Source organism: Panthera tigris, chromosome F2 (assembly GCF_018350195.1).
Source record: "Panthera tigris isolate Pti1 chromosome F2, P.tigris_Pti1_mat1.1, whole genome shotgun sequence".
In the NCBI taxonomy this organism is placed as follows: Eukaryota; Metazoa; Chordata; class Mammalia; order Carnivora; family Felidae; genus Panthera; species Panthera tigris.
In genome coordinates, this window is record NC_056676.1 from 62,291,746 (window position 1) to 62,357,953 (window position 66,208).

Sequence of the window (66,208 nt, forward strand, 5' to 3'; positions counted from 1 at the left end):
GACACAGGTTTCTTCCATTATGTGACTCAGGTTTTCCAATATTAAATTAATGTGTTTATTATATTGATGACACATTTTCAGAGTCATATTAGGGGAGAGAAAATAAAAGAAATAGAGATGAATCCATTGATTGTTGTATTTAGTCAACAAATATTTACTGAATGACTCGTTTTGTCATTGGGCCATGTATCAGGGATATAGAAGTAAGCAAATGTTAAATGATAACAAAAAATTATTGTCTGATTTTAAAGTTCTCAGGAGCTTTGTGCACTATGATTCATATAGCACGTTGAGCCAGAATATTTAACATATTACTTAGTCATCTATGTTGAATGTCAGAGATCATAATACACGTGTGTACATGGGAGTAAGCACTTCAGTTTTGTTGGTTGTAGGTACGTAATGCTACGTCCATCTTGTTTTACTAAGAGTGAACAAAGGTGCATTAAAAGGAAGAAATGTTTCCATAAGGCAGGCGATTCTGCTTGCACGGATAGTGACCATGTCCTCAGGCAGAGATGTAATGCATGAAGTCAGTCCTCTTCAGGAATTTTCCACCACTACCCCAGGCAGAGGGATGCCTTCCATGTAAGGAAGCTGGGTGCGTGCAAGTTCAATGGTATGTGATGGCAGAGGTTGGTTGTGAAAAGTCTGTGAAGAATTCTAAAAGCTACAGGTGATATAAATTTTAAAACTAGATATAGTCATTTTATTTCTAAGGCAATAGTGGGGTTCTTTGAAGCCCAGAGAGTCTAGAGAAGAACAATTTTCAACTATTCTTTCTTTAAATCCCCTTGAGGAAATATATCGGACCCTGAGGTAGCCTCCCATCATCGTTCCCTAACTATGGAATAGCCCAAGGTTTAGATGTGACTGACTCCATCCCCAGATTAACTGTGATAATCCCATCCTCCTTTCCATGTTGATTGGTTCATTGGCAGCCAGAGAGGCCTTGGTGGAGGAGGAGAATCGAGCTAGACTTTGAAGACAGAGTAGCATTTTGATAAGTGGACAGCAAATTACAAGCAAAAGTGAAGAAACAGGAATATGCAAAGTTTGCTTAGGGATGGTGAGTAAACCTTTTTTAACTAGAGCAAAATGTCTTTATCTCTCAGAGCTGCCCAGGTGATTAAACTCAATTCTTGCATTCAGTAAACAATTATTGAATGGTACATAGGGTAGTACTAAGTAATAGACAGGCTTCAAAGGAAGTCGCCTCAAGGTTGAGAAACCCCACAATAAGGTAAACCCATTGGTTTTAGAACTAAAAAGGCCTAAGACATCATGTAACACAATCCATTTCAAGTACAGACTGAGGCCCAGATAGCTTAAGTGAATGGAAGCAGCAAAGTACACAGGGAAAAGAACAAGTTGTCAGAGTCATTTAAACTCTTTTACTTTAATTTCCATCACCAGACAAGTGGCAGTAATAGCACAAGAAGCTGTCCTCGCTATCCAGGGAAACAACATAAGCAAAGTGTCAGACGCAAAATAGATACTAAGTAAATATTCTCTTTCATTTTCTTTCTTCCCTTTATTGATAGCAACACAGAAATCCTATAGCAGAGTTAGGAATAACTCTGCTTGACTCCCAGGACACCTCCCTCCTGCACAGGACAACAGTCCATTATTAGAAATCCCATGGGAAGGAACAACAGAGGCCTCCGACTTTCTCCAAAGAGGAGGAGCTATCTTCAAAAACTTATCCAGTTGTCTTATGTACCAAGCTCATTCTCTTCTCCAGACCTGTGAACACCTTGATTCTGAATCCTCACTCCTGTGGGAATGCTTTTCTTCCTCCTTTCCATCAATCCAAATCCTCTCATTCATTCATTTATTCAGACATTCAGTCTTCATGGAATCAGGGAGTCATTAGACCTCTACTGAGCACTTATTTTGTGGCAGGCATTGGGATAGGAGCTGAGGTAACAGCACCAGAGAGAAGAGCCTGCCTTCAAGGAGTCTAGCTGGGGCACAGTCTACTTCAAGCACAGATATGCTCATTCTAGGGAAGTTAAGGGATGATGTTATAGAAGTATGGGCATGATATCTTGAGAACATTGGACAGGGAAAACTAGGTGTGCCTGAAAGGTCTCTGCCATTATTCTACTGCAATTACATATCCATCATTTTCTTGTCTGCCTCCAATTACACATAAAGATGGCCACACACAATTGAGCCCATAGGTACATATACTGCTCAGTACATATCAGTGTAGTGATATCAGGATGTGAATAGGTATAAGGTGTGTATCTAGCCAGGAAGGACCAAGGCAATCCAATCAAGGGACCTCAGGTTTATCTAGAAAAGCAAGGAGTCATGCCCAGGGGTAGAGGATGGATAATTCCGTCATTAACAAACTTTAGTATGGGCCTACTGCCGTGTTTCTAAATCTTGGTGGCACATAGAATTATCAGGGGGTGGGGGGGCATTTGAAAAATACAGATGCCCGAACCATATCCTAGACTTGTGGAAGCAGGATCTTTTGGGATGAAGCACAAGCATATGGGTGTGACATGTGGTTGATTCTGATGATTAATTAGCAGGGGTTGGGAAGCACTGGTCTATTTGGTGCCAGACATTTGCAGAACACTGAAAATGTACAAGCAGTCCTATTCATGCCTTAGAAGACAAATCTCTGTCCTAGAAAAACTAAGTCAGGTGGGAGAGACAGGCAAGCGAAGGTACACAATCAAGCAGATAAGCTCTTCGATAGAGACAGGTACGAAGTGATGTTGGAACTGAGATGAGAAGGACCGGTATGCTTCTGGGAAGTGGGGGAAGCTCAGTAATGTTGCATTTGAGATGAGATACAAAGGATGTGCAGGAGTCTCCCAAATAAGAAGGTGTGGGAGGCTATCCCAGGCCTAGGACTGAGCTTCTAGTTCCCACTGGGCTTAGCCACCAGGTCCGATGATGTGGAAGGACGTCTGAGGGAGAAGGATCAGGGCGCATACATCCTGGGACTGGGCTCTTAGGTGTGTCTGAGGTGAAGATGGTGATGTGATGGATTGCATTAATGATTTATAGCTGTTTCATATACCATTTTTATTTCTTTCAATCAGACATTTATACCTAGGAAACAGTCATAAACAGAACTTGCAGTGGGAATACTCAAGAAGGGCAACAATTCCCTCAAATTTGAAAACAAAAGCTTTTTGTGTTAAGTCTAAAAAATTCAATGGTGAGATCATAAAAAAGGGGGAAGGGCAGAAAGGGGTGGGGTCATTCTGCAAGGGCAAGGCATGGACATAGGAGCAAGGTTTTCACCTAGGAATTTCAAGTTCAGTGTGGCTGGGGCAAAGCACGGGGCGGGGGGAAGGCTGTGTCCGTGGATAAGGTGAGGGAGGAAGGTGTGCTCTGAGCTCTTGAAGGCTTCTGATGCTCCGCTGCAGGGTAGACGTCACCCAGTTCGCACTGGGGAATCGTAGTTATTTTATGTAGAACGGTGCTAGGGTCATTATTCCTTTTCTGAAAGGTCATTCTGAGCATGTGTATATTTTCTTTCTCCGACAGAATTGTAAGCATGCAGTCAACAGGAATCATATCTTGACTTTTTTTTTTTTTTTTTTTTTGGTATCACCAACAGTGTTTAGCAGAGCAGGGGACACATGTTGAGATGTCAGTAGTTAATGGATTCATTAATTATTTGAGCAGCACAATCCCATACGCAAGTGAATGTTGTAATATGGCTATTACAACCCATGTGGTGCTTGCTCTTTAGAGATCTCAAGCAATCTTAAGCTGGGATTCTTAATTTTAACATGCACACAAATCACCTGGGGATCTTGTTAAATGTGATTCTGATTTATTATGTCTTTGGTGGGGCCTGAGATCTTGCATTTCTAACAAGCTTCCAGATGCTTCTGCTGATGACAATTTGGATTTCTGTATTTTGAGTGGTAAGGATCTTGATATTCCACTGCCTTATTTGGAAAAGTTCCAGTAGTGGGGTCATCTGTGAACTGTGGAACATTCTACAGGGATTGTGGAAATGAAGAGGCTTCCCCTTGAGAAGCTAAGACTCCAGACAGCTCCCTTGGGCCTGGTTCTGAAGGCAACCACATGTCTCTTTGGCCCCTGGGGTAGATATTGATATTGTTTGCCTTTAAAGAAGCGTCTGGACGGGGCGCCTGGGTGGCTCAGTCGGTTGAGCGTCTGACTTGGGCTCAGGTCATGATCTCACAGCTCGTGGGTTCGAGCCCCGTGTTGGGCTCTGTGCTGACAGCTCAGAGCCTGGAGCCTGCTTCTGCTTCTGTGTCTCCCTCTCTCTCTGCCCCTAACCCACTCACATTCTGTCTCTGTCTCTCTCAAAAATAAATAAACATTAAAAAAAAATTTAAAAAAAATAAAATAAAGAAGCATCTGGTGCTGCTGCTAGTTTCGTCCTTGCCCTACGAGTATTGAGTTCCAAAGAAAATCCATTAGTAACAGCGGAGTTGATAATAGAACAGCACATTAAGTCAGAGGACTCTAAAAACAGCATGCTGTCAGCGTGTAATTTGTTTAGGCCCAAGTAGAATGGAGCGTTTTCTCGGGAATTTTCAAGTTTGAAATTGGATTATGGGCCACTTTGTAACTTCTTGATGTTTTCCTCTGTGAAAATGGTCTCATGGCCATACAATGGCAAGCTGGAAGCCCCTCAGGGCTCACCAGCTAGTAGGCATGAAGACGGCCACATTGGTTAGGCTAAAGTCTGGCAGCTTGGTACCACTCATCACCGTGACCAGGGGCTTAGGTTTCATTCTGAGATTTCCTGACCTTTTTTCTGGCTGTCAAAGAAGCACCAGGCCACATCTGCCTCCGTCCCCAGTGTTAATGCGTGTTATTGCCTGTACTGGCATCTTTCAGCCATGGCCCCATGATGGCTGCTCCATCTCAGACAGCTCCGCATGACACTACCAGTCTCCTTCATATCCACTCCATGCACGGGTATGGCCATTGCTCACTTGGGCCATAGCTGGGAGGTAGTCTAGGGTAGCAGCAAATGGAATTATCTCTGGACAGAATGCCTCATATCAGCTGTGGGACTTGGGCATGTTCTCTAACCGCTCTACACCTTAGATTTCTTACCTGTAAAATGAGGTTAACTGGAGTTCTATAATCTCAAGATTGTTGAGAAAATAAGGTCATCCACTTAAGCTCCTAACTCTATTCCTGGCACATAGAAAATGCTCAGTGAACAGTATTATTCTCACAGAATAATGGTTCTGGCCTGGGCAAGCTTCAGGCTTCAGCACAGCTGAGACCAGTTAGTTAACAAGTTTTCATGACATGGTTGATGGCTCTGGGATAAGAGAAAGGGGGAAATGCAACTGCTATTTGATATGGAGATGCTCAGGTATGATAGACCCAAGTGCTTTCTCCTGGGGTCCCTCTCAGGGGCTTCCTGGCATGCCTTCAGGGCTGTGTTTCTATGACAAAAGATGTTTTTGCTGCAAAAGGATGTCCTTGAACTTATCTAGACTCCTTTGAGACCAGGCTCAGAGGTAAATTTTGTCATCCCGGGCTCCATTTCATTTTCCAGCATCAACTCCTCCTTGAGGTTACTGATAGTAGAAATCTCCACTCCCTAGAAAGGGAGCCTTTATCCTACTCCAGGGTGTCACCTGGCCTTGGAACGAAGGCCAATCCTCTTTCCCCCCCAGTCTTGCCCCAGGGCTCACTCTCTTTCCTTCGTGCAGAGACTAAATAACTGAACTCTTGACTCAATTCATACTTAATTTCTATTCAGGCTCATGTGAGAGATAATCTCATAATAATAATAATGATAATAATAATAACAACAACAAAAACTAATTTTTCTCATGTTTTCCTTGCCCCATGGCCTCTAAAATCATCTTCCTAAAACATGCTTCTTCTTATTCCACTATCTACTTGAAGCCATTGTGCCCTCCCTGGCACTTAGGAGATGAAATTGACGTTAACATAAGCATCTCTTTATATGTGCTGGTCTTTTGTCCTGAGATGCTCTTTGGGCCTTTGTTTTCACCCACTCAGCCATCATGGCCGAGCTCATATCTGACTTCCTCTGGGGATAGTTCCTGGCACCTGGCTGCATCCCCAAACCCCGGACATCGGCCAGGATCCCTCCTCCAGGCCCCCTTGACGCTCTGAACCTTATTCCATCACATGGCAACACACAATAATTCTCTTCCGGTTCTGCCTCCCCTCTGTCAAAGAGATAGCCTCCAGTCACAGGAGTGGCAGTGAATGAACTAATGCACATTAGTTCACTCACATTTTCCGAGTTCTTTTTTGTCCACTCTGTCCTCCGATCCTTACTATAGGTCTGTGAGATAAGTAAGACGCATATGACTGTGATCTCTGCTTTCTATATGAGAACAGGAGTTTCTGACTAGTCCGTGGTCTCCTGTCAGCTATGTGAGGGCAGAGGCAAGTAAACTCAGACTGAGTTCTTAGGGCTGTAATCCCAGTGCCCCTTTTCACTACTTTTTATTGCTTCCATTTGACAGAAACTAAACCCTGGTAGGAAAAGGGTCCCAAGGGAGACAAGGCACGGGGCCAAGGAAGACTGAGGGAGACAGCGACCTGCCGAGGCACTGGAGCTGCAGAATCACTGGGGCTCACAGGTAAGGCCGTTGGGTGCAATGAGAACCCTGGGGTGTACTGTTGGCTGACTTCATGACTTGAGGGAACATGCTGTTTGATTAAGACGAGGTAGATAGGAATGGAGACAAAGAGAAACACCTTGAAAACGACTTTTATGCAAGACCAGACCACACTCAAAATCCGGTCTCAGGCACCGCCTCGCAGAGTGCCATTCCTTTCCAGCAGCCCTCTGGATTGCTCTAAGTGACGAGGGATTAATTTTATAAAAGTCTTGAACTGCTGCTAAGAGTCCTTTTTAAACCTGAAAGCAAAACAAACAAACATGAAGTTCTACGGAGCCGAGAATAAGCTCCGAGAGGGAGTGAGAGCGTCGGAAATAGTTACTGGGATGGAGGAGGGGACCATGATGTACCTTGTTTCAAACCCCCGCCGGCACTGTCCGCTCACCCACCCGCAGGTTCCGTGGGCAGTCTGAGCTCGGCCGGGGGCACCGGGGGGTGTCGCAGGGAAGATGCCAGGATGGGAGGGCTCAGAGCTATTTCAGACTCCAGGCTGACATTCACGGAGACCTTAAGTTACGTCATGAAAACCGTCTGGACTTTAGGCCCCCTTATGCCAAATGCGGTTTCCAGAAAAAGGATCCGCCGCATATTTGGAAGCCCATCAACCAAACGAGTCGTCTCGTCACTTTCGTGCATGAGATCTTTTCATTTGTGAAGAGCATATTATTTTGCTTAATTATGGGCTTTGAGGAGATGGCATAGAGCAGCGGAAAAAGCATGAGCCGGGAGTCAGAGCGACCTGGGTCTGAATCATGGCCCTGCCGTCCACCAGCTGTGGGGCCCTGGCCTGGTGGGTCTCAGTCTCCTTGTACATGAATAGAGAATAATTTAATAAAGACCCATATCATAGGGCAGTTGTTAGAGTTGGACTGTTAGTGCATGTCAAGAATCTTGTCCTATTCTGCTACTCAGATATTTAATAATCAGTCACTAGTATTAATAAAGTGACTGACTTTTAACATGGTAACATTTGGTAAGTGAGATTTCATGTTCACTCCAGAAATATATATGTAGTGGTATCTTATATATAATCTTTTGCTGGCTAAATATACTGTCTATATTAAGTTTCCATTTCCCAGTGGAACTTGCTGTATCAAAACCCCTCCCCAGGCTCACCTTTCTTTAGGGAGTTTTCTTAGATGGACCCTCACCGGTGCCCTCCTGGTGCTGAATTCTTACTGTTTATTTTATAATCATCTATACCATGATTAATTATGCTTTTCTTAAGGAAGGGTGCATTCTGAAAAGAGAGAGGATTATCTCTATCATTCAGTCACTCATTGCCTAAGACTTGAGTCTTCATCACCAGTATGGGGATAATATTTAACCCATGTGTCTTACAAAGGTTATTTTGCCCCTGAAAAAAAAAATCAGGTAAGATCATAAGCGGGAAAAGATTTTCTAAATCATAACAGGTAAGTAAATTCAAGTGATGACGTGATTTTTGGTATAGATCCTTTTGCAGCCGATAGGAAATGTCTTTGTGCTGTGGCCACCTGCCTGGGAGTCACCTTGAGGTTACTCAAAGCCTCTCTCCACCACCGGATGTTAGGAGATTGGGTAACTTTCTTGAGTAATTGTCTCCTCTGACTCATGTTCCTTGCGATCCCCAGAGTGACCTGTGTGCTACTCAGGATGAGCAAGGAATTTCTTCTCTGGAATTAAGGGATAGCCCCAAACTTTCAGCTTAGTCTTTTTTTAACACAACTTCTAGAACTACTTACCTGAATAGCCACAGAACAAATCTGTGCTGCTGTTGGACTCATGTTTGCTGAAATATATTTTCAGTACATACTCTGGAAGGGCATAGAATTTCCACTTCTCTATTGAGATTCTGTTCATGGATACCCATCTCTCCTTAAGACCCAGTTGGGATGGGAGAACATAGTTAACACATAGCATGAGTATGAAGAAGTCATCAAGACATACCTTTTAGGTGTACTTGACCATCTTTCTTTCCTTACTTTCTCTGTTTCTGGCCTCTCTCTCTCTCTCTCTCTCTCTCTCTCTCTGTGTGTGTGTGTGTGTGTGTGTGTGTGAATGTCTCCGTGTGTGTCTCTCTCTCTCCCCTCTATTTCTCCCTTTCCCTCTTTCCCTTCCTTTTTCTCTTTTTAAGTCCTTTCCCTTTCCTACTTCCCTTTTATTACACTCTTTCCTAGTCATTCCCAGGCATAAGTCATTATCTTTGTTACATGTACTCAGAGTACAACAGTTGTGGGCATCTAGTCCAGGTCTGAGATTCTAATCCTTTGCTCTGTATTGTAATTACCTAGAGAGCTAAAAGATACTGATGCCTGGGCTCCAGTTGAGCTAATATCTCAGGGAGGAGGGGGATCCTAGGCCTACTACTTTTAAAAAGCTTCCAAAAAGATTCTAATGTGCATTCAGCTTACACTGGTTGAAGATATTTGGAGAGCAAAGATATGACAGAACTATTCTAAAAATAAACTAAAATAAGATTTATGGCTCAAAGAACTGCAATCATGTGGTTTGGCCACACTTGCTTGTTTTCTATCCATCAAATAACAAGTATTTTTTGAGAACCACAGAAAGAGTGGCTGGTTATGCCCAGGCAAAGCTTTTAGGTGAGTTTCAAAGATAAGGCTACTAAACACTTTTATATACATTGAATTATTCAACCTTCTCAACAACTCTAGGGGGCCTTATTTTTCCTTCCAGTTTACAAGTGAAGAAGCACAGGCACTGAGGGATTGCTTAAACAGCTCAAGGTCTGACCACTAGTTAGAAGTGGAGCCAAGAGATATGAATGCAGGCATTGTGCAGTCTTCCTTTTAATTATCACATGATACCTCCTCTCTGCATTGACAGATAAGATGAAAACACAGACATTTACTGGAGCAGTGGTTCTCAATCTTGGCTGCAAATTAGAATGATTAAGGGAGTTTTGTAAAAATGTCCTTTGCTCAGGTCACACCTTGGACCAATTTAATCCCCCAGACTCAAGAACGGAACCCAAACATCAATATTTTTTGAAGTGTTGCAGCTGACAAAATTGGAAACTACTGAATTAGAGGGAAGAGAGCAATATAAATGAGAGTCATCAGGATAAGCTTCATAGGTAATATTTCACCTGAACTTGGCATGAGACAGAGTAATGCCCTCCCCCGCCAAAGATGTCCATTTCCTAATCTCTGGGAATAATTTCTGTTACCTTATATGGCCAAGGGGAAGTAAGGGTGCAGAGATGTTAAGGTTGTTAACTAGCTGATGTTAAAATGAGGAGTTAGCTTGGATTATTCAGGTGGACCCAATGTAATCACATGGGCCCTTAACTGTGGAAGAAACAGGCAGAGGAGGGAGAACCAGAGAGATGGTAGCATGAGAAGGACTTGGCCCAATTCAGCTGGCTTTGAAGATGGAGAAAAGGCTCAAGGAATGCAGGTGGCCTCTAGCTGGAAAAGACAAGGAAACAGGTGCTACCCCAGAGCATCCAGGATGAACACAGCCTTGCCAACACCTTCAGTCTAGCCTAGTGAAACTCATTTTGGACTTCTGACCTCTAAAACTATAAGAAAATGAATTCATATTGTTTAAACCCCTGTTCATGCTAATTTGTTTCAGCGGTAATAAGAAATTAATACAGTGCCTTAAAAAGGATGGGTTTAGAGAAATGTGTGTTGAGTGTGAAAAATACCCATTTAACTGCAGATCTGACTTTCTGTGTATAAGTATCTATGTGCTGCACCCTTCACATCTCTGCCCTATGCAGTGACTCTACGATGTATCTGTAGCCTGCAGTTGAGCTCGACTTCACACTCAAGACTCTAGAATCAGCACTCCTTCCAATTACCATACTGTGTACTTTTCCTCAGGAAGTTCCACAACAACTTAGGATCCTGACGGTTTGGATTCTAAATGGCAGTGGTAATGGTGGTAGTAGAAGTGGAGAGGAGAGGATGAATCTAGGAAACCTAGAGATGAAAATCAGCCCAGGGGAAATTAGGCTACTTGAGAAGGACAAAGGAAAGACAGAGCCAAAGAAATCTACAGATGTTCAGCTGTGGCAGGCTTAAAGGGTGGTGGGTAGTATCTCTGATAGAATTGAAGGTGCTAGAAAACAGAACAAATCTGGGGACTGGGATGGCACAGGGTGATGGCATTACAATAAAGAATTTGACTGGGAAGGAGACTCTAATCTATGGACTATCCCAAGTGATGAAGAGTATCATTTTTATGTTAATGAAATGGCTCCCAGTAGGCCCCTACTTAATTGTAGCATAGGGGCTGGTCACAAGAAAGACCCACCATGTCGATTAGTGAGTTGGGACTTTGAGCTTCCTTGACATCTGTGGCATGGAGGAGGGCTAGAAATTGAGCCCAATCAATCATGCTCATGGAATGAAACCCCAGTAAAAACTAGACAGTGGAGCTTCTTGGTTAGTATACACATTATTGCTGTGATGTGTGTGTGTGTGTGTTTGGGGAAGGGGGGAGGTGATGCCTGTGATTCCCCTGGGAAAGGGCACAGAAGCTCCAGGTCTAGGACCTTCCCAGATCTTAACCTCTAGGGGGATCCTTTGTAAAAAGTATAATCATAAGTATAGTGCTTTCCTGAGTTCTGAGAGTCATTCTAGCAAATCATTGAATCTGGGGGCATGGGGCACCCCTTTCTTTTGTAGCCAGTCTGTCTGAAGTTTCTGTGGCCTGAAGATCCCTGAGACTTGCGGCTGGTGGCTAACCTCTGAAATGGAGGTAGTCTGGTAGAGGACTTTGCCCTTAACCTGCGAGGTCTATGCTGCCTCCGGCTAGTTAGTGTCAGAATTGAATTCCTCCTCACCTTCTTGGGAGATACTACATGACATAAATATCCGTGGGCAAAACTCAGAAGTATGTGAAACTAGTTTCCCCCTCAACACTAAGGCCAAAAGAAAATGCAGAGAACATTGAATACAACATTAAAGTACTCACATCGTACTTCTTAATTGTCCATTCTGACTTCCCCAATGTCCTTGAGCCAGCGTGATGGACAAAGACAAAATGCAGTGCAAATGGAGTTTCTGTTACTCACTTGCTGTGAAATGGTGGGCATGTAACTTATTCTCTTTGGGCTATAGCCCTTTATCTTTAAAATAGGAATATTAAGCCCTAATTTGGAAAACTGCTAAGAGAATGCACATAAAACGGTAAGATCTTGGCACATGAGAGATGTTCAGTGATTGTTATTTTCAGCTGTCCTTTAAGATTATTTCCAATTGGAATGGTTCTTTCTGAGCGAGATTTCCTTCTATCCAGTTTATCAAAAGGAAGTCAAAGTGATTGATGTGGCTTCACTGAACACTCAGCAAACTATCGGACTTTGGGGGGATATGCTGACTCAACCTCTCAAATGTCAGTGGCTGTTAGAGAGTTTTGTGTTTAAGAGGGTCTCACTGTAATTGAAAAATTCACCATCTCTGCTACGCGTCGGAAGGGAGAAAGAACATCCCTACAGCGCCTGTATCTGCGGTCTCTGCGATGCTTGCAACGGCCTGGTGCCACATTTGTCCAAACTCATCCCGGCTGCAGGTGCGCTGTGTGGATGCTCTGAACAGCACCATTGCCATCGGCACACCATAAGTTTCGGTGACTTGTCCAGGGAGGACCAGCATGTCTGGGGCCCAGAATGAAAGCCAGGCCTCCATGTCCCTTCAGCTGCCTCCTCCGATCTCGCCTCTCTTCCATTTTGTGGTAAAGTGGTTTCAGCTCTGAACCAAATAACCAGCATCGTTTCCTGGAGGAACGCCCGTGTTTCATTTCCCTCAAATGATCACACAAAATGGTTGGGTGCCATCCCTCATGTGAATTTCTCTCTTGCGAAGGAATAGGTTTTAAAAAACACTTGCCTACTATGCCAAGTGCTGTGATAGTAACTTCCGTGGGGTGACCGGATAAGCTTCTGTGGTTTTATTCTATCAGTTGTGCAGACAGGGAGGCTGAGCCCCAAAGCAATTACACTATTTAGGAGAAGAGACAGGATTTAAAATTAGGTGCGTCTCACTTCCAAACCCTTTTTCCTTTACTGAAGGTTCATTAACCCACGTGGGCCTGCTTCTGAGAAAGACAACTACTTATCTGGAGGTAGAATTTGCTCTTATTTTTCTTTTATTCCAAGACCTGATCAGATTTTATTTTTTCTAGAACCTTTATGATGACATTCCCTATTCTTTAAGTGTGGCTTAGTCAACAGAGCATATTTTCAAATAATTAGGAGAACATACAGTGCCAGCTACACCCAAGTGCCAGTCTGTTGGCTTTAAGTTTTTTTATACCCAGTCTCAAATCCATGGCTTGGATTTAAACAGAAATTTATTCTGGAGGCTTTAGCACAGCTTGCTTCTTTTGCCATCGCCTCTTAGTAAGCAAATCCTGGATGCTTTCCTTGCCACGAGTGCTTAATGGCAGAGTACATCTTGTCACCATCCAAGGCAGATCCTTTTGAGTGGCATATTCCCGTGGCTGGAGGGAAAAATACGATCCAGATCCCACAAAAAACAGATGGAGTTTTCCATGCAAAACCATTACTCTTGGGTTCCTGGCTAGTGGATTTCTGTTTTTCAAAATTGTGGGGTTTTTTTTTCCTTCTTGACTCTTGCTGTCCCTCTGTCTCAGGAGTAATGTTTGGTATCTCAAGCTTAAATCCAAAGATGTAATCGAGATAGACCATTGGAAGGATGTATAAGACTTGAGATAGCTATGACTAGGTCAGGCAAATATTACACCCAGCCCAAGAAATAGACAATAATAGAGGTCCCAGTAAAAGAATGGTGGATGTCAGGGGAATTCAGCTGAAGTAGGCTTTTAGGAAAATGATGATGATATGATAACTGGGTTATTGGGATTTAATGAGATGATATCTGTAATGGTCTTAAGTGTAGGGCTCTGTTCCTCACAAGTTCTCAATAAAGGGCCCTTCCTGTGAGTACCACGGTCAATGTAGAAACAAGGGCAAATCAGCTGAATCAGTGACTTCCTAGCTTTTGCCTTTATAGAACATTGTTTCTCAAAACCTAAATGGATTCAGATCTAATAGGAAAGCATTTCGTAAATTGTAGAGAGTATTATTATTGCTGTTATTATTTCCATGACATCAGCATCAAGGGAGACAGTTAAACTGTCAGGTGTGAAGTACAATGATAGTTACATGCACAGTGGGATTAAACCCACTCCAAGAGAGAAAACTGGTGGTTCCCCATTTTCGTTATGAGAAGCACAAAGTTAAACAAGAATCTTGATAGGACTGAGGAGCTCTGAGTTCTGACAGCAGCTGTGCAATTTAATTTCTTGCAGCCTCATTTGGATCCTCAAGGATTACATACAGTATTCCCCAAAATTTCCCAATAAGAGCTCTAGCACTCCAGTCCTGACCCGTGACTCAAAATTCATCCTGGGTGGATGCTAGGGAATGTACATTTTGAACAAACATCCCAAGTGATGCCTTTGATTAGGTCAGGTTGATAAACACTAGGATGGAACAATCTATAAAGGCCACCTACTCTAAAACCCCAAGAAAGTAGGAGTTTCTATTAAAGACACCATTTTTACCCAATCTCAACATCAGAATGAGAGCTGTTAAGTCCTGAAATTAGGTTCCATTGGCTGTGTGTGTGTGTGTGTGTGTGTGTGTGTGTGCACATGCATGTGTGGTGTGCATGTGTGTACATGTGTGCATGTGTGTTGGGGGGGATCACTATAGCAATAAGATGCTTTAAAAGTGCTTAAATCAGAGGTCATCACTCTCCAGGAGGGTTTAGGAATGGCTGGACAAGGCAGGAGGGATAAACAGATGACCTCGTGTTGTCTTTCAGAAACCTGTGATTCCATGAGAACGACACAGGTTTTATGCATGATCTGTCCTGTTTACCTCCTCTTGTCTGAAGTCAGTGAGTCATGAAAAACCAAAATTGCTATTGAAATGTCAATTTGGAAGAACGTCTTTGTTTTACTTAGAAGGATTTTTGTGGAAATATGACTTAAGCTTTTGTGTCTCAGAAGATGAGGTGGATTTCCCTGGGAAAAGACTCAAGAAAACCCAAGGAAATGGGAGACTTATTTTGTATTAAATATTTGGAAAAAGACAGGAATCTCAATCCGTTAGTCATAACCAAATGCCCAGTGATGGTGCTTCGCCTCTGATGACTATCCTGGAAAGATTAATGATTCTTTACTGTGACCTTTCCTTTCCACTCTGGGCTCCCACCTGCAGTCTGAGTTGCCTATTTACCTCGTGGCTGAACTGTTTGAATGGTCAGCTCTTCTGGTTTAATAGTCTCTAGCCTATCCCCACTCCAATCCATTCTATACGCTCCTGCCACAATAATCTTGAAATTCTGCTTTGCAGACATCAATACCTTTCTTAAAACTTCAATGGTTCCTACTGTGTTTATAAGTAAATATTATGAAATTGAAGATTATCAGAAGGATAGAACCTCACAGTCATTGCAGTTAGCTCCCCAAATCCAAATACCTTTGTCTGGCAATCAAGGACAGCTTATTTACTCTATATATTAATCAGGACTCTTGTTTATGAATTACAGAATCTGGCTTGGGTGAGAAGGGAAGGTCAATGGTTCATGAAACTAACAGGAAGAAAAGATGTGGCTGGAACCAGGGGCTTGAACATCATCAGGCTTCTTTGCTTGTCTCTTTTTCCTAGTTCTCTCTGATAGCTCCCTTTCTCTGTGGCCTCTGGCAACTTTAGGATCACACTTTTATAGATTTTCATTGTACAGAAAAAAAATTGCCTTTAATTCCAAATGTAGACATCCTAAGGAAGGTCTCTCACTGAATGCCCTGGTGTAACAATGGGAAGAGTTGGGTGCACAGAAACAGAGGCTGTTATTGTCAGACCCCATTGGAACTATGTGGTTGAGTTGGGGGTGGGGGTGGGAGAGAGCAATTCCCTAAAAGAAGGTGGTGCTGACCAGACTAAACCAAAGAGTTCTGGGTAGATAAAGCAGTTAGTTTTACAACCCACAGTGTGCTATAATAAACTTCTTTGAGCTATTTTATTCTACTCTTTGAATTTTTATATAAACTACATGAGTCTAGACAATGTTTCCTCAACATGTTATGTACATTTTAGCCACTATGGCTTTTCCAGTACAATTCCTTATGTCTACATCCCACTTCCTTCTCTCTGCCTAGATGTGACCACAAGACCTAGCTGAAGTTACTGCTTCTTGGCCTGCCCTGGGCTTCAGAGATGACATTTGATGAATGTGCCATGTTTATGCAATTCAATTGGTACTAAGTATATATCATCTGGCATTAGCAATTACTCTGCCACGTGTATATCCTGTCTCTCCAACTCTCTTAGAACCATCTTCAGGACAGATGTGTTTAAACTCAGCTGCAGAAATAATTGCTTCTGGTTATTATTACTATTAAATTCCTGTTTTATAGTGTCCTAGGTTTGAGGAAAGAGAAATTTGGAAAATAACAGCAAGAAAGTCAAAGAATTAGAGAGTATAGTTGTATTCAATATCAACAATCATACAGTAATTGAACTGGCGTCAGCCTCTGTTTTGAGCTTTGATCAAGGGAAGATAATAATAAAAGTTTATCCCTTAGATTGAGTTTGGGTATCAGTTAGGAAACATCTCCAAAGGCACAAAGTATTTTGAAAAGAAGCTACTTCCAGGGCTATCAGTCTCCCCATTGGCAAAGAAAAGCATAGAGTTTTCTGTTCTCAAAGCTCTCCCTTTCTCTTACACCGATTTCTACACCCAAGCATAAACACTTTTGTGTTTGACAGGGATGGTTTCACCAATAGCAAATTAAAACAACCCAAAACTATGCTCCTGGGAGTAATGATGGCTTGCCACTTTATCTCTTGCTTAGAACTGGGTATAAAGTTGGCACGCCTGGTTAGCTCAGTTGGGTAAGCATCCGACTTCAGGCCAACTTCCTGGGTAAGCTCAGGTCATGATCTCACGGTTTGTGAGTTCGAGCCCCGTGTCGGGCTCTGTGCTGACAGCTCAGAGCCTGGACCCTGCTTTGGATTCTTTGTCTCCTCCTCCCTCTGCCCCTCCCATGCTCATGCTCTCTCTCTGTCTCTCAATAATAAATAAATGTTAAAAAAAAAAAAAAAGAACTGGGTATAAAGTACACTGTATTGAGTACTACAATTTGGCACTCAAAAATATTATTTTCAATGAATTAACAAATTAGATTTTCAACATATGAATAAAATACTGGATAGTCTATTGAATAAGATACTTAATAAAATAAGTAGAATAGAAAATCCTGGTTCATAAGTAAAAACTTCATAGAATATTTTACATGACCAGTCTAGAATAAGGATTTCAAAATTATTTCTCAGTCTGTATTCTTTAGTCCACAATACTAATCCATCAAAAATACTTCACAACTGGTGTAGGTTTCTGGATGAACAAGGGGACACAGTGCATTTGTACTCATGAGGATAGTTTAAACTCCCACCCAAACTGTCATATCAAATTTTTAAACAACAGAATTGACCAGTTCTAGCTTCTTCCTGGAAAGAATGTAGAGACATGGAATTAGTGTTGTTCTCAAATTTATGACAAAAAAAAAACAAACTAAATTCACTTTCATGACTTAAAAAAAAAAACCATTGGCTCTACAACACCAAGAGTGAACCCTAATGTAAACTGTGCACTTTGGGTGATAATGATGTGTTAGTGTAGGTTCATCAGTTGCAACAAACACATGAGTGTGGTGGGGCAAGTTGATAGTAAGGGAGGCTGTGCATGTGCAGGCCCAGGAAGGATGTGGGAAATCTCTGTACCTTCCTCTCAATTCTTCTGTGAACCCAAAACTTCTCTTAAAAAATAGTCTTAACTTAAAACAAACAAACAAGCCAACCACTCATGAGAGACCTGAGGTCACAGAACAAATATGGCCCCAAATCTAAAAAGAGATAGTGATTCCAGGGAGAGAGGGCACACAAATATGTGCTTCTCTGGGGGGTAGATGCAACTGAACATGAATCGGAAGAGCTCAGCTAGGTTAGCTCAGAAGTTGGTTAAGGCTATGTGTGGGCTGGTGGAATAGAGTGGAACTGGGTGCTGCAGAAACTGAAGGGGTCTGCACCCTTTTTGTTGCTTTGCAACCTTGGGAGCTTCTCAGGTGAAATCAGAAATTGGTCCCCATACATGGAGAGCAAGGGGAGACTGAAGAAAGACACAGACCACTCTAGGTGGTAGGTGTCAGTCTTAATTAGTAAGAGAATTACATACAAGGCTTGTCTTGGGTAGTTGTAAGATGAGTAGATCTCTGCACCTGCCCGCCAGATTCTTAACGTTTATATAGAGGCCTTAATGGGGGATCTGTCGTGCATTCAGTCCAGATGGTCCCAATAACCCATTGCTCTCCTGGGCTACCCTAGAAATGGCTCCTAGTGTGGGAATGGTGGGAAGAACGTATGTTCCAAGGACAGGGGACTAGGTGAGGAGTCTCCAGTTGCCTTCTGTTCAGCAATCAGGTCAACCAGTGATCACAGCCACTTGATGACCTCCTTCAGCACTTTTGCAGGCTCTTTCTCCATGAACTCCATTGAGCACTCACAGAATAGATCAGAATGAACCAAAGATCTTGAAGGGAGGGGCAGTAGCCCTGTAGGGAGAAGTAAGACCCCCCAGACAGACGAATGAAAACATCAATGTAGCAGGGGAAAGGGAAAACTGGCTGGTTCTGGTATGTTGGTCCTGCCCACTCATTATAGCTGAGGAAAGGGAGCAGGATGTGAGGAAAGTCTATTCTTGGGACAAGGGGCAGAATTAAGTGCAGCCCACAATCAGTGAACGTCAAATGACAAGTAACAGCAAAATGCTGCTGGGCAAGGGATGGGAAAGGAATAAGAATGTGCAGACAGAGCATTTTTTTTTAATGTTTATTTTTGAAAGAGATAGTGTGAGTGGGGGAGGGGCAGAGAGAATGGGACAGAAGATCCAAAGCGGGCTCCAAACTCACAGCAGCAGGCCCATCGTGGGGCTGGAACCCACAAACTATGAGATTATGACCTGAGCCGAAGTCCTATGCTCAACTGACTGAGCCACCCAAGCGCCGTGTTTTGTTTGTTTGTTTGTTTGTTTGTTTTCAGACAGAAGATTTTTGAGGAGCAGCTCAAGAGGAAGATCTAAAACTCAAACAAGCATTGCCCTGATACACATCCACCACCTTAGAAACAAACTATCTATAGGAATTTGAAAGCTCTGATGCACTGAGTATCACCATTGCAAAAAGAAAAAAAGAAAGAGAAGGAAAGGGCAGGGAAGGGAAGGGAAGGAAGAGAAAGAAAAAGAATTGGACAAAATTGGTGAATTACTAACTCAATTAATGCAAAGCCTTCCATTACAATTCTAGAAGAAGGAAAGGCATGCCCATATCCAGGTATATAAACTATTTACCCTGATTTCCCCTGGCCTACTCAACACATTTGGCTTTTAATAAAAAAAAAAAAAAAAATGAGACATACAAAAAGGCAAGAAAAAGCCAGTATACTACCACGTGACAGAGTAATCATCAGAAATAATTTTCAGCTTTACTATAAATTGCAAGTAACTAAGACAGAGTGGTATTGGTGAAAGGACAGATTTACAGATAAATGGAACAGAATAGAGAATCCAGAAATAGACCCACACAAAATAATCAACTGACTTTTAGCAAAGATGCAAAGGTAATTAAATGCAGAAACACTCATCTTTTCAACAAATCATGTTGAAACAACCCAAACCGTGCGTAAACAAGGTGGGCGGGAGGGCTTCAATACATATCTCACATCCTGTATAGAAACTAACTCAGTTATAAAGGTAAATGTTAATAGTAATTAGTCATGCTAATATCACTGGCCCCTGATACGATGGAAAAGGGCCATTAACTACGCGATATTCTTCCCCCAGATCCGTAACATTGATCTATTCGTGAGAAAATATCGGAAAGACCTATATTGAGATAGAGTTTACAAAACAGCTCACTAGGGATACTCTACATCATCCTTTCAGTGGTTCTGTAACTCTAAAGTTGTTTTAAAATTGAAAGTTAAGAAATAAAGAGAAGCAGACGTGAAGTCATACACCATATCTCCCTTTGAGGATAAGGCTGAGGTAGAGTGAACCCAAAGTAGCAACCAGGGAAGCCCATCAAATTAGCATTTCAGTGATTTATACTTGATGCCATTAACTTTCCAATGTTTCCTAAACCTAGCTGGTGCCAGCGGGCCATTTCATTTTCTGTAAATAGGAACTCTGATGGAAGAACTGGAGCTTCTGAAGGGGAAATGCAAGCTCCTTGCTAACTCATGCTCTGCTGCTTAAACCTTCAGCACTTAATTCCCACGATTTTTTTCCACTTCAAGTATTGCAGTGATGGGGTTCTGATTCTCCAGGTTTTGAGTCTCTTGACTTTGCCTCTGCTTTTCATTTCCCCAGATTTATGAGTTTGTGTGGCATTCACATGGATCTGCCCTTCTGTCAAAGTGGCCATAACGGATGTGATCTCACAAAGGTAGGGCTGATCAGCGCCAACGTCACGCTCTAAGTCATAGTCATACGTTTGCAGCCTGCAAAATGATGGAATGGAATAGACCCTGTTCACAGCGATGTTCCCTTCTTGGGAATTGCAACTGAGAAGACAGACCCTCACTGGCCATGTCTCTACACCAGTGCCAATCTAGGACAACCAGAGTGTCTATTCCAAAGAGTTTGAAATTTTGAGCTGAAAGATACAGAAATGAAAGACTAGTAGAAAGTGTAGGAACTTCTGCCCCTAAAGGTCCCAGAGTTATTTTAATTCTGTTATTTCTCTGTGGTTTGGATACAGCCTATATTAGTTTTCTGTAGCTGTTGTGGCAAATTAGTACACACTGAGTGGCTAAAAAACATGAATTCGTTCCTTAATAGACATTAATAATACTTCTCTCATAGTTCTGGAGGCCAGAAGTCCAAAATCAAGTTGTCAGCAGTATTATACTCCCTATGGAGGCTCTAGGGGAGAATTTCTTCCTTGCCTTCCCTAGGTTCCTTGGTTTATGGCTCCATCACTCCCGTCTCTGCCTGTGTCTGCACATCATCTTCTCCCGTGTCTTTCCCCCTTTATGTGTGTCTTATAGAGACACTTGCCATTGGATTTAGGGCCCACCAGGATTATTTCCTCATCTCAAGATCCTTAACTTAATTACCTCAACAAAGACCCTTTTTCTAAATAAAGTCACATTCACAGGTTCTGGGGGTTCTGATGTGAATGTATTTTGGGGGGGTTACCATCATTGAACCCAATACCCCACCCTTCCAATTACTTCCGCAAACTAAGCAGTGCCCGTTTCCATCACTTGCAACCAAAAAAAAAAAAAAAAAATTAGTTTAGGGTCTCTCGATGCTAGCCATGGCAGTTGTAAGTGGTTTGTACCACCTGTATACTAAGCTTGACTTCAGAAATTCTGCAATTTCAATGTAGTAAGTGTTACCTTGGAACTTACTGAAAGTGCAAGTTTCTGCCTCCCACCCCAGTTTCTCAATAAATTGGTCCAGGAATCTGCATTTTAACAATTCTCAGGTGGTCCAATGAGAAAAGAACAGGAAAAATTACGAAGGCTCAGACCCTTTAACATCCAATTCAAATAAAAGCAAAAGGAAAAGCAATGAAAAATAACTTGAAAACTTTAATGATATTGCTTATATAGTAAAAACATAAAATCTTTTAAATAAGGTACATTCAATTTCTCAGAGCATCTAATATTCAGATAATTTATATTTCATATACTTTCCAACATTAAACAATTGACTAAGTAATGCATTTTCTAAAAAATGATATTACAACTTATATAAGTAAAAGTACATTACAAAAATACTCCACACAGGAAGGATGGCAGTACTTATTAAGAAATGCTATAAACTTTCCATTAAAAAATATATTTTATCTCTCATTTGTCATAATTATAAACAGAATATATATTTTCCTTTCTAAAATTGTCTTACACAGTTTCCCCTTAGGATGATAGTATGTACAAACCTTATATCTGAATGAATATAAATAGAAATACTGTAATAGTGTTACAGATATATTAGTAACTTTTACAGAAAAAAAATATGGCTTTCTAATAAAAGCCTCTAGCACAGCTGAAATCTCAAAGCTATTTAAGTTAGACATTCCCATATTTAGTAAGGCACAATGGAATCTAGTTTCTTATTTCCAGTTGAATTACTGCGAGCAGTAATAAGGGAAAATATAGTCAGTAGATAGTGGACCAGATCTATCAGTTGGATAAACCATTTGGGGTTTACTGAACTTTTGGGGGAGATGTTAGTTCTTTCTCCACACCATTGTTTCTTTTTGTGCCCTGTGGCCAAATCTAGTCCTTGGTGATGAGAAAGAAATCATTGCACCCCCGTCAAGTGCCTGAGAAACAGTTTACTCATTCCTTGGATCTGGTCTATTGTGAGGAAATAGCCCGGTGACCATTTCCGGTTATAAGCAGCTTATTTTTACTGATTGGACCTGGTTCCCTATCATTTCTAAAAATAGCTTCTGATATAATCTGTACATGGTGAAGCTGTGAAGGAACCTGATGGTCTTCTTCAGGCTCTGAGTGACCGTTTTGGGGAAGTGGTACGTTTTCAAGTGCTTCAGGGCATGCATCAGGGCCTTCAGGGTGTCTTGGTCACCATTTTTTATTCTCCACAGGCTGAGCAGCTTTAGAATCTGCTCACTTGATTTGCATGTCTTCACTGTCTTCTCAATGTCTTCTGTGGTGACTTTCTTCCCCGGCAAGCTTTCCATCAAGCTGCGAAGCTGCTCGAAGGTGAGGTTTGTGTGTCCGAGGTGCCGCTGGACGCTGTTTTCACATAGGTCAATATCTGTAGAAAGCCAAAGCCCAAAGAGACGTTCACATAATGCATACTCCAAGGCCACCACCACAAAACTACTGTGAGGCAAAAGAAGGTTCTCCCAGAATTTCATAAACTTACTTTAAGGATAACCTTCTCCTTCCTTTTTATGGTGGCGAAGGAAGGTTAAGTAATGCTAGTTATTGGTGAGAATGAGTTAAATATTATTTCTTGTTATAAATGATAATATGCTTTATGTATTCTAGGCATCCGACAAAGCTTTGTGAAAAGCCCTATTTTGGAAATGAACAGTAAAATACTATAAACGCATCACTCTCTGTTTTCTAAGAAAAATTAAAACCATAACATTTCAGAAAAGTAGAAATATAAGTATTCAAGTTAGCAATTTTGTAATATAAACTTTCACTAGTTGATATTTGATATATACCCCATGTGAAGAGTTAGGTGTAAAAAAAAAGAGGTTAGAGTGGGAGAGAGCCAAAGCATAAGAGACTGTTAAAAACTGAGAACAAATTGAGGGTTGATGGGGGGTGGGAGGGAGGGCAGGGTGGGAGGGAGGGCAGGGTGGGTGATGGGTATTGAGGAGGGCACCTTTTGGGATGAGCACTGGGTGTTGTATGCAAACCAATTTGACAGTAAATTTCATATATTAAAAAATAAAAAATAAAAAAATAAAAAAAATAAAAAAAATAAAAAAAATAAAAAAAAATAAAAAAAAAAGAGTTAGGTGTGACGAATGGTCTTTAAAATAAATAGCACCTGAGGATTACTACAGAGAAGATCTGAAAACCCACTAATATGAGGACAAAGAATGGTAGGATCCATATGGCCTAGAGAATAATTTGGTAACGAGCTAGGACATAAACCTAAGAGGGAGTATCTAACATTTCCATTAATGACACGAGTCATTTACTGTCTGTAAGCCCTAAGGCAAGTCAGTTCATCTTTTGGGGATGAAATGTCCTTATTTATGAAACAGAGAATGTGGCCCCTTCCAATTCTAACAGTCTCTGATTCTGTATCCCACCCGCTCACCGCCCCCCCCCCTTTTTTTCCTGCTTCGGGGCTAATTATACTTTCAAAGAATACATTTTGTTTGCCAAAAACAAAAGAAAACTTTACTCTTTGCTCAAGTGAAAGCATTCAGCTGTCAAAGATCTCAGTGTCCTAAAATCTGCTGCCTCAGTTTCAGATGGTGGAAGCTTTTCAGGAAGTGTAGGACTCCACGGTCATCTAACTAGTGACAGGTAAAGAGCAGATGGGTTTCTCACTGACATCGTCTGCATCATGAAACCTTCCTTCTTTCAGGCATGCCTTCCCAATGCTAACTGACATCAGAACTCTTTCCACTGTGTATCCTAAAGCTATAGTCCACACTGGATGCAGCTTCCTTTTCCCCTTTGGATTCTGTCCACACACACACACACACACACACACACACACACACACCCCATGCAATTTCTTTTATTTTCTTTCTTTTTTTTTTATTCATTTATTTTGAAAGAGAGAGTGTGTGTGCGGAAGGGGCAGAGAGAGGGAGAAAGAGAGAATCCCAAGCCGGCTTTGCACCATCAGCGCAGAGCCTGACGTGGGGCTCGAACACATGAACTGTGAGATCATGACCCAAGCCTAAGTTGGACGCTTAACTGACGGAGCCACCCAGGTGCCCACACAGTTTCTAAAGAAGATTCTTTATAAAACTTTAAAACGTGAGAGCACTTGGTGTTCACCAGCCCTTTTCTCTAAGAAGCCCGAACATTTTACAGACCTCATCTCATTAATCCTCACAACATATGCTATTAAAATGGTAATTTTAAAATAGGCTATGTTGTGAGGATTAATGAGAGGACATCTGTAAGACACTTGGAGGCTCTCCGGAGAGAATTAACAAATAAATACAGCATAGCTTCTTGGTGGAAATGAAAGAGAAAACCCAACGTGTCTAAAGGACATCCAGGTAGGACAGAGGGGATGCTGATAAAACTGCTAAGGGATGTGGAGGTGCGATTCCTGAGGTCCAGTATTTGACATGAACTGTCTCTCACTTTAGAGTGTTCATACACTTAAAAAAGAAGTTGGGGTATGAAAAAAGAGGGGTGCCTGGGTGGATCAGTCGGATAAGCATCCAAGTCTTGATTTGGGTTCAGGTCACCATCTCGCAGTTTGTGAGTTTGAGCCCCACGTGGGGCTCTGCGCTGCCAGGGAGAAAAGATCCTCTTGGGATTCTCTCTCTCTTCCTCTCTTTCTACCCCTTCCCTGTTCTCACTCGCTCTGGCTCTTTCAAAATAAATAAGCTTCAAAACAAAAAAAGTTGGGGTGTTGAGGAGGTGAGAATGCAGGACTGTTTTAGGGATAGCTTCTACATGATCACTTAGTGAAAACATCTTTAATCCAAGAATAATTCCAAAAGGCAAACACCATCCACACGACTAAACAGGTACATTGTCTTCTTCTTGTTTATGATAAATGAGTGTCTTTGATTTCTGATCAATCTGCTTATTTCAGGCTACCCTACCTTGGAAGATCTTCTTGACCATATCTTGATCTTTGTTTTGATGTTTCCATAACTTCAGTAGCTGGAAAGCTTGTTCTTGTGAACTGTATTGCCGTTTTATCTTTTCCACACTCTCCGCATTTACCCTGGTGCCAGGCAAATTGTCTGCCAGGATGCTAAGCCAGTTAGGGGTGAATTTTGTAGGAACAGCAAACCTGAAGAATGCCTCCTCGCACAGGGTGACATCTGAAGGTGGGAAAACCAAGATTTACTTAACAACTGGATTCTTGGAAGTCTAGTGGACAATAAATAAATAAATAAGCCAGCACCATAAGGTTTTTCAAAGTACAGTATGTTAAAATGTGAAATTTGAATAAAACCAACCCTCTGTTGGCTGGTCTTGGTAGCTGAATGTCACCCCAAATGGGCTTATGTCCTTAGGGCATTTGTGGGGGATAGTTTAAACAAATGTCTAATAAAAATATTGCTATGAATGAATTGTAGCAAACATTCTAATGTACACATTAACATTTAAAAAAAATTTTTTTAGTGTTTTTTATTTATTCTGGAGAGAAAGAGAGAGACAGAGCACAAGCAGGGGAGGGGCAGAGAGAGAGGGAGACACAGAATCTGAAGCAGGCTCCAGGCTCTGAGCTGTCAGCACAGAGCCCGACAAGCGCTAGAACTCAGGAACCGTGAGACCGTGACCTGAGCTGAAGTCAGACGCTTAACTGACTGAGCCACCCAGGTGCCCCACATTAACATATTTTAATGTAGATCTTAAATATCCTATTAAAGGTTTAGTTAGCATCCACAGTGATCAATGTTTTGATCATTGTCAAAACAAATATAATTACTGTCTTTACGGGACCTGGAAAAGCAACCTGGAGTAGTATTTTGTTTTCTACACACACATAAACACATAGTTTACCTTTAAGAATAAGGAGGGATATAGATGTATAAGCATATATTCCGTGGGAAAATAAGAAAACACAAAAAATATGTTGTTTAGAAAAGAGGTACAATGGGGGCACCTGGGTGGCTCAGTCGATTAAGCATCTGACTTCTGCTCGGGTCATGATCTCACAGTTTGTGAGTTTGAGCCCCGCATCGGGCTCTCTGCTGATGGCCCAGAGCCTAGAGCCTGCTTTGGATTCTGTGTCTCCCTCTTTCTCTGCCCCTCTCCCGTTCACTGTCTCTATCAAAAATGAATAAACGTTAAAAAAATTTAAAAAAAAATTTTTTTAAAGAAAAGAGGTACAATGGCCTGAGGGGGTAGAATCTGTTTATCCCAGGGATTAAGCGTTTGTCTTTGGATTCGTCAGACGTGGGCCTGAATTCTGACTCTGGCTCTTCACCACCAATATTGAACCTGAGCAAACTTCACCATGTTTTTGTAAAGTTTAAAGCTCATGTAGCAAAGGAACCCGGCACATACTAAGTGCTCAATGAATGATAAAACTAAAAATTAGGGGTGCCTGGGTGGCTCAGTCAGTTAAGTGTCCGACTTTTGATTTCAGCTTGAGTGTTGATTTCATGGTCATGGAATTAAGCCCCACATCAGGCTCTGCACTGAGCATGGAGTCTGCTTGAGATTCTCTCTCTCTCCCCCTCTGCCCCTCCCCTGCTCATGTGTGCACACGTGTGCACACTCTCTCTCTCAAAAAAAAAAAAAAGATTTAAAACAATAAAATGAGAAATGAATGAAATAAAGAAAAGAGAATGTAAAAGTTAGAAGTCACTCCTCTTGTCCCCCCTTCCCTCGTTCCACTGTTTGACTAAGAAAGCAGAACGACTGAATGATCTGTCTAAGGTTCTGACTCCGTGGGGAAAAAATGCTGGAACGGGGTTGGAATCTTAAATGTCTCAGCCCCATTCCCATGTTCCGTATTCTTCTGTGTCAGATAAAAAGATGCTGGGGGAGAGTCGAGCTGGTTAAATGCCGAAAGGCAGGTCATCGTCAGTGTGCCGCACCCTCCATGGAAGGTCTGACATTAGTCTAGTGGTAAGAATGACAAGGTGAGGACACCATCCTGATGAGCGTCCTCACCAACATGGGATGCATTCACATGACCTTGGAGTTAGTGACCTTTCATGAATACAGAGTTTAGGACAACCAGAGGAACTTAGAATCTCTCTGTGCCATATGGCAGTATGCTATAACACCATACACGACAAAGCCGATTTTGCATTTTCTGATTTGTTACTGATTTATGTCATGGTGCCTCTTAGCTGTCAATTTTTATTCTTAAAAGTGATAAAAATGCATGTGGCGCTTGGGTGGCTCAGTCGGTTAAGCATCCGACATCGGCTCAGGTCATGGTCTCACGGTTCCTGAGTTCAAGCCCCTCATCGGGCTCTCTGCTGACAGCTCGGAGCCTGGAGCCTGCTTGGGATTCTGTGTCTCCCTCTCTCTGCCCCTCCCCCGCTCACTATCTCTGTCTCTGAAAAATAAATGTTAAAAAAAATTTTTTTTTAAAGTGATGAAAATGCAGAACTTACCAAAAACCTCTACAATTTGGACTGCTAGTTTGGTCTTGGACGTAATCTTTACACCACCCCTTTCCCCATGGGTAAGGTTTGATTCAAGTGTGAAAGGCAGAAGGTCAAGTTTGGGAGTGCGATCATGACATGGGGAAACCTCTGGAGAGATTTTGACTTAGGGTGTTAGCAGCCACGCATAGAGAACAGAGAACAATCTTCTCTGGTTAACATTCAAGAATGGGAAAACAGGAGTTTCGCTAAGAAGGGAGCCAGAGGGTCTTGTATTCAATTCAGAAGCGGTACAACAAGGCTGACATTTTGAAATATAATTACCTATTCCACATTTTTGAGGCGATTCACTGTTTCCAGAACACACGTTGTCGTGAGTTGCATTTCCTTTTTGAGTTAGAAGGAGACCAAATGCACTGCAGTTTGTGTGTTTTCTACAGGGTGCTTTAGATGACGTCTCATTCGAGAAGAACCCATCTGGACATCTCTTGCAAACTGTATTTCGCTCCGGGGTTCCTACAGAAAATACCAAGCAATTTAGCACCCTCTTCCCAAACCCTTTTGCAGCAGACATTCTCTAAATAAAGACAGTCTTGGAAAGACTTTTCACTTGGTTTTTACTGCTACTATTATGTTGCACAGACTTGAGGCATTTCGATTTTTCCCTTCATTAGACAGAACAAAACTTCTGCAGTTAGTAGCCCCTCAGGCTACAGCCCCTCCCATCCCTGTCATCTGAACACAAATGTGTTTTGCTGTTACCTACAAAACAGGAAACAAGAGGAAAGGAAAGAATAGGGGTGTTCATCTGTCCTGCCTGTGCGAAGCATTGGTAAGGTCTTGTTGTCAACCATAATTCTTCACACATTTCTGCTGGAAAATCATGAAGATAACTGCTGTGTACCTGCGGTAATGTCATTCTTTGAGATCAGTACCCACTGAATGCCATGTCGTTAAATTCCAAGCGGTGCCCACTGAAGTTGTCTTTCCTGAATCCTAATTGTGAAGCAACGCATAAGCATGCTAACCTTGAGAAGTAAAAATTTACAACATTATAATAAACTTTTGAAGGTGGCAATAAAGTTGGTCAGTGACTCCAAAGCTTAAGACTGCAGTTAAACTACACGGTAAATGGGAGATGATATACCGTTTGCTTAAACTATTGAGTTTTAAAAGAGCACAGTCGTTAAAATTTCAGGGAAGGGTGACTGCAAGGGCATTTTATTTCATGGTGGAAAGATACTTGATAAGTTTGGAGAACTCACTGATTAGAAAAATTTCAACCAGTCAACAACTAAAGATAAATACCTTCAAACCCTTGGCTCTATTATGCGTGGCTAGATTATACATTATAGGGTATTTGCATATGAAAATACCTCCATCTAGTGTAAGCTAGTTGAACAGATTCAGACTTCAATATTCAAATGTAGCTTTTCCAGGCCAATTCTGGCTCAGGGGAGATAACAAATACAAAAGAGACACCATGAAAGCTACAGAAAGTTAATAAACTTCATTTATTAAAAATGCAAACCTCCCACTTCATTGTATCAAAACCAGAAGAGAGAAAGAGAGAGAAAGGAAGGGAGGGAAGGAGAGAGAGAAAGAAAGAAGAAAGAGAAGGAAGGAAGGAAGGAAGGAAGAAGAAAGAAAGAAAGAAAGAAAGAAAGAAAGAAAGAAGGAAAGAAAGAAAGAAAGAAAGAAAGAAAGAAAGAAAGAAAGAAAGAAAGAAAGAAAGAAGGAAAGAAAGAAAGAAAGAAAGAAAGAAAGAAAGAAAGAAAGAAAGAAAGAAGGAAAAGAGCAAAATGATTTCACTCTAGTTTTAGCTCCTGCCTCTTCTAATGGGATTGATGATGATGCATTGACCAGTAAAAATGACAAAGGGCTGGCAGGAAAAAAAGAGGAAGGGTCAAACTACAAGCCCAAAACTTTCACATGCCATTTCCATCTTTGCAGTGACAACGTGTTAGGAAAAAAACTTACACAGAGGTCTAATTTTTTAAGTACTTTCTTACTACACCTCTCCCCTTAAGTGGGATCCAGCTCCACACCAGTTCCTACAAAATCATAAGCAGAGGTGTTTGGGCGAGAATTCCATAGTATTCTTTCACTGCTAACACACTGGGAATCAGTGGACTTGGCCATCTGGATCCAAGTCTCCCTCTGCCAACTGCCACATGTTCTGGAAAGCAAACTGCACAAAGAAGAATCTTGTCATTCTTCAGATACGTGTTGAGGGCTTGGGTCTTGCCATGCCTCCCGATGAGAAAGTCAAAGATATAAGACATTCTTTAAGGTGATGTCGCCTGTAAAGTTCTTTAACAAACAGAATCCAAGACTAATGGAAGTAAATGTTTCTTAATACATTTGGAGGCCTTATGTAATGGCCTTCCTGAGCAGGACTTCCTTCTTCTACCATTGTTAGAGCTTTATGGAAAAATAAAGATTTATCTAAGTAAATGATTTTGCCTTATTAATATCAGTGGAAATATAAAAGGTATAATCTGACAGGCAAAATATGAGATACCATAATGGGGAGAGGAGTTCTGCTTTCCAGTTAAGGATGTCACCATTCCAGCCATAAGGAACGGCACAGGAATTACAGGACTCACAGACAGAATAAAGTCAGTAAAACGTGGAGAGGAGATGATCTGACTTCAAAGCAACAACAGCACGGAATGGCTAATACTCTTTGGAATAACACCACATAGTCCTTCCTTCCCTTTGGGCTGGAAACCTCTTATATTCCCTGAGGAACTGCTCCGTGGGTTTTCAGGGAGGGACAGGTAAATAAACCCCATGGTGGTGCCACAAAATAAAATGGGTATCTGTGTCTGACTCTTCTGACTGACTGCTGACTTCATTCCACAAACACATTTTCACGCTTACGTGGGAAAATTTCCTTATATTGCCATTATTTCCCAAACTTTTCTAGTTTCCAAGCTGCATGGTCCCTGCTTAATTAATTTTCCTGCATATGCATGCAACTTACTGAATTGATTTAAATGGATTTGTTTTTGTTGGGTGAGTTTTACCCCCTACAATTTGGCTTAGCTTTTGAATTCGAAAGAATCATCTGATAAAAGCTAGGAAGTGTCACCAATTTCTCCCTCCAATAGTCACGCTGGAGACATTTTAAGGGACACTCATTCAGTGTGCACCTCCTGCAACTGTTTACGATTCACAACTTAGGAAACGAAACAGATTTCAGTTTATGCATGTTTCCTATGTATGCCTTTAAACCGAAAGTATTTGCCAGCCAGTAATTTAGGCTGTGTGTATCACAACTTCTGAACGTTAATATAGTTACAAATAATTAGCATCCTCTAAACCAGTGGTCCTCAACCTCGGGCAGTTTTGGCATCCAGGAGACAACTGGCAATGTCTGGAGACATTTTTGGTCATCACAACTGGGGGAAGAGTGCTATTGGCACCTAGTGGGTAGAGACCAGGGATACTGCTAAAGTAAGGGAATATTCTTAATTTTCCCAAGTCACTCGAGAATACACACTACATCGGAAGCTTCATGAATGTGATAGGGAAAAATGTAGGTTGCAGCTTTAAAAGATTCAATGCACACTGGTCTTAACCTACGCTGTTCAAAATGCAAAACGAGAAAGTACTTTGTTTGTAGACAAGCACTTTTGGCTTGACAATCTGTTTTGTCTCAGATAAAGAATAAGCTCATTTTAGAGATGCTGCTGGTCTTTACCCTCACAGACACTCGACTCCCACACCAAGGGAAGAACTAGCTTCATTTCTGATGATGAAATGCATTTCCCCTAACCATTCTCATTTTTTACATAATTAATTGTAACTGCTCATTGTTAGCACTCCAGAGCCTCATTAATATCAGTCTAATTACTCTCTTGGTATCAATTATCATTTCTGATGTTTGTCAAAAAGCACAGCAGTCTGAAGCTGTCCATGCTGAAGGGAAACATAGGGGTATCATGTATCAGCTATAAACAGTGCAACTCACAGTGTGTCCCCTTTAAAAAAGTGCAATCCATCACGCATCTCATTAGAGGGCAGTTTGCCACACTTGCGATTTGTCACCAGATTGCCCCAGCGTGGCAAAGTGTTCCTCCGAGAAATGGTCCTCTGGCAGCAATCCAGACACATAGCACGTACCGAGCAGGTTCCATTACCTTTGCAATTTGCTATCCTATAATATCATCGGGGCAGAAGTGTTCCTTTAAACCTTCGCTACTACCTGACTTTGTGCGATCTCGTTAATTTTGCCGCGCGCTGAAAGCCAATGCGTACCAGCGTGGAGCACTCCAAACCCGGGGGGGCAGCTTCTGTGCTTCAGGCAGAACTCAACCTCGAGGTAGCGCCCTTCCTCGCACTCGCACACGCGGTTGTGGGTGCGACTGCACTCCTGCTTGACGTACTGCAGCTCCTTGCACACCGTCGTGCAGTACAGACACTCGTCACTGGTGTGCCACTTGTCTGTGTAGTAGTGGTTGGGACAAGGCGCACACACGGTCTTCTGCCTGGCCGTACAGTGCTGTTTTAGGAAGGTGCCGGGAGGACATTTGTCACACATCAGCTGACGCGAGGTTTCTGGGTCATAGTGAAGATACTTTGGAGGAAAGGTTTCCTGGGTGGTCCATTTAATGGAGATGTCCAGGAACTAGGAGAGAGGGAAACGGCGGCACATTAGCACGGAGACAGGGTGGCTCTTCGGGGCAAAGGCGCCGTCAGACTCCAAAAGTCCTTTACTACATGAAGCCTCATTATCTTCCTGCCTGCAGGGCTGCGCCACACAAAGTAAGTTCAGAAGCCATGATTTTTGCCTCCAGTAGCTTACTCTCAAAGGCCAAGATGGGGCAGGCAACACACATTATAGTAAGCAAACCCAGGCTCGTGGGTGACAGGAGGCTTTATCTCCCTGGCCTTCAGGATTATGTCTCGATTAGTGAGTTGGATGGATTAGTGGTTCTCAAAACAGCTATGCCAGAATCTCCTAGACTCCCCGATAAAATGCAAACTCTTGGCACTCATACTTCTACTGCCCATTCAGATTCCACGGGTGTGAAGGTGAGATCAGGGGGCTTAAAAATATTCCTGCAGTGACTCCGATGAGTGGAGTCCATCCTCAGTAATGATTCTTTCATTTATCCACTTCATAAATAGTTACAGAGCCATTAATATGTGCCAAACTCTGTGCTGGGCAATCAGAATGCAGCAGTAAGTAAAACATTCAGGAATCCCTGCTCTTGGGGGGGTGGGCAAAAGAATAAATAACAAATTACGGATAAATTATGTGCTAGAAGGTAAGTGTTGTTAAAAAAAACACAAAAAACAAGCAAGGCAAAGAGACTAGAAACATGGAAGGGAAGGTGGGTGATTAATGACATTTAAATGGGAGGTCACAGTAGCTGTATTTAGGACTAAATGCTATCTCTCTTTTAGTTTTCCAATTCCGAGACTTGATTCTGAATGTATAGTGAAATAAAGAGTTGGTGATGTGTGAAGACTGCATGATTACATCAACAGTCATCCTGATCATTCATTCATTCATTCATTCATTCATGCAGCAGCTAGGCTCTGAATGCCTACCAGGAATATACCAAGAATGTGATGATAAGTAAGACCTAACTCTTGTCCTCATGGAGACTGCAATTCACTGGAAAGATTCCTAGAATTTTAAGATTCATATTTCCTCCAGAACATCATATGGCCTACTCTGGACTCTCCTAGGTAAATAATGTCTCGAAAATTAAATGACCACTTCTCTTCATGTTGACTGGGAAAAACCTCAGGGACTAGCCAGGGTTCTGGAAGTTTCCATACATAATGTCAGGAAGAGGTCTAGTGCAGCAGGAGAGAGACAATTTTGTGGGTGAGAGTGCCGCTTGGGAGGGCAGCTCCCACGGGTGTTCTGTCTTGTATTCTATATCTGAAAATGTCTTCAAGGGAACATTGGAGTAGTTCTTCGCACTAACTACAGAAAGCACACGCTCAGAAGAAACAGTGTTGTCTGTGTGTAGGGGGTGGTTTATTTGGTTTTTATTGTTTGTTTACGGTACAGGGATCGACACTGACTATTTTCAGGCTTTGGGGAGGTGGCAGACCAAACACAATAATTTTTTCCAAACTCCTCTTCTTTGCAGAACACAGAAAATCTCACAGAAGCGAGCCCCTTGACCTGGGAAAAGCATGCCAAGCTAGGGAAACAGCACTCCCTTTTGAAGTAGGAGTGACAAAGGTGAAGAATGGCCCTTTTCATAAGCATTTGGGCATTTTAATCTAACATCATTCACTTCTTACTGGAACATGACAGGCATCAGGGCTGACTGAATCCAACGTGAGCTAATAAACCAGAAGAAAAGAACAAAATATCTCACCTTGGGCCATGGACCTTTGAACCAAGAGTAATTTTCAGAGTTCTGTGACCTAAAGGACTCCTAACCAACAAAAAGTAGAATACAGGGCAAAATCAGGGCTGCTCCAGGGGCCTTCTCAAGATACCCTCATGACCTGAGGGTTTCTGGGGAAAATACTTCTTGAATTTCCCTGGGGCTTTCTATTGACGCAAACAAAATACACTGACATTAGGAGACAGAAAAAATGAGCCAGTAGTGGGTGGAAATTCTGGTTTGCTCTGAGACTTTCAGAAATACGGAATCCATTTCTTCATTCAACACACATTTGTCGAGCACCAGCTGTGTACCAGGCATAACTCAGCATACTCAGCATATAATGGTGCACAAAACAAAGATGGTCCTTGCCTTCAAGGGTTTACAGTCTAGCGAGGGGGCAGATGGCAAGAAGCGAAGACATAAATAATTACAAATAGCGCTCAACGTTTTGAAGGAAACAAGGCAAGAAGAAAAAGCTTTGTGGCTACCTGGTCATTTGAATGTATTATGCTACGTGTGTAGATTTGGCTTAAATATTTCTAAAATCTTCAATGCTAGGGAATGAAGTTTTCCTGATGCGATTTGCAGACACACAGAAGCAAGAAGAAATGCTTTTCTCTCTTGCTGTTCACGTTTGATTTCCTGAAAGACCATCCTCCAGCCTGACTCCCCAGCATTCCCCCTTTCTCACTTCAGCATGGTTGACTTGCGCCCATTTACTCACGAGCTGACTCTTTTCTCCCTGACCAAGATGTGACGAGTATGGGATGGGAAACCCCCCACATGCTGCCTGTGTTCCTCACTAGAAGGAGCCACACAAATAGAAGCTCTGACCAAGAACACTGATGCAATTTATATTTTTCTAGGCAACTGGACGTGACACTGTTGGTTTCCTGAAACCATGCTTTGGAAATTGGTTGCCATTTCTTCAAAATACAGGGAAGTTGAGGTAAAAGGAATCCACAGAGAAATGAATAAATAAGGTTGACTTAAGGATTAGAGGGCAATTATATTAGTGAAGGTCATTTCTCCAAGGCTACCACATGGGATTATCATATATATTTTTAAAAATCAGAAAGCCTTGAGGAACTACAAAATAACTTGTTTTTAGCAACTTTCTATTGGGCCTCTGTGTTTTATTTGAAGCTTTTCCACTTTGGTAAAAAGACAGAACTGTGTGGCCAAAACTGGATGGTTAAGTCTCAATCTCTGGTTAGCCCCAATTCCCGCACAGAATTTCTGGAACTAGTTACTGGACAGAGGATGGGCAAGATCAATAGGGCTCTTCATCTCAGTCCTGTCTCTTAGTTTCTTCAGCACTTCCTGGAAAAGCAATGAAAAACATGCCAGAGGAGAACACATCATCTTAACATTGGTTCCATCTCCTTTGTCAGTTGGTGGCACTTAAATATAGGAGTTCAAAAATAAATTTCTGTGTAAAATGCATAACCACTGATGAACATCTGCAAAAGCTAGGAAAGGTGCATAGGTGTGTCTGCAGAAGCACAAAGTGCTTTCTGTAGAAGGGTTTTCTGTTTTCTGGTTTTGGTGTTTTATGTTTGACTTTTAAAGAAAAGGTAAATGGGATTTTTCTCTATTTTTTCTTTCTTCCTCCTCCCATTCTCTATCCATCCATCCTTTGGTGTAGAGCACCTGTGCTTGAAGGGAGTCTGAGAGGCCTCCAATCTCGTGCTTCCTCCCCTACCCTGCTCTGATCTGAAGCCACTGGTGGACAGTGGTTAAAAGAATTTTCTATCTCAACCCAAACATCTTTCCTCATTTATCAAATGTTAGTGGAGGATGGTGGAGAGTGGTTTGAATTAGTTGCTCTCCAAAGCCTTTTAGAGCTCTACCATTGTAAGATTCTGTGCTTTGATAGCACTTAATTAGCTAATGGACTTAGCAACAAGTGTCTTGCTTTAACTCCCTTCCTACGTCTTGCACCAGTTTATTTGTGAAACCACTTTTTTACAGGAGAATCCTCTTTTCCAGTCTGCACTTCTTACACTCACGCATGCCTTCTACTCCCTCTGTAGAACCAACTGATGCCCCAGTACCCTGAATTCTCAGGTACTTCTCTAACACACCATCTTTCATCTGCTTTTACCATGGAGTTGGTACCTCACCAAAGTCAGTTGTACGTTTGTTGCTGAATCTGTTTATGCCAGTTGTACATATATATCTGTATATGCTCTAGTTGTAATTATCCTTAGGTAATTCAATTAAATGTTATGTAAATCAACGAACATGGGTGTGAAAAAATTATTTTTCTATGAAAAAGATTTGGGAATAACTTGATAAAGAGGAACCACAAAGAAGCAAAAACAAAAATCTACTATAGACTTTGGAGTAGCTGAGACAATTATAATAACAAAATGGGGGGAATATCTAGAGTAATCAGTTTGTTTCATAAACTGGTCTTTAAGTACCAGAGTTGAAATGGTTGGGCAATACATCACAGATCAGGGTTCTGTAAGAAAGACAACGTAGGATTTCAGTTAGCAAACAGATTCCAGGAAAAGCCTTGGCCAAATCTCAAAACACAGGTGAATAAATGTTTATTTAAATGTTTTAGTTTATGATATATGTGCACAATTTTAATTATTAAAGGTTTTAATTGATTTATCTATTAATCATCTAACTCTTAGTCCCAAATATACAAAATTTCTAATTAGAATTCCCAATAGTTAGGAAGTCGAGTGGTATGGTAATGGTATGTGCAGGCAACAAAAAACGGACGAAATGAAGATGGAATTCTGGTTCGTCTGTTCCATTCTAACATGTATGCATGAAATCTCCACTCTGTGATAGGCAGTAGAACAAAAAACAATCTTTAGGATATTTGGTTTGCATCTACATTAGGATGTTTTATTATTATTATTAAGTTTCTACCAGCTACAAGAATGAGTCTTAGAATGAATAAGTAACTGTCCTACGTCACGCTAACTAGTGGAAGCACAATTCAAACCCAGAGCATGTTCCATAGAATACTGGGGTTTTTTGTCAAACCTTTTAACATTTATCAAATGTTCTCATTTATGCTATAGTCTAAAATTGAGACCTAACACACTAATATTTCATTTAGACTCAAGGGCATAGAGTTAGGAGAACACAAAACATCAACGAAGCCTTTCCGAAGTCCAGATGAACGGATGCTGACTTTTTTTTTTTTTTTTTTTGTACAGAGACTAGCTCTTACTCATCCAAAGCTACCGAGATAGAAATTTCTCAGATGGTGATTTGACTAGAGCACTTTACTGGTGTATGCTTCGTCCTAAAGGACGAAAGAAGAATATACTTCCTCCAGCAAATTTATTTTTGCATTATGCAGTACAGCCAATTCCATACTACTGGGCTTGCTCCCTGGTATACAGAACCATGAGTGACCTAGTGGGTTTCCGTTTATGGAAAATTCATTAAAAGGAGCCCACGCACAGCTTGAAATAACTACTTGGTTTGGGAGTTCCTTTTGTGATCTCTTGTCATGATCTTTGCCACAGAGAAATATTTGAGGACTATGCAGAGTTAGCTAAACCTCTGGTAGTTTGGAAAGCATGCCATTTTACAGTCCAACTTAGCCAAGAAGGGACACAGTCATTCAGTTTCCGAAAGATCTCTCGTAGTATAAACTATAAAGCTTATTTTTAAAAAAACTATTTTCCCATGAAGTTTAGTGTATTGGATTTTCTATAGTTTTATAGTGTAGTAGTCCATTCCCTTTTTCCTCTATTCCTTAAATAATTCATTTATATATTCATTCAGCAAACACAAAACAATTACTATGCTCTGGAAATACTGCTAAATGAAGTTGAATAAGTTAATGTTCCTGTTTCATGGGAACATTCAACTAAAAGCCCAGCCTGATGTAAAATACTCATAAGTCAGTGAAAAACAATTAGAAACAGAAGAGAGGAGATAGGGGATCAAGAAAAGACTCAGCAGAGCAACAGGTCAGAAATTATGAGGGGCTTAAGTTAGACACTGGTGATAGAGGAGAGGAAAGGATAGATATGATATGTTGGCTGACTGCATAGGGGGATGTCCTAGAGAAACCAATTGACGAACAAGCCCATGAATTTTAACTATTAGGTACGTAGTACTGTCGTTAATTGCTGACAGCAATAGGAGGAGACAGTTATGGAGAAAGAAAATGAATTTGGTTTGGAACATCTTCCATCTATGAGACTCAAGTAATGTCTACTAGATAAGTGGATATATGTATTGGGAACTTAGGACAGAAAGGCAGCCAAAGACATAGGTTTCAATGTTAAGAGCACACAAATGGCTCTAGAAGCAGAGAGATCAGATGGCATTACCCAGGGATATTACATATAAGCATAAAAGAACAAAAAGTTAACCCTTGAACTTATAAACATATGCAAGATGAGATGAAAACAGAAGATGAAAAAGATAGGGATATCACAGTGTTTCAAAAAGAATGCCAAATGGATAATTAATAAGTTCTAAAAAGTATACAGCTTGGCCATTAGATCAATGTTAATTACGAAGAGCACTTTCAGCTGGGGATTTGCATTTAGAATATAAATACTGGGGTTCCAAGCTCAGTTCGACCACCAGGTTTAGTAACCTTGAGCCACTATCTTACATCTAAGACGAGGATACTCCTTATTTTAACTATCCCTGTACAACTGTTGTATTTCAAATGAATAAAAGGAGGGACACAAATACACTTGGTAAATATGCTTCCAGACACGTAGGAGGCATTATTACATATACTAATTACATAGGAGGGGGGAAATGGGAGACATATTGAACCAGACTTCTTTCTGAAGACATGTTGAAGTTTTTTGTTCAGTAGGAAGTAACACACCTATGATGTGCCATAAGTTGATTCTCTACCTTATTCTTGTCTCTAGAAAAAGTGTCTCTGATTTTTTAAAAAAATTTTTTAATGTTTTATTTTTGAGAGAGAGAGAGACAGAGCATGAGCGGGGGAGGGGCAGAGAGAGAGGGAGACACAGAATCTGAAGCAGGCTCCAGGCTCTGAGCTGTCAGCACAGAGCCCGACGCGGGGCTTGAACTCACGAGCCGTGAGATCATGACTTGAGCCAAAGCTGGACGCTCAACCGACTGAGCCATCCAGGCGCCCCTGACTTTTTTTAAAATTAGTTTCAGTATCTGCCCATCTGATATCATTTTCTTGTTCCATATCAAATATTTCAAGGCAGTTTCATGGGTTTGCTTAGAGGGCCCAGATAGAAAAGTATTTGTCTCCATACTCCTCACAAGCTTAACATGGTATCTTACACATATCGGGTATTCAATATATCTAATTTAATTTTATGCAATTCAATAGATACATTGAATGCTTACTATGTGTAATTAGGATTACTGGTGATGATATATGCATGCAGACAAATATCCAATATATAAAGAGTAAATTTGCAAAAGCAAGTAAAAAATCTGCAATTTTCTCATCTGTAAAATAATACTGACGACAGAATTTGCCTAAAGGAAAATTTTTTTTTTTATTTTTTAATTTTAGAAAGTAAGAGAGAGCGTGCAATCGGGGGAAAGGGGCAGAGGGAGAGAGAGAGACTCTTAAGCAGGCTCCACGCTCAGCACGGAGCCTGACCTGGGGCTCGAGCCCACAATCCTTGGATCACCACCTGATCTACAATCAAGAGTTGGATGCTCAACCGACTGAGCCACCTAGGCACCCTTGAAGGAAAAAAATGTTTAAAGCACCTTTCATCTTATATGGCGTTTTGTAGGTACTGTTCTATTTGCATTTAGTTTCCATTTTAAAGGCGAATGTAGAAAAAAAGCAGGTAGTTCATCAGAGACGTTTATCTGCTGCTGCCAGGTCCACACCTAAGGGTCTCTCTCCCACTGCATAATAATTTTCACAATAGCCAGTTGTTTGGTTGAGAATTAGGTCTCTAAGAAGTAAGCGCGAATGAATTAAATCTGTTCATCTCTACAGAACTCATTTGCTGCCAACAGCTAACGCCAGGCGATCGGGAAAGGAAACACAGCAATTATGATTTATTAGATGAATCGCTGAGCCAGTTTCTACACTATTTTGCTTCCCTTGGGGCTGAAGAACTGTCTCAAGTAAACTTTAACTTTAAATGTGATTTTGCGTTCCCTTCAGATCTTTCCTTTAGCTGTTTGAAGCCTTTAAAGTTAATTAGCAGTACCTTGTTTATGTTTGGAATCAACTAGAATTGTCAGGACAGATTTGCTGAGGAGGCTTTTGGTGCTTCAGAGGAGTTTTACAGACAATTGAGTTTGATGGATTAAAAAATAAAAAGGAGAAAAAATCTCTGAGAAAAAAAGTAATACAGGTACACTTAAAACTTTCCAAGAAAGCTATGTAGAGATCTCACATATTTTGGCCCCCAGGATCTTAACATTTCTTCTCTCGGGCTTCTGTTAATCACCAGATTTGAGATTGAACATTAATTCTGAAAACTTCAGCTCAACAGCAGGGCTGGCTGCAGTTTTCTCTATAATTATGTCCATTCAGGCCCACTTGATAAGCATTACTTCAGAGGATTCCAGCGATGGTTCCTGGCATTGGGGCTCAGAATTGGCAATACATTTGGTACGCTGATATTTTTGAACATCAATTTTTAAATTCCATTTTATTTTTACAGTGCTTTTCTTTGACGATAATATATCACTCCCATCATTTTATTAGTCTCTTTTGGTTGTTAATGATATGGATTGGGGTCCAATCACCATATGGTTAAAGGTAGCTGGTAAGAAAAAGAAATGAAAAGCCACGGTGGTTATCAAATGGAACAGAAACCACAAATCAAAATGGAACCAAATAGGATGTGAGTTAAACCTGGAGGCATTTACTGTGTGCCTACAACATGTGAAATTCTAGAAGTCGGGGACATGGAAATGATAACAGCACAGTACCTTATATTATTACATACTGGGCTCTTTGTTTCCATGCTATTATCACCCACCCCCTCCACCAGCATTGAGGAGTCAGGATTACCCCCATTTCATAGATGAAGACACAGAGTGTCAGAGAAGTTTAGTGACTTGTCAAAAGTCACAGAGCCAACACACGTTTGAGCTGGGATCCAAGCCAATCCTCTCTGAATCTCAGCCTTTAACAAATGATTCTTCCCTCTAGGAACTTGCAGTCTGATGAAAGAGACAGGCATTTAAATAATCAACTACAACACAATATAAAGTTGGATAAGATCTATCTTTTATCTATCCATCTTATCTATCTGTCCGCCTTGTTTATCTGTCCATTCAGACATCTATCTATCCTGTTGAATAATTTCTTCTCCCTCTCTTATCGTGAAATGCAGTAACTCACGCAGCCTCTCTGCAGGATGGTTCTGTGACACTCAGCAGTACTTTATGCTAAGTAGTAGCTTCTTGGTAATGCACCCTCTTGACTTTGCTCTCCTTCCTTTTCTGCCTTAGTCTTCTTTCATGCATTCCTCTTTCCCTAAGATTGCACTTTCTAGTAAGGTACTAAAACATAAGTGTTTGCCTCATGTTGTGTTTCCTAAAGCATCTGGACTTAGAACTCATGTCCAATAAGGAGATCAGGACATTTAATTTCAAAAGAAAACAAGCATGGTGACCCCCAGGAGCTGAGGGAGGAGCTGAAAAAGGATGAAAAATAAATACATCAGAATCACTTTGTCCAAAGATTTGACCCTCCTGAGCCCCATCTGGGGCTTTCTTAACCTCAGCAGAGAAGAGATCTCTGGGTTTGAAGGCACCCACAGAAACTTGGCTCTGACTTAATGGATATTTTCTCCCCCACTGGACTCAGCTACTAGATATAAATTCCTATAGGGCAAAAAAACTCAGCTAGGTAACTTTAAGGAAATTTATTTAAACTCTCTGAACCTCAGTTTCTTCATCTGTAAAATAGACACTAATCTCCACATTATTGCATTTTTATGAAAATTAAGTGAAATATTATGTGTGACTTCCATATACTAACACGTTCTAAGAATCATTAGTGTCTTTGTAGTTTATGATTTCCTTCTTTGACTCAGCTTAAATGGGTGGAAGTTACCCTGATGAAAGATGACTGGGAACTTCTATGAAGGAAGGATCAGTTGGAAGTGATAAAGAGGAAAAAACATGATCCCTGCTCACTTCGTCTTGCATAATAGGGTGTCTCATTTAGAGTCTATTGTTAAGTATCTGTGCACCTTTCCCTTTTGCAGCCTGGCTAAGCTCTTGTGTAATTTTAGTTGACTAAATTTTGAACACGCAGCATCAGAAGAAAGAAGAGGTCCTTCCTCATAAACACTTCTAATATCTTTGACGAAGAAGGAATTTAAGCATTTAAATCATAAGTTTAAGCATTTGTGATTTTACGTGCTCCATAAAGTTCCTGCCTGTCAGTGATCAGACAGACCTGGGGTTTGGCTAATGTGTCAGTTAGGACTGGCTGGGTTTTATGCTGTGCTAATAAACAACTTCAAATTTTCAGTGGCTTAAAAATAACAAAGGTTTGGGGTGCCTGAGTGGCTGAGTTGGTGGAGTGCCCGACTTCGACTCAGGTCACGATCTTGAGGTTCACAAGTTCGAGCCCCAGAGTGGGCTCTGTGCTGACAGCTCAGAGCCTGTAGCCTGCTTCCCATTCTGTGTCTCCTTTTCTCTCTGCCCCTCTCCTGCTTGCTCTCAAAAGTAAATAAAAACATTTAAATTTTTTTTTAAAAATAACAAAGGTTGATTTCTCATTCATGCTATATTCCTAGTGAGTCCACTGAAGCCGACTGACATTGTCCTTTGTCCAGGACCTAGGATGATAAAGCAACTAATGTCTAGAACATGGCTGGGTGGCTGTGGAGGAGAGAAAGAGAAGAAAAAAAGCCGAGGGAAGGGGTCATATGTCCACAGTTAAGTACTCTAATTTGGAAGTGGCATACCCTTTTAATTCACAAGTCATTGGCCAGAACTATTCGTGTCCTCTCCCAACCCCCAACCCTCACCAGGAGGCTGGAAAGCACAGTCTTAACAAGTTTCCGGAAGGGAGGACTGAGAACAATTTACAAATAGCACTAACAACTACATCATTGCTCAATAAACATCACTCATACTTTCTCGTGGACCTTTATTTTAGCACAATCTAGGTAATTTTCTCTTCTTTTTACTGAATATTAAAAGAAGGGACAGAAAACAGAAATTGTGGGAGCAGGATTTCTGTCTTTCAGCCTGGTGTAGTTCTCAAGGGTAGTATTTAGCCCATTATCATGCTTATTCTGCCCGCAGGTTTGACATTTATTTCAAAAAGCCATGTGCAGTTGACAAGTACTTCCTTGTGAAGACAATTGCAAAGAAAATTCTTCCCAGTGAGTCTAAGGAGATTGCTAGCAACCAAAATTATACCTCTTTAGTAAGTCCTCTGGGATCTCATGGACTTCAACAGAATTTCTTATATGTGAAACCAGCTGGGTGGAAGAAACAGACAACGGCAACAAAATAGATTAAAAAAAAAAAAAGCCCATGCCTTAAAGGTAATTTTTTTATAGATAAATAAGTCCTTTTGACTTTTGCGTGTTTGGAGTGTCGAGTAGTATATCATCAATTTGTTACTATTATTTTTTAATGACAAAAGCTTAAAACTAAAGCAGTCTTCCCACATATCACCTGGTCCAATACCCCTATTTTATTTTATTTATTTATGTATATTACTATGATTTTTTTTATCCAAGTGTAATTAACACGCAGGGTTGTATTAGTTTCGGGCATACAATATAATGATGCAACAATTTTTAGAGATGGGTAAAGCCAAGACTCACAGTGCTGGAATCACCAACCGGACCTCAGACTAAGGCACAACTGAGAAATTAGAGCCTTTGCCTCCTGTCTGCCACTGCAGCGATCTTACTGTCACTATGTCCAAATGAGTTCCTAAATTACATTTTTGTTGTTGTTGTTGGTGGTGGTGCTGTTACTGCAAATTGATGGTGGGGGGGGGAGCTTTTTTAAAGAATAGGTTCCTGATATCCGTATCTTCAAAGAATAAAAAAAAAAAAAAATCACTTTTTTGAACAAGAAAGCAACATTACATGGGGAAGGGAATTGAAGTTTCTGAATCAAAGACCAGAGAAGAAAATTGAATTGACTAAAGGCAGTCAGAAAGTTTAGATGAATTACTGTCTTGTTTTAAATCTAAATTCATCCTGACACCCATTTCCCTATTTTATAGTTGATTATTTAAGAAACTCTTACAGAAAATGCTTCCAAGGTACAGACTAAATTGAAGTAAAAATCCTAAGGCTATTCTTTTTATTTTTATACAAGATGCTTCAAGGAAACTAAACAATGTCTTCACAGTATTAAAACATAATTTTAGAGAGGCAAATTTTTTAAAAAATCAAAATAAGAAAGTAATAAATCAAGGCCATTAGGAGCACATTACTTTTTTAGGAACGAGATTTCGTTTCCTCCTGCATCCTCTACCTATAATGGTCTGGCTAATTCAGGTGCTTCTCAGAAATTGGGGTGAAAACAATCTACCCAGGCAGGGAAGTCATGTCACCTTGTAGTTGGGAGAAACCATTTTAGTGTGTCTGAAGACTGTTCTGGCCTTCGGAAGGTTAATTTAGAGAAGCCAGGTAAATGTGAGAGGGAGTGGGTACCACACAGCTTCGTACCTAATGTGTTGTCACACTATTCTTATCCCTTACAACCATTTAAAAGAATTCTTTTTTTAGACTTTCTATGCTAGTCACCCCAAAATATTCTGTGGTAGTGAGTTCCAAAAACTAATTACATGTCACATAAAAATACCGTCCTTGTATCTATTTCAAGTTGGCCATACCTCAGTCTTTCTTCTTGCACAGATAGTTTACAGATGTTGCTAGGATTTCCGATTCACTAGTTCCTGCTATTGTGGGTTGCTCAGTTTTATTTTGATTTTTGTTTTCTTTTCTAAACATGGCTGCTATTATTGTTCATATTTGCATTTTGTTTACTGGACTATCAGTATCAGAAACGCATGCTGAGGCTGCTTCCCCCACTCCTCTCTCGCCGTGTGAAATCACCCTTCCCACATCTACAGCTTTAGACACCCACTGTATGCCGATGACCAGATTTTTTTTACCCTCAGCCCAGGCTTCTCCTGTGCTCTGACATTTTGAATCCAAATGTCTACTTGACATCTGCATTGGCACATTTTACAAACATGTAAAACTGATCAACCAAAAAACAAATACTTGATGTCCAAACCAACCATATGGGTAGGTCAGAAAGTGGGTTCGACTGAGTTTAGGTAGCACCTCCAGGGGTCACTACATGGATCTAGTTCATTTCCGTTGCTTACTTAAGGATGGGTCTTCGGGGCGCCTGGGTGGCTCAGCTGGTTAAGCGTCCACCTTTGGCTCAGGTCATGATCTTGCAGTTTGTGAGTTCCAGCCTCACATCAGGCTCTCTGCTGTCATCACAGAACCGGCTTCATTTGGGATCCTCTGTCTCCCTCTGTCTCTGCCCCTCCCTCTCTTTCTGCCCTCCCCCTGCTCTCTCTCTTTCTCTCTCAAAAATAAACATTAAAAATAAAAAAGAAGAATGGGTCTTCACTAAGGTATTTTCATAGTAGAAATGTGCAAAAGAATATCTAAAATATTGGCCAAGTGGATAGGATGTCATGTTTATATTTTGAAAGAAATCAAAGCCAACATTAGAATGTTAAATCTCTGGCAGTAAGCTAAATTCTGTTGGGACACTCGTGGAAACTGTCGGTAGATTATATAACACCCCACCAAATCTCACTATAGTTTCTTTGATTCCACAAACACACGTTTAGTATCATACACTGTGGAGACCTGGGGAGGGTACAGTTATGAAGAAAATGGAAATCTGTGTTTGCAAAGAGCTTATACTTTGTTTCCCAGAAAGTGGTGATGTTACTCCCTTTCAGTTCTGGAAAATTCTAGGGGATTTCTTTGTCACAATCACTATAGACTGCTAAATGTCCTGGACAATCAAGAATAATCTCATGTCTCACACACTTTAAAATGTCCTATTGACAACTGATATAAGTGATCTAAGGGCACCTGGGTGGCTCAATAGGTTAAGTGTCCCACTCGGTTCAGCTCAGATCATGATCTTACAGTTCGTGAGTTCAAGCCCCACGTAGGGCTCCGTGTTGATGGTGCGGAGTGTGCTTGGGATTCTCTCTCTCCCTCTCTTTCTGCCCTTCCTCCACTTGCACTCACTCACTCTCTCTGCTTTTCTCTCTCTCAAAATAAATAAGTAAACTTAAAAAAATTTTTTTAAGTGATCTAAACAAAAAACCTATTTATCATTATCCTGACCTAGATTCCGATTACATTTTATATATACACAAAGTGGTGTTTGCATGATTTTTACACATACTAAATTTTATAGGATTTAACAACATAAAATTGGTTTGAAGGTTGTACTTTGCTTTGTTTAAAATTTTAGCAAGGTTTGGTCACCATTTCAGAAAAGCACAGCACCAAAGCCAATATTGATCATGGTTTCAAACCCCAGTGTATCACATGGGCTTCAGCCTTTGCTCCTAGTGGCCTGTTCATGGCATCACATCAAGATGCTAACATATCACCGCTTCATTATCTCTTACAGTGAAGCTTATTTTATTATTAGCTACTTTCCTTTTATTTCTCCTTTATAGTTATGCCAGTATATTGACTTTAAAAATTATGGATGTAGGTAAAATATATGTACTCTAAATTTCATTTCAGGAGAGCAAGAGAGTTGTTACAAAGGATTTATTTTCAAAGTGCATGGAAGAAGTGATAGCATTGAGAATTACTGCCCTACAGGGCAAAACATACAAATACACTGATAATGTGGGCATTTTTGCTCCTTCATAGCTCCATCATAGGCAGCCAGGCATCATTAGTCAAGGCCGTGAGTAACGCGAACATAAATTTTTATACAATTACTCTTTCTCTGCAATCTATTTCCCAGTCCAGTTTTTTCAGCTGCAAAGGAGAAACTCAGGCTAAAGCAAATGCTATTGGTTAATGAGATGCTGAAGGAAATAATGCTTTTCACAAGAAGCTTTCAGAATAGGGAACATGCAGGCAGGGGGCCTAAGGGTTGCAAAACCCAGCAGGCAAGTTAGTGGATATGAGAGCAAGAATAGTTGGGTGTGTGTTTAGTGCCCCTTTGATAGACACGGCCATAGCTCTCCTTCTAGAACTAAGTGGATAAAACATCTGGCACAGAATGCTTTATTCCCCAACCAGTTGAATCTGACAACTGTGGTTTAAGCCTTAGAAGTAAAATTAAAGATTCACTTTAATAAATTAGGGAATTGTGTTGAAGGTTGCTAGGTGACAAAGGTCAGGAAGGTTGCTAGGGACAGGGATCAGAACTGTTTTGGACTGAATATATGTCAGATTCTCCTAGAAACTTCAGAGTGATCATTTTCTTAAAATAAGTAGATAAGCCAACAAATAAAGGCTAGACAAATACACACCCTCAATCACCGGGCGAGGGGAAGGAAACCAAAATAAACAACAACAAAACAAACCGGAAAAGGCATTATCCTAAAGTACAGGCCAACCAGGCGGTAGTCCCGAGAAGCCATCATCTGCTTTCCCCCAAACCCATCATCTGCACACTCCACCCCAAGTCTTATCACCATGACATTAATTAGGAGCTTAGCTTTGAGAAGGCCAGTGGATGGTTGGGCACTACACAATGGGAAGCTTCAGCCACCAGTTAAAATCTAGGCCTAGGCCAGGATGTTCCCAGGGTCTCAGACGGCCCTTGAGCAACCATGAACGGCCCTTGAGCAACCATGAACGGAACGGCCTGCTGATATGCTTACCTCACTTTGCAGTGCAGGCCCCTGCTTGACACATTGGTGAGCATCCCGGAGAGCCTATGAGGGGACTTTGGCATTGGCCTTCATGGCCACACCCCCACATTGCTTGCCTACCAGTATATCCTCTGCTATCCCCAAAAGAATCTAGAATTCCAGTTTGCTACACGATTTTCCTTTCTCTCACTTCTTCGGTTCAGGACACGTGGATTTTATCTGCAACAATGAAAACATTCCACTCCTTCTTCAAGCCTTCTCTCTCCACTGAGCATCCTCAGCATTTCTTTTCCATGATTCACTTGGGTCTAGATTTAGCTACAGTTGTCTGTGAGCAAAATGCTAGAAGCTAGAAGCTTCATGCTAACATGAAGCAGGAAATGTATGTGGTATCTTGCATGTGTACATATCATTGGCTCTATTTTACTGAGGAGAAAACTAAAACTCAGGAAAGATGTAACTTGCCCACAGTCATTGATCAAGTAGTGGTGCTACGGGATTTGAAGTTTGGTCCAACTGATAACTCATGTGTACTGCGGCTTCCTTTAGAAGAACCTGGAGAGCAGAATCTTTTATACTCCCAGGTCACCGAGCACTTCCCCTTTCGGTACTCTCATTAGACACAGAATTAATAGTCCAGTGTCTGCCTTCTCCATTAGACTGGGAGGTTCACGGGGACAGGAATGGTGTCCATCTTCCTTTCCATTCTGTCCCTGGTGCCGAGGGGCACGCCTGCTACAAAGGACAAATTCCTATAACGCTTCTACTTCTTACAGCTGCTCCTCGGTGCCTGCAAAAGGGCATCTGGACCCCTTGTGTGTAAGTTCCAAGTGTTCGTTTCTGATCATTTAGCAAATAAAGTCAATCTCAGAAACTACAGAAAGGGAAACAAGAATGTTTCCCATTGAAAGTATGTACTATGTTCCAACAACATATGAAGTCTTCTCTTTTGATAATTCTGCATCATCTACAATTAGTATTAGCTAGGCACACATCTATCTCCCTAGATAGACTACATATCAAAACTTTCACCTACGTACTGTTTAGGAACACTTATTAGGTACATACATTATCATCTAGTGGAAATTCTGAAATTTAAAAGCCATTGGTAATATGTTTGTTATTAATTAAATCTCTGACAGAATACAAAGGGCAAGGAAGAATAAAATGTCCCCATATTAAGAGCAGAATTATGTAAACTAGCCAAACACTAGAATGATTACATTAATTGTGGTACATCCATACAATGGAATACCATCCAATGAAAATAAATTATTATACATCCAACAGTCAAAATGATCTCATAATGGAACTTAAGTAAAAGTGGCCAGAAACAGAAAAGTAATAAAGTCCATTTATATAAAGTCCAAATTTGATGTTAGAAGTCAGAATATTGATTACTCTGGCATTAGACATAGTAGTGATAGGGAGGGAGCCCAGGGAACTTCTGGGTTGCTGGTAATGCCATATTTCTTGATCTGGGTGCTAGATCACAAGTGTTCACTTTGAGAAACTTTATTAGGCACTTATGAGTTGTGCAATTCCCTATGTGTGTTATGTTTTAATGAAGTCTATTTTTTCAAAAGTTCTCCATGGTACCAATATTGGTGGATCAGTTTTTATATTGCATCTTACACATGTAGTGGTAGATAAGATACTTCTTGGTGCACTCCTGTCTCACCTACATTTTCTTTAGTGACTTTGCTGTTTATCTACTTACTTATGCTTGTGTATCCTGGGAACTAATTGGAAGACTTCCTAGCCTACTGCTCACTATTCATGGGTTAGATGTTGAAATTCAAGCATTTACTCGAACACGCTCAAAACACACATGTGACTTAAATATGGGTTTTCCTATGCCTTTGTGAATGTCCAATTCATATCTTAATGTATTCTACACCTTAGTGACATAAAGGAAATGGTCAATAGTGTAGAATGATCTACATACAAATCTTATTAACTTGATTGGTCAAAAATCTAAATTAAAAAAAAAAAAAAAGCCAAGTGAAGTCACAAAGACTCTTTCCAAACACTACATTAAAAATAACTTGTTTGGGCGCCTGGGTGGCTCAGTCGGTTGAGGGACCGACTTCAGCTCAGGTCATGATCTCATGGTTTGTGAGTTCAAGCCCTGCGTCAGGCTCTGTGCTGACAGCTTGGAGCCTGGAGCCTGCTTCTGATTCTGTGTCTCCCTCTCTCTCTGCCCCTCCCCCGCTCATGCTCTGTCTCTCTCTGTCTCAGAAATAAATAAACACTAAAAAAAAATTAAAAAAAATAACTTGTCGCTGTATTTAGTGCTGACCTTCAATTATTTAAATTTTAGAACATAATTAACATTAGCCCACCACATTATATTGAACTGAGAACTGAAGTGAACCATTTTAAAAATAAAATTTTATTAGAATGTTAAATCGCATAGTTATGAAATGTGTGTGTGTATGTGTGCATACATATGTATGTATGATCTTTCCTCTGGTGCCACTTATGCAAAATTTCCCATAACATTTGCTTAAGTAGGGAATGAGCCTGATCATGTACCCTATTGTGTTCACTGCATCCAAATATTATTTTAGTTATAATAGTTTTAAAAGGACTGCCATCTCCTTACTCTGCTACTAAGGGGCTACTTTAATACTAACGATAATGATAATAATATCCAATAACTAAGCAAAGATGGTATGAACGCCTTGAGGGCGTCAAATAAGCTGCAGTGAAGAAAGTAAATACAATGACACAGATCATTCAAAAGAAAGAGGTCTAGAACTCTTCTCTCCTTTCCATAAACCCAGCAGGAACTTTCCAGGGCAAAGGGACACCCTAGGAGCCATGCGATGAGCTCTCCAGGAAGGTCCCCCTTTCCAACCTGAGCCCAGACTTTTCCTGGGACCGGGAGGCGTTGAGCTGGGGGGCCCGTCGGGCCGCGGGGAGGTCGGAGAGCAGCGGGCGGGCGGGCTCCCAGGCGCCCGCGTCCCGGGCGGGAACTTACCACGAGGGCGCAGCACAGCAGCCGGTTCATTGCGGTCCCCGGGAAACCTCAGGCTCTGGGCGGCGGCGGCGGCGGCGGCTGGGCGAGCGCTCCTGTGCGTCTCTGCAGCCCGTGCACTCATCACGTTATATATAGCGTCCGGGCGACAGGAAGTACCGGCTTGGCTTTGATCATCCATTCTCTATCTGGACCCAACTCTGCACCTTTCTTTTTTAGGAACTTGGGCGGGAGCCGTGGGGTGTGCGCAGAGCTCCGGGGTTAACGCTTTCAGAGCCAGGGCGGAGAACCGCCGGGAGGGGTGGGGGCTGGGGGTGGGGCGGGGATGTCTGGCCCTCCCAGGAGGAAAAAAAAAAAGAAGAAGAAGCCACCAGGCTGCGAAACAAGGAGGCCGCTGTCTCCGCGCGGCCCTGAGGTTTCCTGGCCGCTTCCCGCCAGCGGGCGGCCTCCTGGCAGCAGCCACCGGCCGCGGGAGGGCCGGGCGCACGCCGGGGGCCGCGGTACCCTTCTCGTCCGCCCTGCACGGCCGCCCCAGCCGAGATCGGGGCGCAGCCAGGCGTGCGTCCCCCACACTTGATCCCCTCCCGTCCGGGCCCTTTCTCTGCGGGTTCTGAGAGCTCCGGTAACAAGGCCTCTGCTCTACGCACCGCACTCTCAGGGCCCTGTTGGGAGCGGTCCTGAATCTCCAAGGTTGCACAGACCAAGCGGAAGGACCGTCTCTAACTTCTGTCTGGTTCTAGAGCTGGGGCCTTCCTCCCATGCACTTCTTGCTGTCTGGGGTAGTTCGGGCCAGAGAGAATCAGCAGAGGAAAAACTTCCCGCCTAAGACAGGAAAAAGCTTGGCAGGCTGTGGGATACCTTGAACACTGTTTTCCTCATCTACACCGTCATCATCAAAGGGCTCTTGCTGCCTTAGTATCCTAAGTACTTGGAATTCTCCAAGGTCGTTCCACTACCCCCAAGCTGTTGAAAGAAGTTCGGTGCTTGCGTAAAAGGCTCTTGTCTTCCTCACTGACTCCCACGAGCTGCTAGTCTGAAAGTCCGGTCCAGAGGGGTCCTGCAGTTCACGGATTCCCAGGTTTTCACCAGGTGCTGAAAACATCACTTCAGAGCCGGCTTCCCCATCAGGACCAAGTGTTCCCTGATAGCTTTCGTGAAATGGGCAAATTCTACTCTCTGCCAGAGTTCCAGGATGGAAGGGGATGACTCACAAAAGGAGCCCCCTAGGGGTAAATACTGCCCACAGGGATCAGAGCATCTGCCCCTTCAAATGGAGGCGCTTCTACCAGAAGTTCAAAGAGGATCCACAGAGTAGAACATAGAGGATGAAAATGGCAACTCTTCTGGTCTGTGAATCAAAAGACAGAGGGCAGAGGGTCTTGTCTTGTTCAGCTTTGTCTCCCCAGTGCTGGAGCATAACATCATGATGGTTTCTTAAGTGAACTATGAATAAATGAAGGTCAGTGAGTGAGGACAAAGTCCTATGATCTCAGATCTCAACTTTGGAACTTCGGTTTTGACGTCTACAGCCTGTGCAACTAACACAGACTTACCGTGGGACTCAAATACATTCAAATGTCAGTAGGAAGCCACTCTATAAATGACAATATTATTGTATTTATTAAGGTGATGTTTGTCTAGGCTATTATTTGAAGGCATTTTTTAAAGTTGATTTATTTTTTGAGAGACAGAGAGAGAGACCTCGAGCTGGGGAGGGGCAGAAACAGAAGATTCGAAGTTGGTTCTGCACACTGACAGCATAGAGAGAGCCTGATGTGCGGCTCGATCTCAGAACCAGGAGATCATGACCTGAACTGAAGTCATACGTTTAACCGACTGAACCACCCAGGCGCCCCTTTAAGGCATTTTTCTTGAAATATAATATAATGCCAATATGCAGGAGCCAAACCTTAGAGAAAACTGATCAAGGATTGAGTCCTGCAGTGTTAACTGTGGGGAAGTTCCAGGTCTCTCTAAGCTCATCTGTAGGATAAAAATAATACTGATATTACAGAAATGTAAGAGGGAACAAATGAAAGCATGCAGCAGGTCTTACATAAAGGAGGTTACTCACTCGTGGTGAGCATCACATAGAGTAATGCATGTAAGATAACTTAGCAAAATGCCTGACTTGTAGGAAATATTTACTAAATTACAGCAATGATTTTTCTAGCAACATCTAAGAACTGATCTTTGGAGCCAGACACCTCACCTTGAACCCCAGATCTACTACATCCCAGTTCTGTGGTCTCAGGCAAGTTTTCCCTAACCTATTTGTGTTTCTGTTTTGTTCCTGTATCTGTATAATGAGGATAAAAATCTCACTTACTTCGGAGGATTACAAAGGTTGTTAATGAGGATTAAATTGGATAAAACATGTAAAGCATTCAAAATGGTGCCTGGCACAGAGGAAGTGCTCATTACCTGCCAGCTATTATTATTCTTCTTATCTGAGGTTCTCATTGGTACATTTATATGAGCACAGTGTGAGTTAAGATTATAAACTCCTGACAGCCGAAATCATGTATCTTCTTGTGATATTCCTTGAAGCTTTTAGCTCAGCGTCTGGCTCCCTATAACTATGGGGAATTACTATAAATAATAGTAACGGGAATAGTGACGGTGGCAGCTGGTGTGGGGGGAGGTATAATTACCTGTAATCTTGAGAAAAGTTGGGGCACCATTTGGTTAGAATCACAAAATCGACCGTGTGTTGCCTGTTGTCCGCATATTTCAGGGCCTGACTCCGGATCATTTATTAATCACTGACTGACAGGAAACAGACACTCTGAGTTATTGGTCATCTCATTTGTTATATTCCCGGAGCAATCTGGCTGATCCCATGTGACCCACTGCTATGGGCAGCAGGCCCTGAACACTCTGAAGCCAGAGTTCATCTGAAGCTTGAGTTGGAATGGACCCAGGGAGTTGGGTCTGAACCCAAGGGGGGAAGTTTGAACGAACAGTAACTTGGCAGACTACATTCATCTTCCTGTGATGGATCCCTCATTGGCAGAGGCCATTGGTGACATTGAATGGAGTGTCCTGTAAATTTAACCTTCTGTTTTTGGTCACCAGATTATGTCTGATGCTGACTTTCTAGATGACACCTCTTCAGATAACTCTCATCTTCTCTTGCCTGAACCCTTTTGACTTAGGCCCCATGTTGCACACATTTTCACTGCCTGTATTTTTTTTTTTTTTTTTTAAACATTTATTTTTGAGAGACAGAGTGTGAGGGGGGAGGGACAGAGAGAGAGGGAGACACAGAATCTGAGGCAGGCTCCAGACTCTGAGCTGTCAACTCAGAGCCCAATGTGGGACCCGAACCCATGAACCGTGAGATCATGACCTGAATCAAAGTCGATTGCTTAACCGACTGAGCCACCCAGGCGCCCCTTCACTGCCTCTATTTCTCTGATTGCCCCTGCCTTCATTTCTGCCACTCCTAAGAAACAGCGCCCGCATACTGGGAGCTCCCGTGAGGAAAACACTTCATCTCTTTAGCACAGCATCAAAGCACCTGCTACAGAAGGCCACTTTAACCATCATCATAATGGAAATGCCTGAAACTCAGGACGGGAATTGATTTAGGTCATCTGGGAGACCAGGAATGCCGTGGGCTCTGAAGTGACTAATCAAGTGTCTAGATCATCTTGCGCCTAAGTTCCCTCATCTGAAAATTGGAAAGACTAGTTCTGAGTTATGTAAATGAAAGGTTATTAACTTGGAGAAGAGAAACATATTCCTTGTTATTTCATTGCTATCAAAATGAAGCCCTTTCTGATTTCACAGGAGAAAGAACAGAAGGAAAGGAGGAGAAATACGATGCAGCTAGCCTGCCTATTGATTTTCTTTTGTCTTATTAATGTTTGCCAATTTCTTCACTAACACACATGATTTTAAGAATGTTAATATTCTAGACAAAAGCTATTTGACTTTTAAGGTGTTATAAACTATGTACAGAAGAGAATGTGTATTTGCTTTGCAATAAATAATGTATGGAAAAGCAAGGTTGAGGACCAAAAGCACTTTCTGAGTAAGTCATCAGTTACTTAAGGGTCTGCTTGGCAGTGTCAGACCCGGTGTCAGTAGCCATTACTGTCACACCCCCTACTCAGTGGTGTGACACCAGCATTGTCACTCATTCGATTGTAATCACCCTTTCGATGAAAACTGGCAAAGAATCACACAAATGCATAAATATAAATAGGATGGTGTGCTACATGAAAAGAAATAAGTTAGAGCAGGAGCACCTGACCCAGTATGATTTTAAACAACAAAATGTGTATTAATCAGTGCTAAGAAGGTGGTGTAGGAAGGAGAGCATTTGAGCAGGGAGGCCAGGGGCCAGCTGACCTGGAGATGGGAGGAAACAGGGTGTGATTTAAAAGAACCTGAAGCGGCCCAGTATGGCTGACACATAGAAGGCAAAGCATCGTGTGGACTGGGTGAGATTGGAGAGGTGAGTGGACAGTGGTCAGGCTGCAAAGTGTCATCGATTCTTGCATTTTTCCAAAGGACCGTGGCAAGCACAGAAGGCTTTTAGGCATGAAAGTGACATGATCAATACAGTTGCCATGAGGTGGAATTCTTTGAACTTCACCCTACCAACTTCTTAGGGTTCTAGGTCCAAACATAGACACTCAAGAAAAAGTCCTCTGACACAAAAAATCACAGCCCACGTGCACAGGTATTTGTATCAATTTAACTAGGTTTCAACTTTTTAAATCCCTGCGGGTGGTAAAAATTCAAATAGTATGGACACATCTAGAATGGAGGGTAAATCTCCATTTCACCTCAGACCACCCCCACCCCTTTACAAAAGCTGCTGCCAAATTGTGTCCCAAATACGTCACTATTCTTAATATTAATCTTACCACTTTTGGGGGGGATCGGTAAAACCAGTTAATACTATTGCCTGTACCCCCTATCCCTGGCATTGGAAGGAGCCCTGCACATTTTGAGCAAGAAACTGGGTCTTTCAAAATGAGATCTATGAGGAGAGCTGCCTCATTCACAATTCAGTGCTCAGCAACTGCTATCAGCACATCAAGAAGTGGAGGGTAGAAATATGTCTTAGTCTGCTCGGGCTGTCATATAAGAATGCCATAGACTGGATGGCTTAAACAACAGGCATTTATTTTCTTATAGTTTTGGAGCCTGAAAGTCCAAGATCAAGGTGCCAACTTCTGTTGAGTCCTCTTTCCTGGCTTGTATGTGGCCCACCATCTCACTGTGTGCTCGTATAACCTCTTCTTGGTGCCTGTTCAGAGAGCTCTCTTCTTCTTCTTAAAAGGCCACCAATCACATTGGACTAGAGCTCCGCTCTCAGGACCTCATTTAATCTTAATTACCTCCTAAAAGTCCTATGTCCAAATGCAGCTACGTTGGTGGTTGGAACTCCAAACTATGAATTGGGGGAAATGCAATTCAGTCCTTAGCCACATAGGTCTACCTTCCTCTTTCTTGACACAACCCCATGCTTAAGTTTCCAGGGAAGTTCGACTTTTGCCACAAGTTTCAATTACTGTTATAGATATATAACTGTGAGGTCAATCTTTTTCTCTCTCTTACATTTCTTTTTTCCTCCTTCTCTGGACTCTCCCCCTCTTCCATCTAATGAAATAGCCTCCATAGTTCTGGCAGCTCCAAGTTATGCCTACATCATCTTATAAAACACATCATCACCCATTTATGGATTCTGGTTTCTCTGACTGTATGAGGTCAGGAAGCCGCTAGCTGGGAGGAAATCTTGAGCACTCTTTGATAAAGGTTTTTAATAGAAGAACTCAATTACACTAAAGACTGTACCCTGCCCACTTGAGCAGAGGAAAACATATGTCAAGCCTTTCTGCACATACAACACAAATCACAATTTCCTTGTTGCAATGTCTGTCAAAGGTTGTGCCAAATTCCTAATATCTCTGGGTGGGGAAGTTGGGAAAAAGGAACAAAAAATCTCAACAGACTATAACAGAGTATCTGTTGTTCTCAGCAGTCCAAGGAAGGGACATAACTCCTGTTTATAAATACTTTGACCTTATCTGCCAGTTGTTCTAGTCACTTCAACTAGGGTTTCCTGAAACTCAGATATACATCCAGTGCCTACTCATTCCCAAGAAATTGGTTCCTAATTAAACAGGGATGCATATCCCAAACAACTACTCACTGGGAGGCTGAACAAATAAATGTTTATATCTGAAGAGGGTTAGGGAATACTGCATACGCACTCAGAGTTCCTCTTCAAAAATTCTTCAGGAAATTTGGTCACCTCTAGCGTCAATGCAAAGATTTTCCCCCTTCTCCAACCTCCCTGTAATTTGTCTGTACCTGGCTCATACAAATATGATAGATAAGAACTCTTAGAACTATTCTCTTAATAGTCAATTAGGTGCTTCTACCTGGGAAACTCCCCTCCTTTAACTAAAACAAACCTTTAGAAATAAAGCTGTTGGTGAGATAGTCTTCAGAGAAACTAGCCTGCAAGAGAGAAATGCTTCCTGAAACCAGAGTTTGCCTATGAAACGTTTAGCCTAAAGGAGTCTCTTTAGGTGAATACAATCTAAAGGGCAGAAGGTAATTATTTAATATTCAGCTGAAGGGATACCATTGAGAAAACCGAGAAAGGAAATCTATTTCAGTACAAATAAAGTAACTTATCTTCATTTATACAACAAATATTTACTTAGTACCTAGTAGCTGCCAGACATTGTACCCCTGATATAGACAAAAATAGTTCCCACACATTTGAAGTTTCCTGTGAAGTTAGGGTAAGAGAGTAATGAAGTAAACCTGGAAATAAATTCTTTGGATGGTGGATGAGCCAATTGCAGAGAGTGGTAAGAGGGTTGAAGCCCATAATGTAAGTTGGTACAATGGTGCTTAGCTAAGAAGGGGCTGCTTTCACCGAGTTCTCCTTAGGGAAGAACCCTCTGAAGAAGCAACTTCTGATCAGATAGTGGAATGATGAGGTCTATTCCATGAGGTGGGGTGAAAGTCTTCCGGATCAAGAGAAGGATAAGTGGGGTACCCCAGATGAGAAACGTCAGTGGGCTAGAGCTAAGGGAAGAAGAGGGAGATTTAAACCCTATGTGGCCAGAGAGGTGGGCAGGGCCACACCATGCAGTGTCAAAAGGATCAGAGTAAGGACTGAGCACTTTATTTTTTTTTAATTTTTATTTTTTTAAATACAATTTATTGTCAAGTTAGCTAACATACAGTGTTATACAGTGTGCTCTTGGTTTCGAGGGTAGATTCCCATGATTCATCGCTTTCATAAAATACCCAGTGAGGATTGAGCACTTCAGTTGAAGGGCAGGGAAGCCACTGGCCTATCTCAAGATGTGAGTGAAGTGATTTGACATACATGCAAAAGGATTGTTTTTGGTGGTGGTAATGCGCTAGAACGGAAGCAAGAGGACCACAGGAAGTGGGAACGTAGTTGTCACCAGGACAATCATCATCAAACCCTTAGGTCCTGAGATGTACATTCTTTGGTAAAGGATTTAATAAAAGAGCTCAATTACATTAAAAAGTATACCCTGCCCACTTGAGCAGAGGAAAACATATGTCAAGTCTTTCTGAGCTTACAACACACATCACAATTTCCTTGTTGCAATGTCTGTCAAAGGTTGTGCCAAATTTCTGATATTTCTGGGTGGGGAAGTTGGGAAAAAGGAACAAAAATCTCAACAGACGATAACAGAGTGTCTGTTGTTCTCAGCAGCCCGAGGAGGGGACATAACTCCTTAGCTTCATCATTTATAACCAGCTGTCTTCAGTCACGTCATTTAGTTTCTCTGAGCCTCTGATTTCATAGTCTGTAAAATGAATATTCTAGTTACCTAATGTATCTATACGTACTTCCTAAGGATACCAGGAGAATCAGATAACATATGTGGAAGAGCTCATTAGTGTTAAAGTGCTATGTAAATTTCCAATACTACTAATAAAGGACATTTCCTTGTGTCCTATGTTTGGAGTAAGTGACTAAGATGTAAGAAGGAAACAAGAGAACTAAATGGCAAAAGAAGCAAATATGCAAAAAGAAGCATTTATGCTGAGTACCTAAACTTTCACATTTGTTCAAGTTTCTACATGTTTTTCTAGATACTTGAGGTTTAATTGTTCCCCAAAGTAATGGTAATATAAATAATAATGATAATAATAATAATAATGGCAGCATTTTTTTAGTGTCTACAATTTTTAAGATACTGTGCTAAGTGTCTTCTATTTATTAACTTCCATGATACAGACACTATTATTCTTCCTATTTTACTAAAAAGAGGGCTAAGGCTCTGAGAGTTTAAAAAACTTGCACAAGATCAACAGCTAATGAATGGATTTGAGTCCAGATTGTCTAATTCTAGAGCCTGTGCTCTTAACTACTAGCTCTGCTGCTTATAATAAATTTGAGGATTTTCTAAAGGTAGAAGTAAATTTTGTTCTGCAGAAAAATTAGGTATTTGGTGTATCAGTAACAGCCAACAGTTAAGAGTAGATGAGGGTTTTCTTTTCTTCTTAGATCAGAATCTGCTATATACAGATATTTATAAGCAAGAAGACCCTCAATGGTCACGTAATATGAATTTATACTATAAAAACAATTTTTTTAATGTTTATTTATTTTTGAGAGAGAGAAAGATAGAGCATGAGTGAGGGAGGGGCAGAGAGGGAGGCATGGAGTCTGAAGCAGGCTCCAGGCTCTGAGCTGTCAGCACAGAGACCCACAGGGGGCTCAAATCCATGAACCAAGAGATCATGACCTGGGCCAAAGTCGGTTGCTTAATGAACTGAGCCACCCAGGTGCCCCATAAATTTATACTTTAATGAAGGCTCAGATCTCATCAAATATTTGATCTTCTAAGCACAATTTGTATTATAGGTTGACCTGAAGCAAATGTGACAATATCCGGTGGGAGGATGCAGCCACAAGGATACAGCACTGCTCAGGGATCAAACCTAGGGCACGGATCTAAAAATATTTTATTCCTAAATATTTTATTGTTTTTGGTGCTATTGAAAAGGAGATTGCTTTTGTAATTTCTTTTTCAGATAGTTCATTGCTTGGGTATAAAATGAAATTGATTTTTGTCTATTTATTTTGTATCTTGTAACTTTACTGAATTTATTTGTTAGTTCTCACAGATTTTTGGTGGACTCTGTAGGGGTTTCTACATATAAGATCATATCATCTGCAAACAGAGATTATTTTACTTCTTCCTTTCCAGTTTATATCCTATTTATTTCTTTTTCTTAATTGTTGATGCTAGAACATCCAGTCCTATGTTGACAAGGAGTGGTGAGATTGGGCATCTTTGTCTTGTTCCTGATCCTAAAGAAAAGTTGAACCATTGAGGATGACAACTTATACCAAAGAAATACAAAGGATTATAAGAGTCTATGCTGGACAACTATATGCCAATAAACTGGACAACCTAGAAAAAAATGGAAAAATTCTTAGAAGCAAACAACCGCTAAGGCCAAATCAAGAAGAAATAGAAAATCTAAACAGACCAATCACTAGTAAGGAGATCAAATCAATAATAAAAAATACAAGCCCAGAACTAGATGGCTTTACAGGTAATTATACCAAGCATTTAAAGAAGAATTAATACCAATCCTTCTCAAATTCTTGAAAAAAAAATTGAAAAGAAAGGAACTCTTCCAAACTTATTATATTATATAGCATTACCCTGATATCAAAGTCAGACAAGGACACTGCAAGAAAAGTATAGGCCAATAACCCTAATAAAAATTGATGCAAAAATCCTCAACAGAATATTAGCAAACTGAATTCAACAGCATATTAAAAGGATCTTACACCATGATCAAGTGGGATTTATCCCTGGGATGCCAGAATGTTTTGACTAATGCAAATTAATAAACCACATTAATACAAAGAAAGATAAAAACCACTTGATAATTGCAATAGCTATAGAAAAAGCATTTGACACAATTCTGCATCTTTTCATGATAAAAACTCTCAACAAATTAGGTATAGAATGGAAGTATCTCAATATAGTAAAGGCCATATACAGACAAACCCACGGCTATCATATTCACCAATTCTAAAAAGAAAGAGCAAAGAACTGGCTACATTCTATCTTCCTACAAGGGTATAGAGGGGGCCAAAATACTTTAGCCCAGTGTTTCCCACTTATTTTTTCATTATTGCCCCCAAAGGAGAAAACTTTAACTTAATTTAAAGAAAGAAATTAAATACCAAGGTAAAAGATTTTTTTCAGGTAGGGTTGTGCCTATGTTTCTCCAAAGAAACATAAAATCCTTGCAAAATCTCAGAATTTTTTCAGGCCACCCCCCTAACAAATTTTGTCTGCTTGTGGGATATATTGCTCCCACTAAGAATGCATGTTTTAGCCAATCCAGGGCCTTGAATATCCACGATTTCACCAAATAAGAACCCATTTTACCACCATCATGCTAAGTAACACAGTCTGGTGGTGCCAGGAGATGGATAGAGCTGAACTGCTGGAACGTGGACCTTCTCTTGAAATGCTAACTCACCTCTCAGAATGTAGGAATCCTAGTTAAGTCAACTGTCTACCTGTAGAGGGTAGATTCACCTGACTCATGTGTATATAACATCACACTGTGCTGAAATATTCTAAAATAAATTACAGACATAATAACAAGAACCCAGAGCAAGGGAGTGGACAGGGGAAAGAGTTGTGTGCAGGAAGTAGCTCAGAATACGGGAGAAAAAGGATGGAGTTTGGCTCTGGAAGAATATAAACAACGTGTGAACGAAAAACAACCCAAATTCTGTCACTACCGTTTCTCCTCACGTATGTGAAATGGCCTTTGAAGGTTCATATTTCCGTGGGCGCTGGAAGGAGTTCCAGTAGAGGTAAAAGCACTCTTGAACTTTGAAACCTGGCCACTTGGCAGGAATTTGCACAGTGGAAGCAAAGGCTGGACCTAGAAATGGCGTCTTAGTGGTTCTAACTCCAGTCAATAGTGCAGCAGGGATGCTTTCTTGTCAAGAGCAAGCCTCACAGCTGGGACTTTCAAATTCACAAAGGCTGTGGGACTTCTGGCCAAAAATATGTACATGGGCTCACCTATGTTTTGCATTGAATTTTAGAAGCTTCCTGGCTTCTGACTCCAGGAGGGAGATTGATTTGGAATGTGATGAAACTCTTTTCTGCTCAGTTTTAAAGAGATGTACCTTGGTTAAGAATAATATCGTTGTATTATCATTTGTCATATTTCAATATTTATATTTCCTGGGTTTTTGCCTAAGATACCTGTCCTGAATTTTCGATGTTTAATAGATGAGAGTTGTTTTCTCCTCCCTAGTGCATCATTTTATTGACCTAGACTATAAATGGGCTTGCCCTTTGAAATTGTGTACACTCAGAACAGCTCAGATCTCAGGGTAGCTGATTCTATTTGGCAGGTGTGGGACGTGTGATTGAGTCATTCTAGAATCTCAAAGAGATATTTGTTAGAGGGAGCAGCAAACAGTGACTGATTCAGTAGCTCCTGGGTTTCCTAACAACCTGGTACTTACCACAGTTTACATCTGAAGGAGACTCTGCTCCTCCTTTAGTGGTTGTTGGAAGTAGGGGAGGTGAAAGGAATACAAAAGCATAAGTCACAAGGGGCATGCACAGTGAGAAGAGTGAAAGAAGGGGTTTTGGTCACCTTAAAAAACAAAAAACAAAAACAACCCATGAGGCACACCTGGGTGGCTCAGTCAGTTGAGCGTCCGATTCTTGTTTCCATGCAGGTCATGATCCCAGGGTAGTGGGATCAAACCCTGCATCAGACTCCACGCTAAGCATGGAGCCTGCCTAAGATTCTCTCTCTCCATGTCTCTCTCTCTTCCCCTCTCCCCTGCTCACTCTCTCTAAAATAAAAAAACTTCAAAACACCATGGAAGATAAAGTTCAGATAGCAAAGAATGAAGATCTGGCAGTTTAGTAGCGAATATGGTCAAGTCATGTGGGACCCTTTTAGATGAAAAACAAGAGTTCAGCCCTGGCTCTGAAACTGCACTGCTAGGATTTGAAACCTTGCTGCCTTGCTCTACACCCTTTCATTTGTCTGTGTCTCAGTTTCTCCATCTGTACAATGGAGAAGCTAATAATATTATTTACCTGTTAGAATTTTTCTGAGCATTAAATGGGCAAATATATGCAAGTCGCTCAGAGCAATGCCTAGCAAGCAGTAAGCTCTCCACAAACCTCAGCGGTTATCTATAATCAAATTCACTGGTGTCTTACTTGAGAATGATTGTACCTTGGGCTGTGTGATGTGGTTGTCCAGGCCATTGAATGGAGAGACTTTATAGTTCCAGAGACTGTTTGTGCCACCTGTTTAAAAGTATAAACTAGACATTCAAATTAGAAAATCTGGCAACCGTGGCAGTGAAATCAGCTGGAACACGTGTCCGAGAGTGCCTACAGTGTGTTCAGCCCTGCACCGAGCACCGTGGAAACTGACCAAACACCAATGTCCATGTGTCTTCCTTGTCTTCTGGGAATTTATTACTTGGTCTCTTAATCAGAACTTGGCTTATGCGGTTACACATGCTTTGTAAAAAATCACAGGAAGGAAGTGCTGCACAAGGTCAGACGCCATAGTGATGTGAACGTGGTATGAAGTCTTTAGTGGTTTAGGGGGCATGAAGGATGCATTTGAAATGGGATTGGAGGCACCCGGAAAGGCTTCCTGAAAGAGAGGGGCTCTGAAAGATTAGCAGGCTTTGGAGAGACAGATATGAGAAGGAAATGGTTCCCGGCAGGAAACACGAGGCTACTGAAGACCCAGGGACAGGCAGGGGTGTTGTGTGTGTGGTAGTCGGAGTGGTGGTGGTGGCTGAGCTGGTGCTGCGGGATGCATGGCCCCAGCAGAGAGAAGGTGAGCAGCGCAGGTGGGACAGCACCTTGTCATTGGGGCTGAAACTGCAGGGAAGAGAGGGGCTGAAGGAAAAATGGGGATGATTTTGAATGCCAGGTGCTACTATTGCTTTATGAACAGTGGAGGCTCAGAAGATTTTTGAGATACCCCTTAAGGCACCATTTATAAACCACTTTATTCTTTTTTTTTAAAGCTTTATTTATTTTTGAGAGAGAAAGAAAGAAAGAGAGTGTGAGCAGGCGAGGGCAGAGAGAGGGGGAGACACAGAATCCGAAGCAGGCTCCAGGCCCTGAGCTGTGGGCACAGACCCTGACCCGGGGCTCAAACGCACGAACCATGAGATCGTGACCTGGAAGTTGAACGCTCAACCGATGGAGCCTCCCAGGCGCCCCAACCACTTTATTCTTTTTAAAGTACTTTAAATACTTCAGTTCTTTTAGTGCTTAGAGTGAGACAGTGCAATAGGAAAGCAGCCATTATTTGTCGCACATCTGCCCAGCCATGTCACCCACGTTGCAAATAAAGCCAAAAAGCAAGATATTGTCCTGTTCACACCCAGATAAGGATTAGGAGGAAAGGGACTGGATGACGTGGACCACCTGTGGACCACTTTGCAAAGTTACTTGTCTGGAAACAGAATCTGCCTTTGTTTCGAACTGGGTCAAATGTTTAAATAGGAATGATGTTCTTATTCATAAAGTATATCTATATTGTCACAGTACTTTTAAATATACCCATCATTTTATCATTTAAGCCATAAGACAAAATCAAACATGTGCACTGTGTTCTTAAGTCAGCAAAATATCAGATCATTTAATCATTTGACCTTCCCAATAACCGACAGGTAGATTGGTTAAAACATGCTTTGTATTTCTATGGTGAGGAAAGTTACACTCCGAGGACCAGTGGCCAGTCCAAGATGGCACAGTTAGCAAGTAATGGGCTAAAAATTAAATAAAGAGCTTGAACTCTCGATTATTTCAAAGCTTTCATGCTCCATCATATTTTTGTTATTTTTATTGAAGAATGATTGATATGTACAATACCGTATTCATTTCAGGTGTACAACATAATGATTTGATATTTATATACATTACATTCTTTTGCTAGCTATTTCTACTTAATTCAATTCCATCATTTGACAGTAAACTTCTGTAGACTAAAGGTTATTTTCAACTCTTATTAGAATTCTTCCTTTCCTAATTATTTGAGGCCTGTGGGCAGGTGCCAATATGGAAGACTACAAATGGCTCATCTGATACAGGAGCTGGCTCTCCGCATGGTGCCCAAACTGGTTAGTAGCATTAAGGGACTCTGCCAGTTGAGTTGGCTATGAGACATGTTGCACTTTGTTGAGTCTTTGGCCCGCATTCCTCTCTTCCCATCATGCACTCCCTTCACTCCTAGGCTGGAGAAGCAGAGAGAGTCTGACACTGGAGCTGTACCTCTTCTGGCTCAATACCCATCTGCGTCAAAGTGGTGTTGGCTTTGGCGCCTGGGTGGCTGGACTTAAGACCATCCTCAGGCAGCTGAGATGGTTTCTTTCTGATGGTTTCTTGACCTGTGAAGCCAGAAGGAGGTTATTTTTGCTTAGAGACCTCAAAATTTCAACGGGGAGTTTGGTTTTGGACATTTTCTAAAGCCCTACTCAGTTCTTAAGAAATGAAAAAGTTAAATCATTTTCAAAGAAGTGGCTTTGCAGGTTGACATGTCAGCTTATGGGCCTACAGCTGAGCTCATGCTGTCCAGGGCATACTTGTCTAAACGACACAGGGAAACCAGTCATTGCCCTGTTGTTTTGCAATATCGAAAAGGCAACCCTCCCACGGGGCGGGTGTAAATCCTGGCACCCATACAAAAATGTTGAGAAACATTTGCAATCTCTTTAGAACCTTATGAAGTTAACAGCTTACCATGAGAAGATACTGCTAGAATGGGTCATCTAAATCAAGCTGAAAGGAGTAACTGAGATTAACTAGCGTGATGGGTAAAGCCCTATTCTGATGGGGTACTGACCTATTCGTTCCATGGGATATTCCTATGTGTTCCAAAGAGCAGTATTCTCTGAAACTATTGCCAGTTAACACTCAAAAGAAGTTTTGTTGAGCGATGGATGGATGCCCAGTGCATTCATCACCAGGGCTTTATTGAAAACTTTCCCTTTGCCTGGAAGGCCCATTACCCAACACATTTGTTCTTACATTCAGTCAAGAAACATTATAAGGACCTTCTAGGTGCCAAGCACTGTACTCCAAATATCACAGATATGAGTAGATCAGGGTTCACACGTTCAAGGAATTTATAATCTAGTAGGGAAGACAGATAAGTGACAAGTTGAAAGAGAAGGTGCAAAATACAAACACAGTGTTAATTGAGGGGGAAAATAGCCCAGCACTGCAAGTCTAGGAGAGGGTCTAACAGTTCAAACAAGCAAACAAATAAACAAACAAATAACAAGCAGGATATCAACTAGAATTCCATTCAGGAGTTACTGAATAAAATGATAAAAGTAATAAACACTACAACTTAAGTATCCCTTAAATTCAATGTCTTTTACATACTTCATCTCAAATATCACATTTTATAATACCCATTTTCCAAATTAGGAAACCTTGGCTCAAAAACTTGCTCAAGCCCTTACAACAAATGATTGGAAGGACTGGGGTTAAGATATAGCTGCCACAAAGGTACTACATACCATGTAAATACAAGGTTGGTTCCTAATTCATGTATCAATTCTCTA

The 66,208-nt window shown here is 41.4% G+C and overlaps 1 protein-coding gene across 2 annotated transcripts; it reads right to left on the reverse strand.

Moving 5' to 3' along the window:
• Positions 1-21,253: 21,253 nt before the first annotated feature.
• Positions 21,254-50,836, reverse strand: TNFRSF11B (TNF receptor superfamily member 11b). 2 transcript variants are annotated; one of them, XM_042973472.1, is made up of 5 exons: positions 50,578-50,670; positions 31,713-32,082; positions 27,771-27,962; positions 24,975-25,199; positions 21,254-22,468 (listed from the first exon to the last, which is right to left on the reverse strand). In XM_042973472.1, exons 1-5 carry the CDS (start codon positions 50,605-50,607, stop codon positions 22,080-22,082), a joined length of 1,206 nt encoding a protein of 401 aa, XP_042829406.1. In that variant the 5' UTR covers positions 50,608-50,670; the 3' UTR covers positions 21,254-22,079. The 2 variants fall into 2 exon arrangements, with proteins under 2 accessions (XP_042829406.1, XP_042829407.1); XM_042973473.1 differs by lacking the exon at positions 31,713-32,082 and having other exon boundaries at positions 50,578-50,836.
• Between the last annotated feature and the right edge of the window lie 15,372 nt (positions 50,837-66,208).

Excerpts from the sequence above, each read along its gene's own strand:
- TNFRSF11B (XM_042973472.1), bottom strand. The coding sequence starts at position 50,607 with ATGAACCGGCTGCTGTGCTGCGCCCTCGTG. Across the intron at positions 32,083-50,577 it reads TGCTGTGCTGCGCCCTCGTG|TTCCTGGACATCTCCATTAA; the intron begins GTAAGTTCCCGC and ends CCTCTCTCCTAG. Across the intron at positions 27,963-31,712 it reads GTTTGGAGTGCTCCACGCTG|GAACCCCGGAGCGAAATACA; the intron begins GTACGCATTGGC and ends TATTTTCTGTAG.